This window comes from Wolffia australiana, chromosome 16, assembly GCF_029677425.1.
Source record: "Wolffia australiana isolate 7733 chromosome 16, ASM2967742v1".
Lineage (NCBI taxonomy): Eukaryota > Viridiplantae > Streptophyta > Magnoliopsida > Alismatales > Araceae > Wolffia > Wolffia australiana.
Genome location: NC_135850.1, coordinates 4,932,080 through 5,004,168, shown reverse-complemented (window position 1 = coordinate 5,004,168; position 72,089 = coordinate 4,932,080). Strand labels below are relative to the sequence as shown.

Here is a 72,089-nt window from a genome sequence, read left to right as displayed (position 1 = left end):
AAATGGTAAAGATTACCATTTTTCCCCCAATAAGTAATTATTTTTATCCATCGATGTAGGCTTGATCTGAATTATTCATCGCAGAGATAGAAACAGGAGGTCAAGATGAGCATATCCATAAAAATTTGAGCTCAATCCGACTTCAGGATCAAAAGTTATTAATAAATGAATATTGACTAATCAGAGTTGTGGGATGAATATTCATTTATTTAATTTAAATATCTTATTACACGCACTCGCTTGTCGATCCCTGGTTGGTTAGTGAATTTTGTAAGGCATTTGGCAGGTTCCTCCTCAAGGTGTCACCTACCCCTTGCTGGAAAATAGAAAAAATAAAAAAAATACACACAATAGATTTTAAATGCACTTACCTGCGCGTTGTTACTAGCGCTGCCCAATGAGAAGTTGACAACTCACCTCCTGTGCACATCCTTTCTATGTGCAGCACAGGTGGTGTACTTATAGCCCATGGGAGATATTTCGGCCAATCGTAATTAAGCCATCAGATTCTCTTTAGACGGCAAAGATCACGCCACGTAGCATCGCAAAATCCAGTTCTTGGCATTTTGTGCAAATTTCCCTTATTTAATCCACACACACAAATTGATGCCGCCAAAAACTATTAATGTGTATGCCCATCCACTTTCTCCCTCCATATTTCCTAAAAAAACATAGGAAAAAATGCATATTATTTTGATAAAACCCTCAATTATTTTTAATTGGATCTTTACGCCAACAATGCGCGACCGAGAGTTGTTTTGACGACATATTTGCGATAAAAATTTCAGAAAAGTCCCTGCAACTTCAGAACTTGATTTAAACTACTATTTTCTTTTTTTTAATCCTTTTATATTTAAAATTAATTCCTTCTTTGAATAAATTCCTGAAAAAATCAATACAAATTATAAAAATCTAGAAAATTCATAATTTATCCCCACATTAATTAGAATGAAATTTAATTTTTAGTCATGCCATTTCCTTTAAATAAATTTATTCCAAGCTTAAATAAATTCTATAAAATTCATAAATTAACTGAAAATTAAGGGAAAACCAGAATTCACTTGGAAAAGTAATTAACATGTAAATATATGATAACAACCCTGTTTTAAACGCTTTAAATGGATAAAATAGTGATAATTAGTTGCATTAGACACAGAATGCAGGGTGTTATTGATGAATGCAAATTGCATACTAAATTATAATTGTCGTTGTAATTATAATTTGCCTACTATCAAATAAATTTGATAAAATATATAAACCTACTCAAGTGTGTAGTATGAGTAATGTCATCTCCACAGGGACTGGCCTTTAGGGATGTTTCAATAAGTGAGGTGTTAGTTAATAAAGTATAGTAATAATAATACTAAAGATAGTAAATATAAGAAGAAATAAGCAATTCATAAGTAGATAGAAAATAATAGGTTAATAAGAGAAGTAGAGAAGAGACAGTATCTGATAGTATATGTATATGTATTTTATAGGTACTAAGAATAATAAAGAATTAAGGTATTGGATATTATATTTAAGATGATAGTAATAGAATTAGTGAAGAACATAGACTACTTAATAAGAATAATTAGTAATAAGAGGATAGAAGAAAGAAGAGGAGTTAGATAGATGGTTATATATATACTAAGAGAGAACAGGAGGGGTTAGAGAAGTATTTATACATATATACTAAGAATATATATAAGGATAGAATATTAAATAATTATCTAACTATAATATACTAAGTAAGAGTTTAGATAAGTATAGAGAGATATTAAGGAGTAAAGAGGCAGTAATAGAAATTAAGAAGTATTTATAGTAATATAAAATGACCTATATGTATAGAATACTCCTTATATAAGTTTCATATTTAGTATAGAATTAATATAGGTACTTTTATATATTTTTATATTTTTTTAAACCCAATTTTATGAAATATAGGGTGATTTAGTAGAACACCCAAGAGCTGTTCGACCAAATGCCCGAAAAGAGCTCAAAAACTGAACAGAGATATGAATTATTTATTTTTTATATGATATTTATGTAGTTTATAGATTTTATAGAATAAAATTAGGTTATACAAGGCAGTTCTGTTGAATGCCCCTCAAATGTTCGACAGAATGCCTGATAGAAGGCAGAGTAGGGAGGAATGAATATGTATTTAAATTCTTATAAGAATTGAGAAAGTCAAACTTAGATAAATCGATAAAAGGCTCAGAAGCACGCAAGGTGTTTGTCAATATGCCTCAAAGAGGCTGCGATAGCAAATTTCAATGAAAACTCAATCACTATATGGATTGAAGCGTCCAGAGTAAGTGAAAACATAAGAATCAGCCAAAGAGAGTTGTGAAGAACCTGAATCGCCTTGATTCAAAGAGCTAGAGTGGCGGCACTGGTCGTCGTCACCTAACGTCAGTATTCGGGTTCCCTTGCTCTTCTCCTCCATCTGGATGCAAATCCAAGCTGCTCCAGAACTTCTTCGGCACTTTCCTTGCTGTCCACAATCGTCGGCACTGTCACGACGCTGTAGTCTGCTTCCAAATGCAAAAGGGATCTCTAGTGCTGAGGGCTTAAAGTCAAAAGATGCCTAAAATGGGGGTTTTGGCCCCCTTCAACAGCTCGGGAGGGACCTCCCAGGCTGTCTGATGGAGGGGGAGGGCCCAAGGGTCCTCCCAAGCCATTAGATGCTGGGGGTCCCCCCTCGTCGATCAAAAATGGCCTCCAAGTGGCGGCGTCAATGGCCAAGGGCAAGAATGGATGGAACTGCCCCTGGCTGTCTGATCCTCCTTATAAACGTCCAATGGATGCGATTAAATTGCAGCCATAGACCCTTCTTATGGTGTACCCCTGTTGTCACCATGTCAGCTCCTCATCAGCTGCCACGTCAGCATTTTCCTCTATTTGGATTCGCTCTTCATGGGGCCTTGTCGTCCTCTTCATCCTTGCCAGCCAATAGGAAGCCTTAAAAAAACCAGATTACATAGGGCGAGATAGATCTTACCTTTTGATCCTCTTTGAGAAGATTGGACGCTGAGATTATATCCCGCTACTTAAGGTAAGCCTGAAAAGACACAGCCTTCGGGCCGGGTTGGCTCGAAGCCCGATCTCACTTTCTTCTTATTTTCTTAGATTGCGATCACATTCTTGCTTTGTGGCACGGCCCGCAACGATTCTAAAATATTTAATGGGATTCAAATCCCATATTGGAAGTTATAGAAAAATGTTGCACTATATATATTTTGTCATGCATGGTTGAATGAATTAAAAGCCATACCTCCTCTTTGAAGCGCTTGATCCCCTCTATGGGGCTCTTTGGTCTCATGTGTTCTCTCTGCGGGCCATAGGGCTTGCTTTCCTTGTCGAGTACTGCCCCTTGTCAGCTGCGGGCGGGCTTGAGTGCCCCGTGCTCGCTTGCCTTTGGCTGGCTTAGGCGCTGATGCGCTTGGTCGGGCTCCTAGCTGACCCAATAAACCAATCGTTTTTAGGATATTCCCTTTTTATTTCTTTCTTCATGAATAATTCTTTCTTTTATTTATTTCTTGAATTTTTGCCCCTACAACAACAAATAGTATATACTAAATATAACATTACAAAATTAAAAATGTCTTAAAAATATTTTTACTAAGAAACTCTTGAGTATGTAGATCATGCATAAAAATCACACTAAAATGCATTTTTTATCTCTTGCTATGTTTAGTGCATGAAATGAAGAATTCTTGTGAAATTGAAGATAATACACCTGAACTGATCTCAAAATGACCTTGAAATGTGTATGTTTACATGCCACATTTTGGGTCTATCAGTTATCACTAGTGTCATGTCACTCCTTTGGTTATGTAACGCGCCACTGGCAATATTGCCCCCCCATTGGTGACACAGGGTTGTAAGATGGTAGTATCATCATGCTTCTTGCCTCCAGTTAAACCACCATGCCCGAAGTGCATGTGTATCTTGTCGCCAAAAAATAATTAAAGACATTGAAATATAATACTCGGAATTATTCTAAGTGTATCAACTTTTGCAGAATAAAATATATTGACATTTAGCTCTTTGAATTTGTCATTTAAAATAAATCTAATGCTCATTCTCCATACATACCCACCTTTTCCTTTTCCTCATCCTATTCATGATCAACACCTGTAGATGTATATAAGGATCTTCTCACATTTCTATTCCCACCAAGAGAGTGAACTCAGGAAAAGAGAGAATTAGGCAGAACCCAAAGGTAAACTTGCATGGGTGTCACCAATTAACATTTATTCACCTTTTGTAAGTAAAATATTTTTCACAAAACCCTTAAATTTTAGTATATCATTTGATTTACAATCACCTTACACTCTTGGTTAATGTGCTAAAATATAGAAGTCGATTAAGTCATGATTATCAAACACGATGAACTATGTGATAATGTGATAAATGAGCCTATAATTCCATGCCTCTTGCATGACTTTAATCATTTAAATATTGGATTTATCTTGTTACAAATTCTATTATTTTAATATTTATGAATTTTACATAAAAATCATTTTATGCACATTTTGGGCTTTTGTAACTTACCCTTCTTGACTTATATGCCAAGAAGTTTATATTCCTGATGAATATTTTCAGATCACATGTAATAAGAAATTTAAAGGAATATAATTTTATAATGATCAAATAGGCTACAGCAGACCATGTGATTTTTTGAGTTTTTATCTGGGCTGTTGGGACAAATTGGAGTAATTTTGGTTTTAAACTTCAAAGGAGCAGTTTGCAAGGTGTGTACCACATTGCAAATTCCTCTATAATTTCGTATAAATTACCTTTTAATGAGGAAAAAAAATTAAAATGGAGCTCCAGAAATTCAAATTCAAACAATGGGAAAAGGGGAAGGAATGGCAAGGAGACAAATAGGGAAAAAACAAAAGGGCATTTTTACTTTATACCCTGTGCATAAATATCATCTTCCTTTCTCTCTCTCGACGTCATTCTGGATGTGCTCTAGTGACGTCTAGCCAGCAGGACAAAATTTCCAGAATCGTGTTTGTTCAATCTAGTTGAGGTGATTTTTTTTACGTGTTCTTCTTTTGCTCATCCCTTTCTTGCAAACAAAAATGTCTGATCCTAGAAAACTATCAGGATCCCAAACTAAAAAGAGGCATTGGGTTCTCAAGACACAAGCATCAGCACTTTAGGAACCTGGATCTAAAGATTAATCATCATCCCATCCATTTCCCCTACTTTTCCTTCATTCTACATCACTTTCTCACACTATCCACCTTTATCAACCATTTCCTCTCTAGTTTATTCACCAAAAGCCTCATTAAAAACTTTATCCATTCTTCCTTCCCAATTCACATCCCGTTTCATCTTTATTTAAATCAATTCGAAGTGTACTTTATTTTTAGGGTACCCGGTCCTGTCCTGTAATCCAAACTTGACCAAACTTTAACTCAAGGTTTCTCTATAGCATTACTTTCCCAACGGGATCCCTATCACACAGGGCTAATTCCCAAATTGAAAATTATTATTATTTAATTTTTATCAGTAAAAATTAAAAAAAGAAATATATGAAAATCTTATTTCTAACTTTTAAAGGTTTAGCCTATAAATAAATTCCATAAAAATATCTTAAATATTTAATTATCATTTCGATACATTTTTTAATGTATTATAAAATTATAAAAACAATGTATATGTTTTCCTTATATATAATAAAAGTTTATTAGGGTAACTAATATAAAGTATTATTAATCATTTTCTTACCTTTTTGATTTCATATAAGTCCTAACAATATATTTTTGACTTTTAAACTTATTTATTTCATTTATAAGGTTTGAAAAATTTACATTTACATTACTGCTTCCCTGTTGATCAACCCTTAAAAACCCTATATTACTTACACTCTATTCAGTGGGAAAAAAATTAAAAAATACTTTTGATTAAGTCAAAATTAAAAGAATGCCATAAACCCTTAAATTTTGACTTAAAATCAAAATATATCTTGCCTCCCTGGCATGGCGGCCAGGGAGGCAAGATATATTTTGAATTATGATTTTTCTAAGGTTTGGGACTCCGTATCAAAATTTGATTAATTTATAAGCTAAATATGTAAGTGCATAACTTAAAGATAATATGGTTGAGGAAGCTAACAAGATAAATTATCTCTTCATTTCCTATATTATTTGCTGCATGTCATTCAATCTCATACATTAAAAGAAAAAATTCATGTTTATGGAATCACATAATTATTACCGTAAAACACAGCAGCACGATTCATACCATGTAAATTATTATAACGAGGATCATATTATCAAGATTGGCATTCATCTGCATACATCAATTCCCATAATCCTGATTTTTTACCACGAATTAAGTACCATTAGCATTCATCACATTTTATCTATGTGTGCAATAACAAGAAAGCACTGTTATTTTCAGTCATCTTAATTAGAATTTTCAGGAATAGAAATATCTCTTCAAAACCAAATTTTCATTTTTTATCCAAAGTATGACTTCATTTAATATAGAAATTATATTTTCATTTAGATGATATGCATAAATATGCACGTTATGCTACTTATGAAGATCTGCACCATCTTGATTTTCCTTACGAATGTAATTCTTATCATAAACAATGTTCTTATGGAAGACAATTTTTGTCATATTTGTCTGATACTCAGACCTATACTTGTTATGATCCTCAAGATATTTTCCGTTTCTATAGCTCATTGGCATATTGTTATTGTCCTTCTAATTATCCATTTACTAAAACCATGCGGAGTTGATAGGGAACTTCAGGACGTCAATAAGAGAATAACAAGGAAGATGGAAGAAATGAGGATGGAGATTGTGAGGTTAACGGACCAATAATCATAAGATCACCAACATAACCACATTAACAACACCATGAAAGGTCAGCTACCCTATAAAAATTTATTAAATCCTCATAACTTACATCATGCTCATATAAAATCATATCCTATGCAGTTTCCTAATCAAAATTTTGAGGATCTTCATATCATACATAAAGTAATACTCAGAAATGAATTATCTAATAATATTGAGACAATTCCTTAGGATAAAGTAGAAGGAGAAGAGGACAAATGTTTGGATACATAATCAGTTAATTATCTACTACCAAAAAATTACCAGCCCCATGTTCCTTTTCCATAAGCTCTATGCTGTGTAAGTAAATGCTATCCAAAAAACTGTATGAGTGAGAATGATTCACGTTTGTATACTATCATTAAATTTTATGCTCATGTTATTATACCATGGAAAGATGATTGTGGGAAATCAAAATTTTGTATAAAAGAAGTTGTTGATATGATTCACAACATTCATATGCCATTTATGGATGTTAATAATGGTGTTTAGATAATGCTAAATTAACAATAAGATTTAAATCAACCCTTGAAAATATTCCATAATTTTTATTCTTATGTTGCACTTCTAAGTTTTAAGCATAACATGAAGATGCCACGATACACCGCATGCTTTAGAATGTACAACTTGACCCCACCCATTCAAGGAACCTATATGCAAGTAGTTACAGCATTTGTGTTATTAGTATCCGTCAAAACTAACAATAAGTAACAAGATTTTTATGGTATAAGAAATAAAAACCATTTAATAAAAAAGACAATAATCCCTTAAATCCATAACCTATAGAAAAATCAAACATTTTTCTGACTCATTTCTCAATTGATTCACCTCAAGCCATACATATGTCAATCAAGTTGAATCACTTTATCTTCTTCTAGATTAGAACTACCACCGATTGAGGATGATCCTCTATTCAATCTAGTCCTACATGGATGGGAGGGCACTCAAAAGGAGGCGTCCAAGGTAAGAATTAGATGGATGTTTTTATGGATATTATGTGGTCGTCAAACCAATCACACCACCATATTTTATTTCAGTTTATTAAAAGAAAGATAAATTCATTTTTATTATAATGCGATGTATTTAATGAAGTCCATGAATACACGCAATGACCTAGTGAGTTATAATGATATACCATAATATAGAGACCACTAGTTTCTAAATACATATTATAAACATTCCTAGTTGATGGATAATCGAGATGGACATTGAATTATTTGATCATACTTTCAAGATAACTATGGCTGATCCTTTCTTCACTAACACTAATGACAAATTTTGGGTGCTCTATGGAGAAAGAGTTCATTGAATTGATTTTTATGAATCCTTAGTTGGCATTTTACTTAAATGTCAATTAGCTTTATTCATGTCACGGTTGTATAAGTAATCCGTTGGCATAAGACATCAAGGACGTATCATGGATGACAATTATATTTTGACTATGTCCTCTGAGTCTCAAACCATGAGATTCAAATAAGTCTTAGCTCAGATGTATTAAACTGTACAAGGAGGTGAATCTGCAGTCAAGACAGGATCATTCTCCCTTTCTATATGAGATGGACTCAAGGAAGATGATGCAGCTAAATCCCTGGACAGGGTAGTGAACATATTTAAGAAGGCATGCTCCAGTGATCATATTACGCATCAGTAGTAACTGGATGATGGATTTGATTTTGATAATTAACCATACCCTAAGTCATTCGGGAGTCTTGCATGGACAAATGATTATACATGTATAGTAACCAATGATTGATTCCAAAAGAGAGTTCAAAGACTACTCTATATCATCTAGATCACGATGTGTAGTTTATAACCCCATGTGTTGGAAACTTAAACTATCGATTGGCTTAAAGAGATCCTTGATTAACTTATATATTGATAACATTCAGAAACCTTCTACTTGCGTGGATACTTCTAGAGGTTGGGGCAATTGAATGGCTTGAAGAACCTCTCCCAAGTTGCAAACCAAGGGTGGGAAAGGCTCTCCATAAGTCACTTCATATTTAATGTGTTATAGATATCAATTCTGGATTGATATTTAGTTTCCGCAGCAATAAAATCATTTCGTGCACCAAACTATACCCCACAATCCAGCTTTTTTCTCAATTGGAGCCTTTGATCCTTTTATACCTAAAATGTTTAATAAACAATATTACACCTTAGGTATATCTTGTGACATCCAATAAATCATATGTATATCACCATGTAGGCCCAAGTATCATTCTAGTTAATGGACTCATTATCCCAATAACTCTTTATTGGTTTATCAATTTTTTACATATCAAGTGTACAAATTAGTTGATCAATATTTGATGTAATTTGATCAACGGAGTTTTTAAACTCATTACCTCATAAAATATGCAAATTAGTTGTACACCTCACGAGTGGGTACATGCTATCAGTTAGTGTATATTAGACTTCCCTCTCTCTGCCAACTGAACTCCCTTGGGCTTCTGTGGGCATGCTTTTAGGGCTCTCTTGTGGGGCCTTTGGTGGGCTGATTGGTGGGTGCTCTAGGGCTTCTTGTGTGGCGTTGCTCGCCGGCTGATGGCCAGCTTAAGTGCAATGCATTCATGGGCTGGCAGCTGGCTTGAGTGTCGCCGGCTTGTCCTTGGCCTGGGCACTCCAAACTTTTTTATTTTTTGTTTTGAAGGCCATAATTATTTAAAATCATTTTTCAAATAATATAGAAATTGTCTTTCAAGTACTAAATAGGATTTTAATGAGAAAAATGGCCATGTTGAGGATTTTCATGAAACGATGCATGAATTCTGAGCAAATGTATAGAAAAATAGAAATAATATAAATAAAATGATGCATATAATAACTCTAAATTTTGTATATTTTTATTACCAGAATTAACTTTATCAACATGAACTCACACTATTTAGAACTGCATAATTGCAAACTCATATGTCATAGTCAAAGTACAGTACTCCATCCATAAGATGCATTTTGTGCCTGGCATGTAAGGGCCGCTTACAGAACTGTGACATGAATCCACCTCTTTAACATGTTGGTATAATATCATTCAAGGATTCATACAGATTCACGATCTATTCCTATTATTTCCACACTAATCGCTACGTGACTGGCCATACTCATCATATGAGTGAGACTAGATAGTGTTATTTTATGTGGATACTTTGATCTCGTTCACAAGTATCTTTCAAATAGGAACATTTATAAAACATGCTTAAAGGCTAGTGACCTCCATATTGTGATCTCATCTTAATTCAGTATGTCAGATCATGTATTCATAGACTTCATTCTGAGCATCACATGTGCACTATATTGAATACATTGTGTTAATGAACATGAAACGAGATATTGAATGTGTGATTGTCTTGGAGATCACATATATTTTTATTAATTATCCCCTCTCACATGTAAGTAGATGGTCCCATATTGACCATACAATCACCCTCTTGGACTTATTGTTTCATCTGAGCTTAGGTTGTTTAAAATCTCATAATCATGAACAGGTGGGTCGTAGATACCCACAATATGATATTTTTATCTGAGGTCCTAGAGTTGACATGACATGAATCAACCCAGTTGACATTCGGGAATAAAGCCTAGGGATTTATAAAGAACAACAAAGGTGTGTCTACACAACTAGTACAGAATCAACCATCATCATCATATGATCTGGACTAGATAGTGATATTTTATCATGATATATTGATGTCCTTCTCAGATATCCTATTCAAACAAATCTTTGTGATCACTACAACGTTATCTCATCATAAATCAGTTATTATTCTAGATATCAATCAAATTCACTCTAAGCATTCCGCATCAATAATACTAATAATACATTCAGTTTTATTAAATATCTTAAACAGGATGTAGAAGTGTGATTGGATATTAGGACATATTTCAGCTGTGGGTAATCCAAATGATGTGATTTTACACTCCAATTTACGATATGTACATGGTTTAATTCTAAAGCAATGTTTTTAGATTAATTAATTTTATTAGTTTAATTCATTGATTGAAGCATGTATACAACATAGAGGTTAAGAAGCTTATCCTGATGTAGAAAATCACCTTGATCCATAGTAGATTATAAGAATCTAAGGTCATTTTGTTGCATCTACATTATTATCCATTTTAAACACCCACTTAGTAATTTTTGTCCATTCTTGCCATCCGAAAATCCTTCAATTACATCATCCACGTCCTCACCCCTTACATATCATCAGTTACCACCATTCTAATATGCCCCCCCATAAACCCATTCCATTTTACTTACATTTATTGTACATACATATCTATCTCTAATTATTATGTTTTCATTATTTTATAATTCTAATATCTATCCATTATCCCTCTCTCACCTAGTATCTATAAATCCATGACTCTTTGTACATTCACATCTCATAAAAATAATCATAAGCCTTATTATTAATCATCACCTTCTCATATCACCATCATTCATATTTGTCTACATTGTTATCTAACAAAACATCCCTTCTCCTCTTCTAACCTTGCTAGAATGAATCTCCTCTCCTATTAATGATTCTTTATTGAACCCAAAATCACATCGTAGTCATGTTGTATCTTTATTGAAATATACTTTCTCTGTAAGCTACTCACACATTCCATATGTCATTCAATGTAAATTGGTACAGTATATTCAAATAATTCACATGTGATACCTATAATGAAGTCAATGAATATATGTAATGTCCAAGTGAATTATCATGAGAATATGATACTAATATCACTATTATTTAAACATGTGCTCAAAATATTAAAAGTTGACAAACACTCAAGAAAAACATCAAAATCTCTAGATATAATAGCACTATCTAGTCCCACTAATATGACGAGTATGTCAGATCGTGTATCAATTACTGTGGAGACACAAAGGACATATGGTGGATCCTCTTTAGAGGAAAGAGTTTTAAAAAATGATTTCTATGAACTCCTAAATTCTACTAGACCAAATTGGTAAGAAGGCTAATTCGAGTTATAGTTCTGTAAGTGGTCCTTAGACTTGAGACAACATATACATCATGTGGAAATACAGTTCTGTTTTGACTAAGACCTATGAGTTCATATTCATGAAATAAAAAATTTTCTAAGCTCAGACGAGAAAATTTTAATGAAGATGATTGATTTGTCAAGATGGGGTCATCTTTGCTTGGTATAATATGAGCTAACTCAAGGAAGATAATGCAATGAAGACCTCGATCAAGATAATGGAATATCAGAGAAGATTTACCCAATGATTTTCAATGCATCATAAATAATTTTGAAGACCTCTTTAGATTTGACAGACTACCATACCCTAAGTTACCCATATTGCATCAATTTGACGAGATATTATAAGTACATGATGCTTAATGATAGTTCAGGTTCTATGTGAGAGGTGTTATACTCAATTAAATTGCTTAGAGCAGGATATGTTGCTTGGCATTTCCCACGGGCTGAAAACTAATAAATTTGGTTAAATTGATCCTTATTTAACTAAATCTGTATGTTCATATAGATAACTAATAAGCTTATCCCGTAAAAGTTAGTGGGCCATTTAATGAGGGCAATTCGTAGTGGTATTTTTAATGTCATTATAGATTTAACTTGCCCAAATGAAATAATACTTGAGTTTTATTTTTAAATGTGTAATTATAGAAAGCTCACTCAAATACGTAGAATGGGAGTGAGATCGTCTTCACAAGGACTGGACTTTAGATGTAAATCTAATACTTAAGTTTAGTTAGGGGAAATAAGATATAATAAGGATAATAAAAGAAATGAGTTTTAACTTGCGCTTAAGAGATGTGATGATAAGATGAATAATTAAGATAATGAAAGGGTGGAATATAATTAATTAGTAAGCGGGAATAAGTTGTAAGAGTTGGAGAGAAATAGAGGAGGTAGATGTTAGGTGTTTATAAGATACGATATTAGTTATATTATTATATTGGTTTTATATTTTTAGAGGTATGTGACACAGTAACTGAATGATATAGTAAAAATGATTTTTAGTATTATGTAAAGGAGGATAGTAAAATATATGGTAGAATAATTATTTTTTATTTTAATTAAGCTGTACAAGAAATAAGGTGTAGAGAGGTGGGCAACGATACTATGATTAATGAGTGGGATTAATTATTTTAATTAATAGTAGGTGATGCGTAAGTTAGAAGGCATAGACATAGTAAGTAGACACATTAAGACGTAGTATTTAGGGAATAAGGAATTTTATTTTAATAATAGTGGAGAAGAAAAAGGATAAACATTTTAGTGATTGTGAGAAGAACATTATTTAGTGATATATATACATATTAATCATGGTAAGTATTCATAGATATAGATAGGACTTTAACACTTTATCAATAAGATCACAATTTTTTCATTAATCTTAGAATGATTTAGGGAATCAGGAACAGAGAGAGAGAGAGAGAGAGAACTTATTTTTTAATTTTTTGGAGCAATATAAGGATTTGGGTGTAGAGCAATATATAGTGAGTAGGAGTAATTAAGAATTTCAATTATCTAGTAAATATATGACAACGGAATATCATATAGAATGTGATAAGCCAAAAATAGGAATGAATTATGCACTTTTATAATCCCTTATCGTTGTTGATTTTAGCTTATACAGTAAAATTTATAAACCTTAACTTAAAATGTATAATGATAAGTATAGGTATCGTCCAAGGGAACCTAGTAAGGACTTCAATTATTGATTTACTTAAATAATTTGACCCTAATTAGACTTAATTTTATCTTGAGGATGTCATCCGATGGATAAATCCCTAATGGGACATGTAACTACGTGACGGTGACCTTCGGAGCTTCGTCAGAGCGACAACGGCGACTACAACATCGAACGGAATAATTCCATTGATGCTCGCATGTAACAGACTGCCTCGACCCATACCTAGGAAATCCATTAGTTCGTATTTTTCTCGATGTATTCTCTCACCTATTCTAACCGAGCGTTGTAGAGCACAGTCGACAAAATACTGAAGACAGTAATATAAATTAAGAGCAAAGAGATGGTGTACCTCGTCGGTGGCGTTGCTTGTCGTCGGGTTTTCGACGATGTGATCTGGTATAGGCAGATGCGATTGGGAAAGTGTCGCTGGCGAGCATGATTGGGCTCGACTGGCCGCGATGGCACGGCGCAGGAGCAGGATGTTAGAGAGTAGAGACAAGGAGGATTTGGAAGAGATGTACAAGGTGAAGCGGATCAGGTGATCGGCTGAGTCCGGCAGAGTGACTTGACTGAGCACGGAGTGTGGGTGTGGTTGGCCCAACGACGACCTCATGAGGAGTCGACGGCGCCCTGGTGGCACGAAGTGTCACAATGCTAATACGTGTCGTTGCACTGGAGCCAACTGCAACGGCGTCCACAGAAGATCAGCGACGTCGAGGCAACGTGGTTGTGTCACGGTGCGAGATCAACCGACGACTCTGATGCCGGCAATCGGGGGTCTTGAGTAGCTTCAGCAATGCTGGCAAGATGCCCTTGCGAGAGCAAGTCGGTGGTAAGGGCTACGTTACACCCACACAGAGATACGGCGTCCGCACGTCCGTCTCTTGGTCAACAGAGCAACACGCGACTCGAATGAGCGCCGGGGATCACTACTACATCGACAGTGGCGATGTCGAGGGCTGCATCCATGCAGGGACACCGCAATAAGAATATCGTGTGGCCGGATGTCGCACCGAGGGTGAAATTATCGTAGGGTTGGGAAGAAAAATTTTGTTCGTTTGCGAACATGCGAACGAACAAACACGAACACGAACACAAACAGAAAAAATTGGACACCAACGTGTTTGCGAACGGTTCACGAACAGACAAACCTTTCGCGAACACGTGTCATTCCCGAGGTAATGTAATATAAATTATTATTTTTACACTAAAATAGAGATAAAGAGAGAGGGAGAACGGGGATCTTCTCCCTTTCTCTCTCCCCGCCCTCCTCTCCGCCTACCGTGCCCCTCACTCACTTTCCCCACTCCCTCTCCCTCTAACATGTGACCGTGCCCTCTCTCTCTGTCTCCCTGCCCCCTTACACCTCCCCCTCTCTCTCTCTCTCTCTCTCTCTCTCTCTCTCTCTCTCTCTCTCTCTCTCTCTCTCTCTCTATCTATCTATCTATCTATCTATCTATCTCTCTCATCATACATTTTTACCATTTTTAAAAGCCGAACACGAACACGAACACGAACACGAACAGGATGTTTCAGCTGTTTGTTCGTCAACGAACAGTGTTCGTTCGTTGATGAAACACGAACTTCCCTACCCTAAACTCTTGACCATGCGCGGTTGCATTGACTGCCATAGGTGTGAGGCATCGGACGATACTCAATACTTTCGGGACGTTCTCAGTGGTCGACAATGGTGTAGGCAACAAGTGTGTCGGTGCAGCAGACTAGTCACGCATGATGTGCTTTGTGTAGGATTCATTTGCGCGACCATAGGATGATCAGACGAGGGCCACAATGGTAACTCAATGGGAGTGGCGCACGTTGTGTAGGATCCATGTGCGGGCTGTGACCAGTCACCAGGCGCGTGGGTCCACAGTGGCGTTGACGGGCGTGGGAGAGACAATGGGAAGGAGATGGGATGAGGGACATTCCCTTTCTCCTCCCACATCTCTTCCCCTATTCCTCTTCTCCCACTTCTTCTTCCTTCTTCTCTTCCTCTTCCTCTTCTTCTTCCTCCTTCTGCTTGAGATCTGAGAACGAAAGTGTAACTTCCACAACACAAAAACCAGATCTCGATCTGTTCGGTGCCCATCATGGCCTTATATCGGGCCGTGATGGCCGTTTTACAAAGGTCCCAACAAGGGGACCCCTTTTACAACACAAAGAAAATAAAACTATGGAAAGTAAATGATGTGACACTACGGACGATACGGACGTGACACGACAAACACGGCGAAAGCGACGTGATGAATACAAACACATAAAAACAAACATAAAAAAATGGGAAAAGCAACGAACATGATAGGCACGGGCCGCGAAAAACAAAACATTTGAGTCGTGCACATGTGCTTTATGATAAGCCTAAAAATGCGTGTAAACATGTCGTTGATTTGATGTTTAGACTTATACAATAAAATTTATAAATACCCTTAATCACTAAATATAGAATATAGAGCAAGCAAGGGGTCGAACCACCGGGAGGCAGCAAGCAAGAATTTTATCCAATTTATAATTAATTAATTCAAGGATGAATTAATTTTGCAATTAATAAACCTAACTTATACTTAATAATGTTTTTTAATTAATCAAAATCAAGTAAAAACTTAATTTTGATTTTAAATATTTTGGTCAAAAAGCTCAAGATATAATTATTTCAATTATAAGATCAGATTAATTCGGATTATTAATTTCCCAATTATTATAAAACTTTAAGACAATTTTTATGAATTAAAATTGGGAATTTAATAATCAAGAAAGGGATTTTGAAATTAGAGTTCAAAATGGATGAATTTAAGGACAAAATTTTATATTTAGGGTTTTTATATATTGAATTAAATTTCCAAATAAAAAAATTTGAAATATAGAGAGAGAAACTAGACGAATTAACCTAGAGAGAGAAAGTGAAGAATTTGGGGAAAATGTGAAATCTGACCCTAAATTAAAAATCTAGAAAGGCAGAATTGTTCCAAATCTATTTAAAACTAAATTGGTGTCGATATTACTTCATCCATTGTTTCTCCTGTGTTTTCCACCACTATTGGACTTAGTAGAATAGGTGTGTGTCTTTTCATAATTGATCATTCAGAATATTGAATTTGGAGCTTTGTTTTCACTACGGTGGCTGTAAGACAGTTCTCCCGCCCTTAATCAAGGAAAGGACTGCACCATCAACATTTTCATCGGATTTAAATGATCAACAATTCATCGTGTTGATTTGTGGTCTATTTTATCCATCCTTAGTTGATCGTTACCGTATCTTACCCACATCAATCCTAGGCATCCTACATCAAACACAATTTAATCTTCCTAGAAATTAACCTTTCTATATTTTTTTTGTTCTTGATTGGCAATTGCAATAGATATATCCATTCAATGCTCACTTTTCTTAATCATAGCAAGGACTTGTACATTCCGCTCAAGCCCAGAAATTTTGCAATTCAGACAAAGATCAAGAAGAATAACCAACAAAATTTCACTAACAAATCATTTAAATTACACTTAAAATTCAAATACAATGAAATGGAAAATACCAAATAGGGTTGATCCAGGCTGGTTCTCCTCTCTGTCTTACAAATGTGAAAGAGCCTCTTCCAGAATGACCTCCTAAACTTGAATTTCTGCTTTTATATTTAGGTTAAAGGGTAAAAATTAAAATTTTACCCTCAATAAGTAATTAATTTTTATCCATCGAGGTAGGCTTTATCTGAATGGTCCGAATACAGATAGAAAGAGGAGGTCGAGAAGAGAAAATCCATAAAATTTTGACCTCAATCGGACTTCAGGATCAAAAGTTATTAATAAATGAATTTTGACCAATCATAGTCGTTGGATCAATATTCATTTATTTAAGGGGAAATACTACTTATCATCACCAACTCTCTGTTTTGTTCAAAAAATAGCACCAACTTTCTGTTTTGTTCAAAATATAGCACGAGCCAACAAGAAGACGCCAAGTGGCATCTTCATTTTTTTGGCCAGCGATGGTCAAAATGCTGACGTGGATTCCACCGTGGTAGCCAGGTGGACTCCACGATGGCATCCATGCCAGGTGGACTCCACTCAGCATTTCGACCATCGCTGGCCGTTGCCGCTGCTGCCCGTCGCTGCCCGTCGCGGGCGGATTCCACCGTGGCTGCCCGTCGCTGGCGGCCGCCGCGGGCGCCCGTCTCTGGTCGCCGCCGCCCATCATCAGCCGTCGCCGCCGCCGCCGCCCGTCGCTCGCCACTGCCGCCGCCGCCCGTCGCCGGCCGCTGCTGCCGCCGCCGTCCGTCTCCGGCCGCCTCCGCCGTCGCCGGCCGCCCGTCTTTTTCTTGCCCTCGCTCACCCTCTTCCTCTGTCCTTCCCGTTTTCTCCTTCTCATCGTCTCTCCCTCTGTCCACTTGTTCTCTCTCTCTCGACCTCTCTCCCCCTCTCCTGCTCCTTCTCTCTCCCTCGCTCTCTCTCCTCTCCGTCTCACCCTCGCTCCCGCTAGTTCTCTCTGCCTCTCATCCCCCTCTCTCTTGCTCTCTGTCTCTCGCCCCTCTCCCCTCTTTCTCGCTCTCTTGGTCTCTCGCCTAGTTCTCTCCCCTAACTCTTTCTCATTCTCTCTGTCTCTCCTCCCCCCTCTCTCGTTCTCTCTGTCTCTCATCCCCTCTCTCTTTCTCGTTCTCTCTGTCTCTCATCCCCTCTCTCTTTCTCGTTCTCTCTCTCGACCTCTCTCCCCCTCTCCTGCTCCTTCTCTCTCCCTCGCTCTCTCTCCTCTCCGTCTCACCCTCGCTCCCGCTAGTTCTCTCCCTCTCTCTATTTCTCTCTCGTGCTCTCTGTCTCTCGCCCCCTCTCCCCCCTCTCTTTCTCGTTCTCTTGGTCTCTCGCCCAGTTGTCTCCCCCTAACTCTTTCTCGTCCTCTTTGTCTCTCATCCCCTCTCTATTTCTCGTTCTCTCTCTTTCCGCCCCCTCCCTCTCCCGTAGTTTCAGCCTCATTCTTCCACTTGTTCGCCCTCTCTCTCCCCATATTTCTTAACACGTCCCTCTCGCCCTCTCCCCCGCTCTCTCCCTCTCGTTTTCTTTTCCTCTGTCTCTCTCTGTCTCTGTCTCTCCCTGTCTATTTCTCCCGCGACGGGCAGCCACAGTGGAATCCGCCCGCGACGGGCAGCGGTGGCAATGGCCAGCGATGGTCAAAATGCTGACGTGGAGTCCACCTGGCGTGGATGCCATCATGGAGTCCACCTGGCTACCACGGTGGAATCCACATCAGCATTTTGACCATCGCTGGCCAAAAAAAAATGAAGACGCCACTTGGCGTCTTCTTGTTCGCGCGTGCTATATTTTGAACAAAACAGAAAGTTGGTGCTATTTTTTGAACAAAACAGAGAGTTGGTGATGATACGTAGTATTTCCCCTTTATTTAATTAATTTTTTCCTTACACGCTTTATGTGTCGACTACTGATTGGCTGGCAAAATTTTAACTTCATTTGGTGGGTTCTTTCTCGACATGCCACGTACCCCTTGGCTAAAATAAGAAAAAAAATTTAAAATAAACATAAAACATATCGATTTGCACTTACATGTGTGCTTGTAGCAGCACGATCAAATCAGGCGTCACCATGTCACCTCCCGTGCATGTGCGTTGTATGCGCAGCACTGGTGGTGAACTTTACCATCCATAAAGAAGACTTTCTGCTGACACAAAGAATCTGATGGCCAAGATTTGGCCACGTAGCCATGCAATATTCATCCCTTAGAGTTTTGCGCTTAAGTCCCTGCTAAAATTTGCATGCGCAAATTGACGCGGCCAAGAAAATAATTATGTATATGCCCCTCTGATTTCTCTCTCCTCCATATTTCCTAAAAACCATATAAAGATCATAGAAATATTCTGACTAATTGAATAAAACCTTGGAAATAATTTTATTTGATTTTTATGCCTATAATGGGCCACTGAATGCTATTTTAAGGGCATAATTGTGACAAAAACTTAGGAAAAAACCCTCCAACTTTAGAAATTGCTTTAAAACTCTTATTTTCCTTATAAATATATCCTTTTCTATTGAAAAATTCATTTCCTCCTTGAATAAATTCCCAAAAAATCCAATATAATTCTAGAAAATTCAGTAATTTGTCCCCACATTAATTAAAATTATTTTTTAAACCTGATATTTACATTTTAATAGAATTATTCCAAGCTCAAATAAATTCCATTAAATTCATAAATTAACATAAAATTCCATAAAAATCAGAATTCACTTGGAATATTAATTAGCATGTAAATATATGATAACAACCCCATTTCAACTCCTTAAATGCCTGTAAATTTGTGTTAATTACTTGAATAGGTACCAATTTTAGGATGGTATCAGAATGACAATACCATTTATACATGTATATATATCTAATGATTATTTTTAGTATTTTTTATAATGTAAAATAAGGTAGAATGCTCAATGCCCAGTAACTGTTTGTGAAAATGCCTAAACGCCGCAATACTAATTCTGATGAAATGATGTAACTTTTCAGATGGAATGGAAATAGTTTTAAGATAAGATGTTCATCTTCTTGTTTCATCCAGATCAATTCAGATATTTACCAGATCCACCCTGATTTGAAGAGTAGGGGTGACAACACTAATTGATGCCCTCTAACCTAGGTGTTTGACTTCCCATTGTCTTCTCCGCCTTGCTTGTGCATATCCTTGTCTTCTTGAACCTTCTCTAGCACCCTCTTAAAGTTCCCAAGACCTTATGAGGCTGTCATGACCTGAGATGGACTGAGAAATAGCTGAACCAGTCTCTTCCATTTCCCTTATTCCTATGATGAGACATCCCCCATTAAGCTTCCAAATTATCCTTTATAGGTTCAAGAGAGAAGCTCACCCGATCTTCCATCAACTAGACCCAATCCAACAGCTATCCCAGGATTGTTGGATTGGTCTGTGGCCCCCTGTCATCGGTCTCCACCGACTGAGTGATGGGGACGACGGTCGGGTGATGGCAAAGGACGGGTTCCCCCTAAGGATTCAATCTCCATGAGAATGGATCAACAGCTGCAACTAAAACACAGCCATGAACTCATTCATAATGGTGAACCCCTTATGACACAGCACCAGCCCCATAGTGTGCCTTGTGAACCGCCCATCAGTGTTTCATTCTCTGATTCACCATTCACATCAGCATTCACGGCCAATCAAAAACCTAAAAATAAGGAAAATTAAAAAAAATAGCAAGAACTTAAATTGTCTGATCTTCCTTCAAAAGATTGAATGATCGATATCAGATCCTTTCACTTAAATTGACATTTATGACCGGGGCTTTGGGATGGGTCAGGTCAAAGCCCTGTCATTGCATCTTTGGTATGTTCTTTAGATCATGGCCGGTTAGGCTGCAATCTTTCTCTCCTACTGTCGGCCCAGCCCAGTGCAAAACTGAAGAAGACTATTGTTGAAAATCCCATATCAAAAGAATGAGAAATATAGGTTTTATATAAATGCCTTTTGATCATATCATTTGAATTAAAATACCATCTCCTCCATGCGCATGTGCAGGCTATCTGTGTGATGGGCATCTCAAAGATACTATGGACTCCCTTTCTATGGGCATTCTATAGGCTGCCTTTGTGTGTAATGTGGATCTCACTATTGGGCTCCTTCGACTCTGAAGGGATATCTAATTTTATTATTATGAAGAACCTAAATTATTCCATCTAGGAGTTGATCATGTCTTTAGACGATGTACACCCAAGGAGAAACAATGGAGTGTTTTAAATGTTTCTCATTCTTTCTTTTGTTGAGGACACTATGCCAAGTAGAATAACAGCATTTAATGTATTACAATGTTGCTTTTTTCCACATTGTGATACATTAACTATTTCAAGATGCCCTTAATTTTTGTTCTAGTTGCCTAGAGAGCCATTAATGTAAGGGAAAATGATCAGATGCCATTAAGCCCATTATTGAGGTTAAGATTTTTTTATCGATGGGGTATCAATTTTATGGGCCCTTTTCCAAATTAGAGGATTATGATTATATTTTGATGGATGTTGATTTATATGTGTAGGTGGGTAGAGGCTATTCCCACTAGGAAAAATGATCATGAAGTTGTTGTTAAGTTTATTTGACATAATAACTTTTCGAAGTTTGGGTGTCCTAGAGCTATCATTAGTGATGGAGGCATTCATCTTAATAATCATCATTTTAGTTCCCCCTTGAAAAAAATTTGGATTAGAGCGCAGTATCACCACCCGTTAGCATCATCCAGCTTATGGGCAAGTTGAAGTATCTAAAAGAGACATCAAGAAAATTTCAAAGCCGGATTGAAAAGATTGGTCGAAGGCTATATGATGCACTTTGGACTTATTGGACAGCATATAAAAAACCCTTAGGAATGCCCCCATAAAGGCTCATTTTTTGGAAAGCTAGTCAACTTCCAGTGCAGATCTAGCACAAAGTTTTTTGGGCTATTAAGAAATTCAACCTTTCTTTAAATGTCTCAAGGAAGAAATATTTATTGCTGATGCACGAGCTTCAGGAGCTCCAAAATGAAGCATACGAGAACTCACAAATTTAAAAACCAAAATGAAGGCCTTTCTTGACATGCACCTCAACTGACAAAATTATTGAGTTGGTAAGAATGTGTGGCTTTACAATTCGCATTTGAGACATTCTTCTTGGGAAACTGAAGTCACGATGGAATGGGGCTTTCCAAATCATTAAGATCTTTGATAATGGTGTGGTCACCATTTCTGATCCTAAGATAGGTGACATTCTATGTCAATGTGATGCAGGACAACTAGGGAAAAAGGATGACTGTGGGGATGGAAAGGACAACGACGGATGGAGGATACAGGACGGGTTTGGATGGATAAAACAGACCACAGAATCCACGATTGAATTCGAAACTTAAAACTGATGAAATACTGGTGGTACAGCCCTGTTCCTCGTCCAGGGCGGGAGTACTATCTTCAACCACCGCGCCAATGCCGAAGCACCAAATCCAATACTTGAATTCACGTCACGAGGGAAACTCACGATAGAGAGAGAATTTTAGGGAGTTCTAAATCAAATCAAATCTGTCGGCGGTGGAGAATCTTCGCGGAACACTGGACGAAGAACACTTTGACACCAAAGAGTTCAAGCGTACCTCGGCACCGTAGTGCATGAAGAGGTTGCGGGGAATTCTCGTCGTGACGAGATTGGGCGATTCCGGGCGTTGGCCCACTGGACGAGAGGGTCTGGGCATTCCAGGCGTTGTACGGCCCTGGCAAAGAGCATGACGTATGAGTGCAGACACGGATAGGGCTGGCATGCGCGGGCACCAGTGTGGTTGGTGCACCTTGAGCGGCCCTAGGCGGGCGGCCTTGGGCGGCTTGGGGCTATCCGAAGCGGCAGCCTTGGGCGGCCTAGGGGGGGCTGCCTTGGGCGGTCCTGGGCGGCGGCCTCGGGCTGTCCTGGGCAGCGGCCTTGGGCTGCCCTGGGCGGCAACCTTGGGCGGCCTAGGGCGGGCTGCCTTGGGCAACCCTGGGCGGCAGCCTTGGGCTGTCCTAGGTGACAGCCTTGGGCGGCCTTGGGCGGCCTTGGGCGGCCTTGGGCCGCCGCCTTGGCTGTCATGGGCAGCCCTGGGCGAAAGGCCTAGGGTTGTCCTAGGCGGCGGCCTTCGGTGGCCCTGGGCCGGCGGCCTAGGGCTATTCTGAGGCAGCAGCCTAGGGCGGCCCTGGGTGGGCCCCTTGGTTGTCCTGGGTGGCGGCCTTGGGCAGCCCTGGGTGGGCGCCTTGGCTGTCCTAGGCGGCGGCCTTGGGCGGCCCTGGGCAGGGATGGTAGAAGGTAGAAGAGGAGAAAGAAAGGGAAGGAAGAGGAAGAGAGGAGAGAGACAAGAGGGAACGAGAGAAAGAGAGAGATGGAGAGGGGAAAGGAGGAAGGGGAGGAGGGCGGCCAGCGAGGGCGAGCGGTGACGGCGACGGCGGCGGCGACGACGATAGTAGGGGTGGAGAAGGGATAGGGGAGGATGGGCAGTCCTCCAAGAAGAGTTAAAACAAACTCAATTCTTGAATAATGACTGCCTAACTATTTCTTGAAACATTGCCCTATACATATAGGCCTTGGAGGAAAGAGAAAATACAGTTAAAAGAAATAAAATAAAGACAAGCGACGTGACGACCTACGTGGTTTCGCGTCACGTCAGTGGGCAGTTCTGGATCTACCTTTGGCGACATGTCAGGACATGTGAGGGGGCATGCGTGGGTGGAGACGTGCCTGATGCCAGTGTGTTGACTTGATCCGGTGACGATGGCGGCATGTCTTCAGCGGTAGTGTTGACTTTAGATGACGGTGATGACGCGTCCGGTGTCGATACGTTGACATCGTCACCACCACAATGTGATGTTGCACGCCATCGAGGATCGTCGACGACGTTGTCCGCACCGCCCGCCGCCATCGTAGAAGATCGAGTGAAATCGCTCAATTTATTGTGTTTGTTTTTCATCGTTCTTTCTCGCATTTTATGTTTTTTCGTCTCCTCGTGTGTTTTCATCATGTTCGTGACACGTCCCATCTTTCCTTCATCGTCGTCACAAGGAGGGATTCTTAACCAATTTGGAACCCCTCCCTTGTGCCCTTGTTTCTTTCTTGTAATGAGGGTCCCATTATATATGGGCCCCCTTAATGGACCCTTCTCCCTTTTGTTGACCCAAATCAGGGGCCCATTTTGACCTTCCCCTTTATAAGGGACGAGGGGGCGCCCTTGTTCCTTATACCAGAAAAAAAAAGAGAAGTTGAACTGTTGTTTTGTTCTGGCCAACCCCCTCATTCTAGAGAGAAAAAAAAAAGGAGAGGACAAGAGGGAGAAGGAAGAGGATTGAGAAAGAGAGGAAGGAGGTGGAATCACAGTAGCTGTTCCCCATCGAAGCTTGAGCGACTTTCGAAGCTATTCCCCACCTTGGCTCAGTCGGAGGGTTCAATTTCCCCCAACTCACCAAGCGACCCACCTCCGATCGTTGCAGCGTCAACAACTGACGTGCGCCCAATTTTGCATGCGGATCTGCCACTCCAATTGCCATCCTGTGAGTCATTCACCCTTCCTACGGCGTCAGGATGTTTCTGAATGGGGAAAATCACATTGTGGAATTCTAGGCATGCCAGTGGAGTCCCTCCACCGATCTCCACCGACGACTTCCTCTGTGGCCACTACATCAGGGAGACTCTGAAAGTGTGATCGGTACCCTTTCCACAGATCTTCCCCGCGCTCAAAGAGCTTGATGTTGCCACGATAACTCCTTACCTGGCAACCTCCTGCACGGCTAATTGGCTGTGCTTACATCTGAGCAGGCCATCTCTGGACGTGGAGGAGCGACCAGTCCACTGGACTAGCTGGGAGAGGGTCGCCATTATGAACGGCCCCGTCGCCTCGTTCCGACAGATTGTGCGTGTCTCGCTGTGTCATCCCCACCTCACCACTCACCGGCCAACTACCTAGACTCGCGATCACTCACGGTTGCCAGTTCACGCTCGCCTCTGTTGTTTGACCCTGTCTGTGTCGATCGGAACACCGCTGGATCCAGCCAGCCCACTTGAGCCGTTTTGCCGTAGTGGGCCTCCCCACCACCGTCTTATCCTCAGCTGTATCTACCTCTCCTCCAACCTTTACGTATAGCTCCAACATCATTGTTTTCTCATCGAGCCGCCATCTCCTCTCCGGCATCTCTCCGCTCCGCCCGCTCCGAATTGCCGCTGATTGTCAACAAATTCTGCACCTCGAGCCACGCCAACGAGGTACGCCATCTTCTCCTGTCACTTGTTTAATTACCGCTTGTAGTTTACTTTCATCTTGACTCCACCGTGCTCGGGCTAGTTAGGTGAGAGAGGCTTTGAGAGAAAACTATGGCATTTGAGTGTCTTACCGGTATGGACGAGATCGCCCATTACGTGCGAGCCCAACTGATTGATTTTGTTTGGCCGTAAATGCCTTCGTCGCTCCGACGAGGTTCAAGAGTCCACTGTCGCCATCACCCGGCGACCCCGTCCAAGCTTAGAGCTCTGCGCCTCCCTCGAGTCGGAGTCTGCACGTACAACACGTAGGACACCCATTCATCACATAGTAGTTACATAACCCATTAGGGTTGCATCCGTCAAACGACGACACCGTCGACGTTCGATACCACTACCTCTTAAAGGCATCGAACCATCATATTCGGTGTCGACCGGACGACGTTTTAGACGATGTACGACATCACAATGATCAAAGGCTCAAACCTTGCATAGATTCTTCCTTGCTAGCTCAGCCCATATCAATCTCTTTCAAGAAGCCATCGAAACCCTAGACCCACAACAAACCTCATGATTGGTTCATGTTTCTTTTCGTTTAGTTTTATTTCTTTGCTTGAGTTCTTTTTACTGTTCTTCATTTTAGTTATTTTGTTTTTCAGAGGCACACTCAAACGCATTTGTTTTACAGGATGTTCTGGGCAGCTGATTTACAACTCTAACACTCTCCAACATCTTCATTATGCATGCCCCACTATTTGCAATTCTTCACTCTGAATTTCTCTCCTTTCATGCTTATACATTGCGGTCTATGTGATGGATATTATGTGGTTGTCAAGCGAATCACACTATCATGTTTATATAAATTCATTGAATAAAATATTTGTGTTCATTATTATTCCGTGTGATGTTTAAAATGAAGTTCATGCATACGTGCAATTGCTTAGTGAATTATGATGAGATCATAGTATAATGATCACTAGTCTTTAAACATGTATTCTAAATATTCCTATTCGATGGATAATCGAGATGGACACCGAATTATCCGGATAGAATAGCACTAGCTGATCCTACTTATCTGATAAGTATAGTTGACCCTGTGGCTATTAGTGTGACGACACTAAGGACAGATAGTGGGTGCTCTTTGGAGAAAGATTTCACTGAATTGATCCGTACGAATCCCTGATTCGTATTATACCTAAACATCAATCAGGTTGGTTCAAGTCACGATTGTATAAGTGATCCACTGACCTGAGACACCAAGGACATCTCGTGAATGGACGACTACGTTTTGACTATGACTTACGAGCCTCTAATCATGGGATTCAAATAAGTTATGGTAACCGATGATGGTAAAAGGTTCCATGAGAGAGTTCGAGACTACTTGGTATCTTCTAGAGCACCAGGTGTAGCTTGGCACCCACGGGCTGGAAACTTAACGCATCGATTGAGTTAAATCGATCCTTGTTTAATCAATCTATATGTTGATATATTTAATTAATAAGGTTGGTCAATAGATATTATTGGGTCATTAAAGTTATTAACTAGAATGATACAGGGGCCTAGAGGGTCACATGCACAAGGTCATAAGGGCATTGGTGGATATATTTTACTTTAGAGGTTTTTGAGAAAAACCTAAAGTGAAATATAAAGAGGGAAAGGGGTCTCATTTTAAGCACCCATCCAAGCCTGATTTGAAAGCCCCATCCTTTCTTCATTCTCTAGATCAACCAAGGAGAGTCTCCAAGAAGAGTTGAAGAGGAAGAGGTGGAGACCAAGCGTCGAATGATCGCGTTGATACTTCTGGAGGCCTGACGCATGAACAGCTTCACAATGGTCTCGGAGCGGCAAAGTCAAGGGTGGAATAAGTTACCCAAAAAGTTAAACTCAATATTTATGTTTTAAAGATTGATTGTGAATAGATCGACACGCTTCCACATCCATGGAACGTGTTTTCCATGGACGAACCAAGGCACAGAATCCAACACTATGCATGTCTTATATAGGGAGAGAGAGAGAGAATTTAGAGGTTAAGTAATTTCTAGGATTGATATCCATATTTTAAAAGTAAGTTCACATTTGTTATTGCTTGTTCTTTAGAATCCCCCAAGTTTACCTCAGAGATGGGTATCATTTGAGATTCTTGTGAGTGACGGGTTGATTGCTGGATTTGCTGCACTGTTTGCGATTGTTCGCTTTGAATGTTTCTTCCTTTCAAACTTATGCATCAAGGCCTATGCATGTTTTAATTGGAAGGAGAGAATTCAGAGGTTAAATAATTTCTTGGATTGCTATGCATGTGTTAAAATTAATTTTTTCATATGTTATTGCTTGTTCTTTAGAATCCCCTAAGTTTACCTTAAAGAGTGTCTCATTTGAGATCCCTGTGACTGAAGGGTTGATATCTGGATTTGTTGGTGGTACTTAAATGTGAAATCTAGAGCATCCAATTCATTATTTAGTGGTTTCCCCTAGGGGTGAGTTATCTCTGGATTGACATGCTTTAGGGGTGTTATGGAGTGTTTTTAAAGCGAGATGTGAGTATTTCCTCCTTACCATGGTGTTAGCTAAACCTACTTAGTGTAGGGACTCCGTACCACTTCAAATACTCTTAAGAGTGCATAGAGTATTACCCTTGATTTACCTATTTCATGTGATTGGACTTTCCACGGTATTCCACACTATTTAGTTACCTATTTCCAGCCTCATTTGTGATACTGTAATCCCAGGTGATATCGTGCATATTTACATTCCATTTCGTCCACATTCACCATGCCACTTTCCATTACTTCTCTCCACATCTCCATTTATCATCAAGTCAAATAATCAATCTTTACTTCCTTACATTATTATATCTTGATCCAATGGTGATTTTAGCAATAAACACCATTTTACAGTCATCTCTTAGCACATAACCATCCATCATGAGAAACTCTCCATCCTTCATGATGAGTACATATCCATCCATCACACACCATTCAAATAATGATGTATTCACTATTCCTTGATATCATTCTCAAAAATACTATTACTCTTTGAGAGACACTTTCACTATTTCTATATTCTATGACTCAGAGTATGCATATGCAAAAGATAAAATTTTACATTCCAGAAAGTCTTCTTATACTCCTCTACCATTTACTCTCTTATCCCTTCTATATCACCTCCTCCTACTCCATCTCACCATCCACCCCATTCATTCCATCCACTTAGTCCATCATTATGCATGCATATTATCCTTGGATAGTAGCGTTATGAGTAGAAATTTATTGCTTACATTTTACATACTTTATATATTAGCCTTTATATATTAGCCTCATCTATCCCATGCAGTATATTATTATTCTTCAGCCTCTTGATTCATCAATTACACAGTAGGAAACGCACTTGCAATGCACTCTTGGAGGGAAATGAGTTGGGGGGAGTCCAAATACACTAAGTAGCCTCCAAAAACGAAGGACTGAGTTATCAGTACATCGAGAGGGTGAAGAAATATCTCCACTCATGAGACTTTGAGTATCATTTCACTCCTATAGCATAATATCTGTCGAGAGGCTCATTATCAAAAGAGGGCAACATACTGATGGCGTCACATTATCATGGACAGTGGAAAAGGCAATCGATGATCTAGCTGATAATTTTTTTTACACTTAGGATCAACTGACGACATTTTTCTGCAGTGGACTCTATGGCAATTTAAAAGAAAATTATAGGCACCTTTAAAAGGGACTAGCAATGATTTGACTTGGGGGATATGATAACATGCAAATTGTGCATGTTAATTCATGCTTAAATATGCACTTTAGACCATAATTTACTCCTCTATATTGCATGTCATCATGTTTTCATGTAGTTTTCACCGATATTGGGTAATTCCACTTGAATGCTTATTTTGCACCAAATTAAGGGCCTTTTGAGGTAAATTCTGATCAAACTACAAAATAGATTTAATGAGGATTAATTTAGTGAAAGTTTTAATTTAAGATATATTTAATTTTGAATTTAAGATTCGTTCAGGAATTTTCAGGCGCAAAAAAAAAACTCAAAAAAAGGGCCCCCTTATCCACCAGGCTTACGATGCTGCCATGTCAACAGTAGGCACACGGGGCGATCATGCATGTGTGGACGTGTGTGTGTGCATGAGCATGCAAGTCCGACTTCAGGAAGATGCATAGTGTGCTTAAAGCATGAATTCAAAATATCTGACATTGTGAAGAATATATTCGCATAAATCACGCAAAATTAATTCAATGTGGAACTATTTTATGCTCTTTTGTGTAGGGACACATGGTGCTCCTGGAAGCCTCTCGATCACCGTCGGATGGTAAAATCTTTTTTTTAAGTTTCCTTGTCAGATGGACACGTGGCTTCATCTCACGCGCTGCGCCAGTGTCCATCAGATCGGACGCACATGATGACTCGCGATCATCGTGTGGCAATCCAACGGCCATAAAGCTCCCTGCTGTTGATGGCGATCAATCCAATGGTTGATATCTCTTCCACCGTCTCTTAAGTGCCTGACCAATCAGATTGCATCATGTGGAGCGATCGGCTGCATCTCGGTGATCATGATCTGATGGACCGCCAGAAAAGACTGGAGATATCGCAAAAAATGCCCAAAATTTTCAAAAAAGGGGTGTTTTCAAAGGGCACAAGTCCTAATTCCGAATGATTTTGTGGCTGTTATTTTCTTGGCAGTTCCCCTCTCACACACTCTTCAATCTAACTAATTGGATAGCCCCTAAATAGGTCCAGAAGTTTGAAAATTCGGAGTAGTTCTTTGTCTCCTTGCCCTAGAGCCAGCATTCAGAAACAAGACCTTGGAGTGCCAAAGTCGAGTTTTTGTCTTCATCAAAAAGTGTGTTTCTTCCTCTCCTCTTCAATCTTTGTGCCAATTGCAACATGCCAAGCTCCGGTTAAAATGTATGGGCTCATGAAGAGAGATTTAGACTGGGAGGACCACTGAAGGAGGTAAACATTTGGATATCGTAGTGTTAGGATTTCTAAAGTTTTCTCTTCATTCTCATCATCCACAAACCCTTAACCACATTTTCTTCCTCTGTTACAAGTTCGTAAATCTTCAGAAGAGGATTTAAGAGCTCATATAACTCATTTACAGAACCTAGTCATTCCATTTTATTCCTCTCATCTACTCTCAAATTCTCTTCTTAATTTCCATTTTCTTAGGATTAAAACTAATTTAAAATCAATCTAATTATCTCGCCTCTCAGTGTTTCGACTTCTTGCACATGGTTGCATTGGTATTAAGTGAATTAAAGGTATATTTATTAAGTACTATTGCATATTTATCAGAATCTCACAATGATTAGGTTAAAACCCTGAAATCTGACTTAGCAGCACGCCAATCCTTCATCAGTGTCTTCACACACATGGTTGCAATATAAAGCATCGTCATCACATGAGAAGGAATAGATCATGTTACTCTATCTGAAAATTTCACATGAGCATACATTATCCCTCCTATGAAAATGACTGTTTAGCATGTATCTATATAATGTGCAGTAAGGAAGATAGTCACATTATAATTATTCATTACACGCATGCTTTGACTTTACTCTTATCTTTGAATGGGATTACTAATGAAATTGATGTGTGTAAATTAATTCTTAAAGATACTGGAAATGTCTAATTAGATTTCAGGATCTCTCCTGATCTTTATCTATGAACAGTTGGCTCCTGCAATAATAATTAGCGAACGATAGGAGGGCTAGATACAAGTATTGTCCAAAATCCTATACACCCAAAAAAATTAAGAGATGATATATTTTTAGTGATTCTAGTCGCTAGTTGCAGTGATGATCAAAAAATTTATTTGATAGTGATGATTCCAAAATCATGTGAAACTGACTACGGTATTCATGATTACTTAAACAATTATATGGTTGTACTTTATAATAATGATACAGTGAATGCGATTTCTAATCAGCAGCTTCGAAGCTTGTCATTCAACTTCTCCCATGCTCCTTCAGGTCTACGGTAATCCGAAGAAAATAAATTGAACAAGAATCGAAATCAAAACGGAAGACTTCTACTGCTTGAATTTATCAGTTTAAAGGGCCCGGTTAATCATTATGCTTCATAACCAGGTGAGTGTAACTGAAGATCAATTTGGCAGGACAAAAAATAAAATTGCTCAGATCCACTATACGTCAAGATCCAAACACGGAAACTCCTGCGTTCTCATAGCTGAAAAATACTACTAAGTTATCGAAGAAATATATGTCTCATGGCCAGTCCCAAAAGGTAAAGGCAGCGACGCTGCTACTCAAGGCGATGGAATATGAGACCGTCGTAGGAAGGTGATCAATCCGCGAAGCCACCAAAGCAACTTTGCTAATCAACCAACAACTTCTGCCGACTTAATTACGACGTTAACCGAGGATTGTGTAGACATTATCGGTCTACTCCACTAGGGTAAGGGGGATTTCACCCTGAAAATCACCCCCCGTCATAATATCTGACGATTAAAATCTAACGAACAAAACCTAGAGATCGGAAGGGGGCAAATAGGAATAAATTAAACCAAACTAGGGATCAGCCCCAAGACTAGAACTTACTCGGGGTAAATGCGTCGCCCTAGCCTTGGCATCGTTAATATTTGCCCCCAGAACAAGACCAACAAGAGGTTTGGAGGATCAGAAGAACCTCCCTCGTCTCGAAGCCGAAAGAAGAGGCAATATATGCATCAAATCAACAGACGAATGACTTGTTGATGTAGAAAAGGCTGAAAGAAATCGTGAAAAATAGAATGCAAGCAAGAACTCACGCTATAAGATGGAACGACCCGCAGCTGCAGCTTGAGAGGAATGATTTCGATAGAAGGCTGCAGTTGTATTTATAGGCCCAGGGCGAGGGCTTGAAGCCCTAGAGTACAATTGCGCAAGTCTCTCTTTATTTGATAATTACAATTTTGGGATTCGGGTCTTCTGTGGTCCAGTTCAATTGTGAATAATTTGTGTATCTAGGAAAATGAATTGCACAAAATTATACATTTTGATATCTCAAGTGAGTCATTAAAACTAATTAAGAGCTAGTGAGTGACATGGGTGGAACGAGAGAGGAAAATGTAGTGTAGATTATGTAATTTTTAATTGAATGGAGTAGGCAAACAGAATGTGTGAGTCCAAGGTACACAATCGACGTACATTGTCGTCTGATGATTGTGAACCTGAACTGTTTTAGTTTAATATTTGCTCACAATTTTATTTAGTAAGGAATTGCATATCTTCCATGAATTTTATGAAGAGTTTTGGTGACAATTAAAATTTGATCGTCTTTTTAGAGGAAATCCAAGACTATCTTACTTTTTTTGTAATAGTTTATATATAACTTATGACGGTTTTTCTTATTTTTTGGGAACTATATTTTTCCTCCTTTCATTACAATCATATTTATGTATCAGTTATTAATATGTTGCCACTCTAACTATCTCTGTAGATTTTACGAGAGCGAAATTAAAGTTAGAATTAGATAAATGGGACCCAGTTTATTTTTTTATTTGTTTTCTTTATTCGTATTTTTTCATCGAGTAATGCTTCGCTTATCCTCCAACTTTGATATGAAATTTAATTCAGCAACACGTTCAGGTATACCCTTTACTCTATTTTCCCTGTTACATGACTTCCCTGCGTGGATTGGGAAAAGTCAATTGAACAGGGGGAGATGATGTACACTACATATGTGTGCTTCATATTGGATAAATTCATGTTCTGATTTATATTATTCCTCTATTATTCTGAATGTATCACTATCGTGCACTGTCTGCCTCATCGGGCTCATTGAAACAACGTGGACAATGCAGTGATATGACATCTACTCACAATCATGCCACACATCATTCATTAGTGTGTGGAAGAGAATGGACTACAAAGCATCTCAAGCAGTGTAGATTCCACCTTCCACTAGCTCAACAAATGGCATGTCTAAAGGGAAGAGTAGCAGTCCAAAGTAAATTGCCCTAAAGCCCATTTGGGCTAATTGTTAATTGCCCTAGAGCCCCTGGTGGGAATGGTTACCTCCTGAAAAAGATATTTGAATTCTAAGCATCAAAGGTCAAACGCGAATCGAGAATTTTATCCAAAGAAAAATGTGGAGGAGAAAAGGACTGAAGAAAGAACAGACCACAAACAAGGAGGTATTCCTGAAGGGAAGTCATAGTTATATTTATGAATCTTTATCACTGAATTAATAAAATTCATACATAAAAGTTTTCTTGTTGAAATACTTAAAATTGATCATTCTCTTGAATACTATTTTGAGTAGCCATCAATACTAAGTGCTGTTGAGTTGAATACATTATTCAGAAATATACTATCATTGATAGATCTTTATGATCACTCAGGTTAAGGCTTTGGGGGCCATAAGAAGAAGGCTTTGGGTGCTAAGTTGAAGTAGATTAAGCAACGTCATTCCGTGGAAGCCCTTGAGAATTGAGGATAACAAAGCTTCATTGACTTTTTCTTTCTTTCTTGATATCCTTGTTCGGCCCTATTTTCGAGTGATTTGCTTGGGGGGCGGGGGGTCATTCACACAAACTTGGTTAGGGTACATCATCACGTCATGACGGATACCCCCAAACAGCATTAAGAATTAGCCTAAGTTGTCTAAAAAAAAAACTGTGTCTCCCATTTCCCCTTCCTCATTTCTAAAGTAGAAAAATACTAGGCTAATTAAAATAAAAATAGAATATAAATAGAGAACCTAATTCCCCCCCCCCCCCTCTTAGGTTATTCCTTGGCCACCTAAACTAACACCCCCCCCCATAACCCATATTTTTGCTCCCCCCCATCATTGCAGGGTTTCATGGCCATCGTCAACAATCCAAGGATGATTCACTCAATTGAAAACATGAAGGAATTGTAATGAACCTTTCAAGAAAACCTAACAAATGACACATCCTTGGCATCAAATAGGCAATCCTTTTGGTTTCTCAAATTAATCATCACAAGCCGCTCGCATGTTTGGCTCGTAGATGAATGCACAAAATCTCAGAATGTCAAACTTCCTCGTATTCGCATTGACAAGTGTCATATCACTTCAACACGATCATCTAGCAAATATAGTCACCTAGGAGGGGAAGTTAACAAAATAGAGAATGACAATAAGGAAGGGTGCCCAATGAAATACTAGTATGGGCATAATTTTTTGGGGCTTTCACCATTGTACCCAAACATCAAGTGTGTTACCCTCTAGCCCCGTGTACTAGTCTATTTAATGGCTCCATAAGCCCAATAACCCTTTACAGGCCAATCTAACTAATTAGCTCTAATAGAAGAATATTAATTAATCAAAAATTAATTTAATTTAATTGATAAGTCAATTTTCCAACTTGTGAGGTATCAACCTACACTTCATGCTCTAGAAGGTGTTCAGAAATTATCATACATGTAAAACCCTCCTAGGTGTGACACTTCAATAAGCCAAATTGAGGTAAAAAATGATATTTATGGTCCAAATTTAGTTTAAAAATAGAAGTATCCACATAGTAAAGTAAAAGGCATAGGTCTAACCACAAAGTATGAATTGGAATTATGAATTTATCATCAGAAACATTTTTTAGGTATTAGAAAATTTGTGGGAATTCATCTGATGAAAGTGAAATTAAACTGATTGAAAATAAATATTTAGTTTTTAAAATAATAAATGCTAATTCTATAGTACTGTAGGATTACTTTGGGTATTTTTAGGGTAAAAATGAGTTAAAGTACATAATTTACATTCACGTGAGATCTACGCAGCATCAGTTGCGGGTGGTGTGTGTTGAGAGGTAGAATTGGATGGCACTGTGATGTGGACAAAAAATAATGTGACTTTGGTAATGAGGTGCTTTGAGGCATGGTTGTGGCATTAAGAAATAGTTCAACCAAAAAATTAAAGTTCCATCCTAATTTGTAATATTTTAATTACTAAACCCCAGCATTTCAATAAAAAATATTTAAAATATTAAGAATAATCCACATGGTTCTCTTGGCTAAAGTGGGTTTAGTCTCATAAACCGATAACTTTGATGAATTAGGAATAAATATGATGTGCATGCTTTGTGCTTTATTAATCACAAATAAATGATAAAATACATTTGGATGGTGTAAACACCTCATGGATTTATTACTCCCAATATTGTCTAAGAATGGAATAAAGAGAAAATAAAAAGATAATTCTTAGGATGATTCTCCAATAGGTAGTGTAACCTCAAAGAGGCAAGTGATGGGTAGTTCATTACGAGAGTAAAAGAAACCCTAATAATAGAAAACCCTGAATTTTTTTTATATTTTTTCCTTTTATTTTTATTTTTTCATTTTTAAAAGGGCAGATGAAATAAAAAAACATCTCAAACAATTTACTCATAAAACATCAAAGTCCAGAAGAAATGCATGCATTGTGCTAGAATTCCCCAAAAAATCATGATATGCAAAGTGTCATTGGTCAGGTATATCTAATATGAGAGTAGCAACACAAACATGAAACCTACTTCTCTTATTAGGATAATGTTTTTCCCTTAGGAAGATCAGAAAAACAAATGAAGTTGACTAATAAGAGTTATATATACAAGACCCATGGAGTAAAGAGTGTCATAATAGTAAGGAATGAGCGTGAGATGGGCTCCTATATAGATAAGTGACACAATGAAATTATGTTTGATACGGAAAGGCTGAATGTGTGAGATGGATACATATAGGTAACAGAGAAGAAAAAATGGACGAAGGTGGCTCAACAAGAGGAGATTATGTGCATAAGACTTGAATATGTGCATGGCCCTGGAGCACATATATTTTGTTTTAATGAACTTAGACACAAATCAGGAAATGATATTCACCATGCGAGGTTGAAGTGTCCCTACGTATATTCACCCTCTCTCTTCACTTCTCATAGTATTTCAATTTTTTTATTTTTAAACTCCCTGAGAAATTCCACTAGCTATTGAAAAATAAATCCTAGAAACAAAGGTTTATGCACGTATTTAAAAATACATGTGAGAGATAATTGATAGTCGTATGAACAAATTTATACTTCAAAGTTGGTCTAAGAACCATCCTACAGTATTCTGAAACTCAAAAAAATAGGCATGGCACAATAAATATTATATGATGATTTTTTTTTCATTTGGGCACACAACCAACTTCAAAGACAAGTTTTTAGTAGATAGGAGATGACATGCTATAAGACATTGTTCGTCTTTCTTGAATCATACTAGAATACTTCAGTAGCATGATATTTTTATTCATCCCTAGTTAAATTATTCTTCATTCCATTAAATGTCAAGGTGTAATATTAAAAATAAAATTTAAATATATTATCATCGTTTCTGTATCAAAATAATTATCATTAAATCAGTGAAAAGTTTTTTATTAATTTTATTTCAATTGAGAAAACTTCCACAAAAGAAATCATTTCTTTTCGTCCCACAGGTTTGAGACTCTACCAAACCATCAGTCACAATAAATTTCTTATTCACATGCTTTGAAGATATTACTGTCCCGATAGAAAAAGGGAATACTTTCACAAAAAATTAAATGAATAATTATCTGCTTATTTTCATCCATTATGGAATTCATTCATAGATAAAAAATGAATGCGGCAAAGAGTGTCATTGTATTCTTACGTAAAATGGAAATTAATATTATTGATTATGTCAGAGAGAAAATCCCACAATGACTACATAATCACATTAGAATAATTGTTACTAAAAGTGTGCTAAGACTTGTTGGAGTATTGTAATTAGGATGTTAACATCAGATTGATAGTGATAATTATGTATTATTATGTCATACTCAATTATTTATTATTTATAAATTATTTATTATTTGAAATGGACAATTTTAAATTACATATCGAGTCCTAGCTAATTGATTTCGAGATTAACATTACCTGATTCAAGAGAATCAGCAAATTATTCTTATTATTTGATTGGAGTTTTATCAAAATAAATAATTTAGATACATGAAATATTACATCATGAATGAAAATGGGATAAGGAGAAGCCTAAGCCATGACCTGGATCAAATAAGAGGACCAATATTCAATGAGGACAAAATGACAAACTTAACTCTCTTTATATACCATGTAAAAAGGAGGCACGATTTGTGGAACTAACTCCACAAATTTGAATATGAAAGCTGCTTTCATATTAGAAAATAAGATAAAATTTGGATTAATTTCAGTATATAAAAGCCTTCTAATTCCCTGGAATTAGATCCAAGGGCTGAGATCATAAGACCATTTGGCCTCCACAATTTAAAATTCTCTTCCCTACCCTTTATATTCCATCCTTGACTTACATCCCGGTATAATGTTGGAAGTCTTACTGCATCCATTTTCTTGGTTCTTAGAAATGATTCAAGTATATTAATATGGAGAACAAGAAGGACAAACACCATTTATCTCGTTTCTATTGCTAGGTTGTCATCTAGAAAGATAACCAAGATACATACATTTCCACCTTATCAAAACACTCCAAATACTTACTCGTGTAGCAAAAGTTACAGTGTGCTTTGTACACAATTACATCAACTGAACTCCATCACTTATCGCATGATTTTGCACCTATTGGCTGGCTGCCTGATTTGTGTGAGGTACCCAAAGCTGCCACCAATAATGCAGGGGTGAAGTTATAATGTAAATATAGTAGATTTTTAAAAAAATAAACTTGTTCTTTTATTTAAATATTTAGTTTTTTCACTAGAATTTTTATATAAAAATCACAAAATACAGAGACACTTGTACAAAATCTATAAAGATGTGATCTAAATGTGTAAAAACATTGTGAGATGGTGTAACGAGATGATGGGATGGACGAATGCTAATGTTGATGATGAGAAAAACCAAGGAAAGGTGACACACTCATGGTACATCCTTATGTTCTGCGATCATGGTGATTTGGGAGTGCAGTTGAGCCCCCATTTTCTCTACTGCCTCTTTTCAAACACCCATGACACCAAGGGTGAGTTTGATGGATCTTAGAAACTCAATCTCTTCCAAACAGCCCACACATGTAGAAATAAATTTTAAGGATTATTTTTACAAACATCCGCAGTTCAATTTTTTCATCAGATAACATGAATAAAAATGGGGGGTAAAGATAAAGCTACCCTCAAAGTTTCAGCTCTACCAGCCTTCCAGATTGTCAGATATCAAGATCTAAAGTTGGATACATTCTGGATGTCCATTTTTTTTTTGGTCATCAGCGGCGTTTTTGCTTACTTGTTTTATGTTGGTTTTTGAAAGTCTTAAGATGTTCCTCTTTAATTATTTGTGTGATCCCCTCGCCTTCTATGAACAACAACTCTTATAATGTCAAGTATCATGCATGGAAGAAAAAGACAATAATGTTCTTACTTTTATTATATGACAGGCTGACGAGTGTCATTCTTATAAGAAAAACCGAAGAGAATCTCAATCATTGTGTGATATGGACACATTTCTGCATCCCATGTCAGCATTACATAGTGTATAACCAATGGTGACGTTACATGTCTACGCCATGTGTACCATTGAAACTTTTGAGTTTTAAGTATTTAAACAATTGACTTCTAAAAATAAAAATAAAATTGACTTTTTAAATTGTTTCCTCTCTAAACATTTGCATTTGCTAAAATTTAAATTCATTCATTTTTTAGTGGGACGTGTCATCTCTACAAATATAAAATAAACTAGCGTCATATAATGATTGGCTATTATGGCATCACAATTAGCCATGTCATAATGGCACCTTTTTTGAATGATGAGTTGCGCTAACCATTACAAAATCAATCATTCGTTATCATTTGATGAATCAAATGGCAACACCGAACACTACATTAATGAAACCATTAAAATCTCTCTTAAATTGAGATAAATTGAAAATAAGAAGCCAAATAAATAAATAAAAATACTTCTGGACTCAAAAAATAGTATCTCTGAGAATTTGATAAAAAATCATATGCCAATAAAAAAAATTCTTTCAGAATATGATGTCAGAAAATTCACAAAAATTATATTATAACTCCAAATTTGGCTTTAATCTTTTTAACCATGACATCACATTTATAATTATTTTAATGCATAACATGTGTAAATGCATAGAATGAACCCAACATTTCACGTGTTATTATCGACCCCAAGGTTAGGGGTAGGACATGGGGAGCCATTGCCTTCCTTGTTCATAATTATATGTCATCTTGAGTTCCTTCTTGATACTCACATACTGCCCTAATCTTCAAGAATTAAATATATATATCCCCTTTATTCCCATTTTAATGGTTTATCCTATCATCAGTCTATAATCATTTATCAAATGTCTTTCATCATTACAATTCCCATGGGATTTTCTTCTAGAAACATGTTGAAAGTTTATCAAGGTTTGTATGTACAAGACACACTTCCACATCCATGAATGTGACAAATGTAGTGGATTATTGATAACATGCATTTTTAGTACATTAATCTGGTCACATTTACGTATTTATGCAATTTAAACCACTTATATGCATATTATGAAGCTTAAAATGATTAAATCTATTTTTAGCATGATTTTCTCAATTCTGTGCATGTTTATGTATTTTTAGAGATTTTTTTACAACAACATATTCTGATAAAATAATTTTTTGAGACAGAATATGATTTTTGGGACAGCATTATACTAAATATAATTTTATATGAATTTTGTAATGTTTTAAACCCTTTTATTTCCACATTGTCATGTGTCGCCATTTGATTTGTTATGGCATCATGATTAGCGATGTCATAATGATATTTAATGTTTAACACTTTTCTATCTTAGCATTTTCAGTGCGGGATGATGTTGGCCAATAAAAAAGTGTTCTTTTTTGCAGTAAATGCTATGCAGAAATCGAGTAGCAAAGACTTAAACTTTTTTCTGACTGGTCAAAAGTTGCAGCTGTATTGTGTGTCAAGAGACGCATGGCATCATATGTACATGTGGCGTACATGTGTCATTCTGTTAGTATCTTTGAAAGGAAGCGAGATGATGTGGCATAAACTGATGCACCGCCACATCAGACGCAATAATATGATTAATACATATTAGATAAAATATTTAATATTTATTCCTTTGTCTCTTTTTCAGAATGCGGCACGTGGTGCAACATGATCCGTTTATCATGAATAATGCGGATGAATCTGAGCCAATCATCACATTAAATGTCACTATGAGACAAACCCAAATAGAATGACATGACAGCGCTGACGAGGATGAGGAGAGAGAACTTTTTTGCTTAAATTAATGGATAGGAATCATCCAACTTCGAAGCTTGATATCTGAAGATCCAAAACTTCAATTGAGCTGAAATTTTAAGGGTCCTTACGTCTTCATATTTTTTATCCATCCATTTCTATTGATCGAGCTCCCGATCTTTGTAAAAAACATCTTTAAGCTACCTCCTCCTAGAGTGGCAGATTGAAAGAAAGTGAAGTTTTGAAGGACGATCAAGGGTGCTCTTGGTGTCTTGAGTGCTTGGAGATGATCAACAGAGAAGTGGGGAGATTACTGGATCAGGAAGATGCCTTGATCCTATTGGAACAGAGGTACCTAAGGTTAGCCTCCTGACTTAAATTGATTATTCTTCACCACATTTAGGTGAATCATCTATCACTCCCATCCATTATCAACATCCATCCTCATTCATCATAGTCCCTATCTATCATCATGTACCATCCACTGCACACCTGATCTTCACCATCACGATCTCATCACGTGTCTCCTCTCCTTCTATATAAGAAAACCTAAATCACTATCTTCCCCATTCCAGTCCTCACTTTTCTCCTATCTCACTATCTTCATCCCCTCTCGTCTTCCCATCCCCCCATATTCTATTAAACCCTAACTTAGTGAACCATGAATTATTAAACCCTAATCAGCTACTTCCTATCGTTAATTCTCATCTCATCTCACCGCCACCATTCACGTCTTCCTCCATTCTAAGCTCTAGTTCCCTCTCACTTGATCATGATCCATTAGTAGTATGATACTCATTCCATCTTCCAAAATTACTCTCTATCGTGATCACTATCTTCATTCAATCATTATCTCTTATGCTATACTTAATCCTTACCACCTTCTAGATTTCACCCTATAGAAAGAGTTATTTCCCTAAGATTTTTTCCCTGAAGAGATGATCCTTGATCATCGCTATCTAGATAAATTATTCACGAGTAAAAGTTAAGAAATATTATTGATAAAACTCGAATTCAAAATGAAATAAATTTACCCTAATTTTGAGTTTATCAATCATGGAGCTCTAGCTGTTTCAACATATTATCATTTGCCTCAAATAGAACCTTAAATATTATATACTTAAATTTCATGCTGATTCTTGGCATTGAGTAAATATATCATGTTAAAAACTATAAAAAATAAATTGGTATTAATCAAAATGCTTTTTGACATTTCTTGACTCACTCATATATATGCATCTCTATTTTTTATAACAGTTCAAATGTTTGTGTTGTTAAAAAGCCAGGGTCCATATATTTTATTTGTCATTATTCCTCTTTTTCCCATATATTTTGTTTTATTAATATTCATACTCTTCATGTTGATCTCATTTTTTCCATATTAGAGGGATTCTATACTAACTCTGGTAGTCTTATCAGAAGTCAAAAAGTTATTATACTAATGAACATTTCCTTGTGCCACGTGTCAAGATATTTACAATTACTAAATGGAAGAATTATAAATGAGTTAAGGGCCTCTATGTGAGCTTGAAGTCAAATCATGGTGCCATTGGGCTAAAAAGGATTGCTTTGGTTTAAGGCTTCAAAGAATCATTTAGTGGGGTGCATAAAACATCATGGGTCCATTTAATGAAGCCTCTAACTTCCCTCATAAATATAATCATGGGGGTTCAATTTATGGGCCCAATTACTATTGTGAGAAGAGGAAGAAGCAACATAGAGATAGAAACTGGGAAATGATACGATGACACTTTATGAATCATGCCATTGTATAAATATTCTCATTTTCTCTCTTTCCCTCGTTATAGATGTGCTCTAGGACTGGTTAATCTGGTTGATACAAGTGGTTTTTGTGTTCATTCTTTGTTAATCATCTTCTTCCAGAAAAATACCTAATATTGAAAAAATATAAGGTTCCATGACAGGGAATTAGCGTTGGGATTTCAAGATACAATCATTATAATTTTTGGAACTTAGATCCAAACTTTATCTATCGTTCTTATTCATTTCCTCTACTTTTGCCTCCTTTTCTCACTCTCCATCTGCTATTTTCTACCATTTTTTTCTTTTTTATAATCATCTATTTTGTCTCTCCAAAGCCCACTTCAAAACTCTAAAAAATGTCATTAAAATCCTTTATTTATCCTGCTAAATATTATTTCCCCAATTGTATTCCTTTTGAACAATAACAAAATGAGTGTGGTCATTGCCAATAAGTTACATCCACCTGCAGCTGCTGCTTGTGACCACACACCTGCTAGTACAGTTGCAGTCTGGGTTTCAAGCCAACTGCTTCTATTTAGGCACCTTCCTGAAATGAAAAATGATTTATTATTATTCATTGTCATCAAACCTTACCTTGATGATCCATTGAGGCTTGAAAATTTACCATGACTAAGTCACTCTAGGAGTATCACATAGTGGATAGATTTTATGTACATGATGATTGATGATAGGCATGTTCCATGAAATAGTTGATGAACTATTTTTCAGCTTATAGAAAATACAGTGCAGATTGACACATGGTGTGTTGGAAACTTGGCTTATCAACTGGGTTAATCAATTCAAGATTAATTAATCAATATGTAATGTGTATTTAATTGATACAATTAAGGTTTATTGGTGTAATTGAGTCATTGCCTAGGGTAGCACACGGGGCTCTAATGCTTCTTGGATAAGGTTCATTGATGTCAGAATATATTATTAAAGGAGTTTTTATGAAAAATTTTGTTTAAAAGGACCAAAAGTCCTAATTGAGAAGTAACCATGCAAGACTCTCCTTGAGTGATCTCTCCTCCCATTGTGATATGAATGGTAAGAAGATCTTTATATAGATCTCAAACGACATTGATTTATAAGATGATGAGGAAATGAAAACTAGGTGTAACCCAAAATTTGAAATGCTTAAAGAAACTTGGGCGAAGAAACTTATATTTCAAGAGATGGTGAATGATTATGTAAATACAAAAAAGTAAGTTATTCCATCATTGTTGAAGAGTGTAGTGGGGAACGACAGGGGACCCCCCCCAACTAGATAAATTTCTGTTTATCCCTTTTTATTTTCTTTTCTTTCTTTTAATAGTTTTCAGTTTTTTCTTATTGTAATTCCAAACGTCTAAGGAGAAGGTTATAAAAGCCCCCTCCCTTGACATGAACAATTGGTGAATTTTGGAATAGAAAAAACAGTTTTCATTTTCACCCCTGTCGTCTTCGCCGCCACCGCGTTACTGCCGCGCTGCCACTCGGACGCTAAATCCTCCCCCTCTCCCTTGCGACGATCCGTTGCCGTCGTTCGCATCGTCTCCGCCCACCGCCATCCTGCATCGGAGTGGGATCTCTTGAGAAGGTTTGCATATGAACTTGAAGATTTTGTGACTTTATAAACATCTTTTCACAGTCATAGACCACTATTGCATCTACTTTTTTTGAGGCAATTTCCAAAACTGGGAGGAGTATATAGAATATTAAAATACACTCAGGATCTTTATTTAAACTATTTTGCAAAACTGGGAGGATCATATAGATATTAAAATACACTCAGGATCTTTATTTAAACTATTTTCCAAAAGTGGGAGGATTATATAGAATATTAAAATACACTCAGGATCTTTATTTAAACTATTTTCCAAAAGTGGGAGGATTATATAGAATATTAAAATACACTCATGATCTTTATTTAAACTATTTCCAAAACTGTAAGGATTATATAGAATATTTAAATACACTCAGGATCTCTATTTAAACTATTTTCCAAAACTGGGAGGATTATATAGAATATTAAAATACACTCAGGATCTCTATTTAAACTATTTTCCAAAACTGGGAGGATTATATAGAATATTAAAATACACTCAGGATCTTTATTTAAACTATTTCCAAAACTGGGAGGAGTATATCGAATATTAAAATACACTCAGGATCTTTATTTAAATTGTTTCCCGCCAGAAAGGGAAATCAACATTCGGAACTATAAAACCGAGCCGGCGAAGGAAGAGTGAAGCAGATGTTCGGTTAAGAGGTGCAGATGGAGCGATTCTTCAAGAAGAAGGCGATGATCCGAGTCGATCTTCCAATCTCATTGACTGTTTTTCCATTTTTTCAAGTCCAGCTATGTGTTTGTTCATCAATTCAATCGTCGATCCATCACTCACCGCATGCCGATCCCGATCTCCTCCACGGAGAATCGCTCACGGTCAAGATGGAATTAATTTGCTGGAAGTTATCTCGTGCATATCGTATCGCTTGTTTGTGCTTTCCTCCGTCGCTCGAAATTTTTATCGTTTACCAGGTCGGGGCGATTTGATTACTCTAAATTGCAAATCATGTAGGAAAATTTCGCAAATAATTTTCTTTCATTTCCAGAAGTCTCAGTCGAAATTTGTCGATAATGTGGTGACGGAAATAAGTAGGAATCTTCCAGTTGTCAGTGTAAGGATTCTCTTTGTCGGTGATGCGTTGTAGTGAATGTTCGTTTGTGATTATTCTTCCTTTGTTTACCGAACAACCTGATTGTGGAGATCTGACCTGCGTTGAGAGAAGGTTGGGGTCCAGGAGGAAGCCACATCGGGCTCATTGGTTGCACAGGCTCTAGAGTGTTCCCTACGATGCGTGTTTCTCGATAGCCATTGGTCTTGTTTGGGAAGCAACTTGTTCGTCCGCTCAGAATTCTCCCCCGAAGATGAACGGAGTTACCTTTCTGCAATTGATGTGGTAAATTTTACGCGCACTTTTTCGTGTTTAGCATGATTAGTTGATGCCGTACTCAACAATATTTTGTCATGCCAGTTCTTCAGGTATTTCATGAATGTCATAAAAAATAAGCGAACACTGTCGCCTAATCCTCGGGCGAAATGGTTGTTTTCCTCTATGGTTTTTCACTAAAAGAAGAAAATAAGTAGACCTAGTGCTCTCCGATGCAATCAAAATGATGTAAAACTAATCTGAACACAAATGATTATCTGATTGGTGACCACAGCATGGGCATGTGATCACAATTCAAAATTTCAAAAAAAAAAGATTATCTGATTAGAAAATGTCTCTGAAAGTGAATATGTCGTTATTTCTCTCTTATACTGCTTGACTGAGCCTGACTTCACTATTTTTCCTTTTTTTCCTGATTGGTTTTCTTGTCTTTACATGATTGAAATGTTTCCATGGTTAATAATTGTCAATATTGATCTTCATTCTTCACGGGTTAAGCTCAAGCTGAAGATAGAAACACGACATCATTCAACTTGGGTCCTGGATCAAGATTTATATCATATCATAACATCGTTTTTGTCTCAACTTAGAGAGTTCAGCTGGATGGGGGCGATCGGTTCTCCCTCCTTGTTTCACCTGATGCCTTTTTTTTTCGTAGATACAAGGTCATTTCGTTGTCCACACTTTATCAAAGCAAATATTCAGTGGATTTTCCAATTTATTGTAATTTTTAAATAATATCAGATCGAAGATCTTATCAAGTTATCAACGGAAAAACTTTTCCACGATGGCGATGAAGTCATGTTGAGAGATCACAATGGAGTAAAGGATTGTCGTGTTCTTCCATCTCTGTGTGAAGGTTATGTGACGGGTAGACGAACTTTTCTCCACCTGTACAGTTAATATTATGTACATATACAATTATTATATGTTGTAGGTGCGCAAAAGGTTCGTTCCTTAACGGAGAATACTTTGCAGATTTTAGATCTCTGGTCCTTTAAGGTATATATTTTGGGTCAATTTATGTGAACTATTTTAATACCTCACCTGAAAAATCATGCTCTTCTGGCACAAATGCACCTGGAAGCATGGTCTGGCGACGGTGAATGATTACTTCATCAGGATCTTATTTGCTTCTGGAGATTCAGCAGGCGAAAAATGGTTTTCTTCCGAACTTTTTTCTCTTGGAAATTTTGTATTTGTCCCGAATTCTATGTCCATACTAAAAATGCAGTTTGAAAATTTTAATCAGGTTTCCCTCAGACGTTGTTCTTCGAGGACCAGGATTGTCTCCAGCCCCACAAGCCACGAGGATAGTGAATGCTCTTTCTGGCCTTTCTAATTTCTTGGAAATAATTGAAGGTGTGGGTGCATGCCTCTACTCTTTTTGGCGCAGGTTTAATCCTGTTTAACTTTATTAACCTTCACATAACCTTCTAGAAAGGTTATGTGAACGTTCTAGAAAGGTTCAGATTTCATTAACCCTGTTTCATCTTCTTTTAAAACTTGCGCACACCTTGCTATCCAGAACTGACATTACTGAGACAATTCAAATCATGTTTTAAAATCCATTTTCAGTCTGTAAGGTGTAACTCAATTTTTATCAATTAACTCACCTATTACGAAAAGTTTAATTTTGATGAATTTATAAGGTATGGCTTTTCTTCGATGCTGCAGGTTGGAATTTCTTCGGTCAGGGATTTTCAAAAGTTGAGGTATTCTAAGTGATATGAATGTTCCTCTTAAAAATGAACATTTTACAGTAACAGCAGAAGTGCAGCGTTGAAAACTAAGTAAACGAAACTCAAAAAATTGATCTTGTATCGTGTAATTGTTCCACTGAAATAAATATAATCGAAGGGATCATGATCAGGAAGCGTAAACTTCGATATATGCCTGGTTGATGCTTTGACCATTCGCTAGTCTAAAATTTCCATAATCTGAATATTTCATTTTTCAAGATTATCTGTCCTGTTGGGAGACTTTTACTCGCATCTCTTGCAATAAATTGCTAATTGGGAGCAAATTCCACTTAATTTTGCAAAACGACATCCACGAAGCACGATTTATTTGTTAAATCACTGGAAATAGATATTGGGCTATTATAATCAGGTCCTCTGATTAGTAGCCAGAAATGTTTAAATTCTACATTTAATTCGTTGGCGATTTGACCGTATATGTGAACAATTTTCCTGGTATCTCAGGTTTTATCATCATTCGATATTGACTCAGAGTCTTTCACGTGGAAGAAAGCCACCAACGTAGCCACCACTGCACACTCACCAATCAAAAAAATTACGAACAATGATTTATCTTCACTTACAGATCTGTTTTCGGTTAATGGTATAATTATGGAGACTTTTGCGCTCTAATCCTCGTTCTTATTTTCCTGACCGCTGCTGATCGCATTTCCAGATTTCAGGGCTCCAAAGCCTACCCATTTAATCCCCACAAGTAATACAGCTCTAGAGAAGGATGAAACTATTGACCGTCGGACAGTTCGTGCAGTCTCATCTGAAAGGATAAAACCGACTTTTTCTCGAAGCAAAATGTCCGGGAAAAAGACACCTTCGGGTATAATGGAAGATAATTTTCTCCCAAACACAATCAAGGGTAAAACTAATTTTCCTTCCTTTCTGACAGATGCCATCAACCCATCAGTTCCTCCAGAAAAAGAAGTTGCTTCTGTAAATTGTGAAGGAACCTGCAATCCAGAGATAGACGTCCCTGCTAATGCTGGAACAAGCTATGTAAGTTAGTTGAATTAAAATCAAAAAGCATATCTCAGAGATAATACGCACGCATTAAGATATTATCTGTGTATAATTGTTTATCCTTTTTGGCACTAGATCTCTGAGCAGTTCGTAAAGAATTCGAGAGGAAAAAGCAAGGGTTTGTCAGAGAATGAAGGACGCCTCGCGGGAGATCCCTCCAGCTTAACACAAAACTCACAAAAGACGGACAGTATTGCCGTTATTAAGAAGATGCAGTCAAGTGACAGCGTTCGAGGTAAGTTTTTATCTGGAAGAGAAAATTTATCTGGGATTTGTCCTTTTTTCACACTCGGTTCTCACATTTGACAGTTCCTGGGAAGAGTTCTGCGGCCAGAGGAGAGAAGATGAGCTTGTTTATCGCTGTTCTTTTGTTTAGCGTAGTTGCTTATTCTCTAGCAACTAACTATTTTCGTTTTTTATGCATTCCTTCACATCAAAGTAGACAGAAAGGAGGCCGGCGCTAAGAGAAAGCCCGGCAAGTTGACTGATCAAGGAGGCGTATCTTCCAAGGTAAATTGATGAAGAAGAAAGCATACTTGTGCGAGATGTTATTACTTGATGAGATAATCAGGTCGTCTTCTTCTGGTATTGGTGACCGAGTCAGGTTTTGGACTGCCATTCGAAGGGTCAGCTCGGGTCCCTCACTGTAGCCGAGCTCAAGTCTTTCCTCATAGAGAAGAAAGCAAAGGTTGGCGGGAAGAAGGAAGATCTCATTCTGCGTGTGGCATCGTTGATTTGCTGATGATCACCCTCATTCCGGTAGCACCCCTCTCTCGCTCTCTCTCTCTCTTTCTCTTCTCTTTCTTCACTTGTCCTCTCTTTCTTCACTTCGCTTCCCTCTCTCGGTCAGTTCTCTTTCGTCATTTCATTTCTCCCTCTCTCTGTTCTCCACTTCTGTCTGTCTCTCTTCTAATCTATTTCTTTCTCTCTCTCTCTCTCTCTCTGTGTCTCTCTTCTCATCTAGTTCTCTCTCACTCTCTCCCTGTCTCTCTTCTTATCTAGTTCTCTCTCGCTTCTCTCTCTGTCTCTCTTCTCATCTAGTTCTCTCTCGCTCTCGCTCTGTCTCTCTTCTCATCTAGTTCTCTCTCACTCTCTCTCTGTCTCTCTTCTCATCTAGTTCTCTCTCTCTCTCTCTGTCTCTCTTCTCATCTAGTTCTCTCTCTCTCTCTCTGTCTCTCTTCTCATCTAGTTCTCTCTCGCTCTCTCTCTCTGTCTCTCTTCTCATCTAGTTCTCTCTCGCTCTCTCTCTCTGTCTCTCTTCTCATCTAATTCTCTCTCGCTCTCGCTCTGTCTCTCTTCTCACCTAGTTCTCTCTCGCTCTCGCTCTGTCTCTCTTCTCATCTAGTTCTCTCTCGCTCTCTCTCTGTCTCTCTTCTCATCTAGTTCTTTTTCTGTCTCCCTCTCTTCTCCTTCACTTCTCTCTCTCTCTCTTCTCCTTCGTTCTTTCCCTCTCTCTTACCTTCACTTCTTTCTTTCCCTCTCTCTTATCCTTCACTTCTTTCTCTCTCTCTCTCTCTGCTCCACTTCTTTCTCTCTCTCCCTCTTTCTTCTCCTTCATTTCTTTCTTTCCCTCTCTCTTCTCCTTCACTTCTTTCTCTCTCTCTCTCTCTCTCCTCCACTTCTTTTCCTCTCTCACCCTCTTTCTTCTCCTTCACTTCTTTCTTTCCCTCTCTCTCTCTCTCCTCCTCTTCTTTTCCTATCTCTCCCTCTTTCTTCTCCTTCTTTTCTTTCTTTCCCTCTCTCTTCTCCTTCACTTCTTTCTTTTCCTCTTCTCCTTCACTTCTTTCTCTCTCTCTCTCCTCCACTTCTTTTCCTTTCCTCTCCCTCTTTCTTCTCCATTTCTTTCTCTCCCTCTCTGTTCTCTTTAACTTCTTTCTCTCTCTATCTCCTCCACTTCTTTTCCTCTCTCTCCCTCTTTCTTCTCCTTCACTTCTTTCTTTCCCTCTCTCTTCTCCTTGACTTCTTTCTTTCCCTCTCTCTTCTCCTTCACTTCTTTCTTTCCCTCTCTCTTCTCCTTCACTTCTTTCTTTCCCTCTCTCTTCTCCTTCACTTCTTTCTTTCCCTCTCTCTTCTCCTTCACTTCTTTTTCTCTCTCTCTCCTCCAATTCTTTTTTCTCTCTCTCCCTCTTTCTTCTCCTTCACTTCTTTCTTTCCCTCTCTCTTCTCCTTCCCTTCTTTTTCTCTCTCTCTCTCCTCCACTTCTTTTTCTCTCTCCCTCTCTCTTCTCCTTCAATTCTTTCTTTCCCTCTCTTCTCCTTCACTTCTCTCTCTCTTTCCTCAAATTCAGTTTCTCTCTCTCTCTCTCCCTCTCTCTTCTCCTTCACTTCTTTTTTTTTTTCTCTCTCTCTCTCTCTCCTCCACTTCTTTTTTTCTCTCTCCCTCTTTCTTCTCCTTCACTTCTCTCTCTCTCTTCTCCTTCACTTCCCTATCTAACATCTCCCTCTCACACACGTCACAACACCCATCCCGACAAAAATCAGGAGGATCACCAACACAAATTTGCAACACAACAGGCAGACGATCAAACTATGCTCATTCACCATCAGGTAAACCCTTCTCTTTTACTTTCATAATTAAAAATAAAAAAATCAATCTCGTTAAAAAAAACTAAAGAAAAAAATGCACCAATACATTCCCTGCGTCTCCTGATGAATTGAATTGAATACTGAGAATATATTCATGCGAAAAGATGATAATCATCCTTTAGCAGTTAATTACCGATGGGTCTCTTCAGCTTGATCCTGACTTTGGTTCCTATACTACTAGACGGGGCCGGCGTGGGCTCCACAGGCCCTCCCACTCCCAAACTCCTTCCATCCGCCAAAGCCAGAGTCTGGTCTTCCTGCCGCACCACGTCTCCTACGCTTTCCCTTGCTTTAGCCTTTGCCAACTCCTTCTCTCTCCGTTTCTTCTCCTTTTTCCGACGCTTCTTCTCCAAATACTCGGCATCCTCTTCCCCTCTCCTCTTCCTTTCATCTGTCTTCTCTTTCTTCTTCCTCTTTGTAGCTGTCTCCCTGTTCCCGACAGAGTCCGCCTCCTCGAGGTTCTCGGGCGCAGCCCGTTGCGGTGCGTCCACGGACACCGAACTTGTGGGACCCAGGTCCCCCTCACTCTGCATACCGATTTTCACCGATGGCGTCGGCTGTCTGACCTTGATCTTCACCACGGGGTACTTCCTCTCGCTGCCTGTCGAGAAGGCAACATCTCTGGCAGCTTCCGAAGTGGAGGCAATGGGCATCTCCACTGGCTGTGGTTGTGGCACCGGCGGTTGCAGTGGCAATTGCTGTGGTTGTGGCACCGGCGGTTGCAGTGGCAATTGCTGTGGTTGTGGCACCGGCGGTTGCAGTGGCATTTGCTGTGGTTGTGGCACCGACGGTTGCAGTGGCATTGGAAGTGGCTGCGGCGGCGGTGGCTGCAGTGGTTGTGGCGGTGGCGGCGGCGGTGGTGGTGGCCTCTCCTCCTTCAGGTTAAGAAAAGAGGTGATCATTTTCCGCTTGCCCTCCTCCACGCCTGTTAACAGATGCTCCTGCATGGTCTGCATTCGTCCTCGTGCCCTGCCATAGAGTGTCGGTGGCCTGAAATCAAATTGAAGACTCAGTGTGTGTGTACAAGACAGAAGGAAAGGGCGACAGACTGGGAGTGGAAGCCTACTCCCCGCATACCTTCCAGCCAGGGCCTGAAGCATGGAGAACAGGTGGTTGCGGAGGTAGATGTTGTTGTAGGCCTTTTGGCTTCGAATAAGCCGGAGGAGCGCCACCAGAGTCGCGGCATCCACGGCCTCTGGCTCTGCATTGGCCTCGCAGAGGCAAGCCGCATGCGCAGCCAGCTTCGCTTGCCCTGCACGAGTAGTCATTACCTCTCTGCCATGGTGTATTGGAAGAGGGGGATTGCTGACCTCGTGGGGAGGCCTCGTGAGCAAGGAATTCAAGGAACTGCGACAGAGCTCGGCCGATGCCGCTCCAGTGGAAATGGAGGCTGAGGAGAGCCTTGCTCGCCTCCAACCTCACCCCCCATGGAGCTCTCTCCTTGTCACGGAACGATCTCATCAGGTTGAGGACCTGATCCTAGAGAGAAACAGAGGAAACACAGACAAAGGTCATCAGAAAGAGAAGAGCCTTAGCCAGAGAGGAAAGAGGGGGACTTACTGAAGGGACAGAAGAGGACATCTTGAGTGCAATCTGGGCCACAGTTCGGATGCAACTGATGGTAAGGATGTTGTTATGGCTGGGCATGAGGCTGCGTAGAACAAGTTAGCCAGCCAGCTGAGGTGAAGAAGAGAACAATAGATTATTTTTTCGCGCACTACCTGTCGAAGAGCAGGAGCCGGTCTATGCGCTTTAGGAGTGGAGTTAACAGCGCCACGTTCTACCCATTCACAAGGATTGTTAGCAGCGTTGCAAGAAGAGGTGGTTTTTTCACTGCAAAGAGATTTCTTTACCTGTGCGCCAAATTCTAGCTCGCCCATCGACTGAACAAGCGCAGCTAGCCAATGAGCATCTGAGTACGGGTTGCCGCTGTTGTCGTTATACTGAAAGGGGGTTTTCATGAATTACATGTTTTTCACTGGATATAACTACAGAAAAGGCACAATGTGGGGGAGTTCAGAGATTTTATACCTTCAAAAGCTGAAGAATAAACTCGACAGCCTCCCGCGGACTTGTTCCATCCGCTGCCCTGACTGAAGCAATCGCTTGCGGAATGGCCTGGGGAGCAGAAGAAGTGTTGGAGAAGAATCCAACGGCAAAGAAGATGACAGAGCGGTTACCTTCAGGACAAAGTACTCTGGAACATCGTGGAAGTCGTTGGGCCTGCCAGACGCCAAGAATTTAAACGGTCAATCAGAATAAAAAAGAAGGGCCAATGACTGAGCCTAGGGTTAGCTTCACTATACATTGGGAGCCAGATTTCTGGATCGAATCTCCGGCTTTTGTAGAACTTGATCAGATAGTGCAGACCAGCCCAATCAGTCTCCTGCGAACAGCAAGCTATGCATATCAAGGCATTTTCAGACCTCGAAAAACTAAGCACAAGCAGCGTGGAGTAATGGAGATACCTCAGATGCTGTCTGCGCAAGCGCAATGGCCGCCTCTATTCTGACTCTCCAAAAGCACTGTTCAAAGCATACATAAGAAGTTAAATCACTTAACAAAGCACCACCAAGAGAGCCAAGAAAGCCGGACCTTTGAATCATTGAGCAGGTTATTCAAGGCATTGATCACAGAAAAGGGATGCTGAGGCAGAGCCTGCAACATGCCAATTGCCTGTGATTGGGCCACCACATCTTTATCCTTCTCCATCTGATTAATCTGGGACACATCATTTGAACTCTTACCAGGGTGCATTTCAACGGAAACAACTCAACACAATGTCAGGAGGTGACGTGTCGTACCCACATCTGAGCAGGCTGGTGGAAATGGATTTCAGCAAGATATTCCATCTCAGGGTCAACTCTAAGCCACAGCAGCGGAGAGTCCATGCTGAAAAAACCACACGTCAGAAAAAAAACCATCAAAGAAAAGAATTTATAAAATCTGAATGCTATTACACACCAGGCACGAACATCAGTGGCAGATACAGCATCTACACTTTCATCGGCACCGTCCAATTTTGCTCCTTTCTTTGGTTTCTGGATGCGCTTGGCGGCGAGCTTTGAGTGGCACTGAATCTCCAGCAGCTGGCAGCTCTCTCCGGTCAATGGAAGACTCGGGTGGTCGTAAACCCCATCCAGTTCATGAACTCGGATGCTAGTCATTCCGGGCCATCCTCCGGCGCTTTCCTTAGTCTCACCGCCGATAGTTTCTGTGGCGGTGCCAGGAGCAGTGGAATCTCTCACCGCAGCCACTTCCACCATATTCCGCCGCTTATTGTAGGAAAATCCCATCCTGAACAACGAATAAAAGAGACATATTGAACGGAGCGCCCGGACCAGCGCAAAGGGTAGACGCCGAAGAGCCTGCATACCTCAGGATGGGGCATCCGCACGATTCCACCCAACGAGGGAAAAATTCCCTTAGATATGGCCGTTCCAGATTGCCCACTTTGTTCGCGAAATGCCGAAACTGCACACCAAATTCATGATGCTCAGTTTTCATTATTCTTCCATATTTAAGAATGCAGATTGAGCGTACAGTTTGCAAAAAAAGTATTTAACCTCCTTCGTGCTGAGTGTCCTCACGGGGCGCGAAGGTTCCTGAGCTCTGTAAATGACCAGCTGCATTATCTGAAATTTGGGCAAAAAAAGGAAAGAAAACTTAAAAAAACTCCAACTACGAATTGAAACCAAATGATACTTAATTTAATAATATGCAGAGAAATTGAATCTTTCATGGAATATCTGATATTTGTCCTTAATAATCGAATTGCAGATCCGAATGGGTAGCAAGTAGCGTTGAAGAACATGCCATCGTCATCCATGGATGATGATTGGCAATGACAATGATGATGACAACAAAGACAAATTCATCGTTATCTTCAATGAATAATTCAAAAGAAAATCCCCTTTATGCCAGATGGATGACGAATTCTCATCTACATTGTTTAAAACCTTTGGCTTGAACTAATGAAGACAACGATGACATATCCATAACTAGATGATGATTAGTCTTCTTCATCCTCCATATGTCATTGTCCTAGTTGATGCCAAACAACACTAGCTGACTTTGAATGGTCATTGAAAAATCGGCTGCTGAGCAACCCAACAAATCCAGACATTGCGCGATCATCAAAAACTGGTCGGTTATAATTGTTGTCTTCAGAATGCAACAGATGGGAAAAAACACTCTTACTTTACGAAAGGATTCAGGGCCCATCTGTTTTTCCAGCATGTGTAAAATTGCTATCTGACAAAATAAGACAAACTTTTCAGCGATCATATTCACCAATAGAGTTCATAAAAAGTTGTTAACTTACAGATTTCCACAAATGAGCTTTCCCAAACACGCCAAGACGATGAGTCCCATATAGATCCCTAGTTGCTGCAGAAGAACTTAATGCAGTGGCACCGCAAATATCCGCCTTACAAACAGTACAATTCGCCTACATAAAGCACAATACACTATAAATTCCCTCTTCAAAATTAACTTCTAGCATTGCTGAACTGATCTTCGAAAGGTTGATTTTCTAGGAAGTTCCAGAGAGAAACCTTGTAGCGTCGATATCGGACTTCATTATTTCCAAGAAATCTCTTGATATAAGCATCAGCAAGAAACCCAGCAATGCCATCAACTAGCCACTCTGCAGAAAATCATAAGAGTGAAGTGATGTTGGAGTTCATGTTATATTGCTTAAAAACATTCATACTTTAGCTTACCATCGTTTGGACTCTCTGCAATAATATAAGCACCAAACCATTGCCGCGCAAGTGCATGAGCAAGCTTTATCCGGATTTCAATCGTCTGCATCCAAAGACCGAATATTTATGCCAAATATAGGCTTAGACTAACTAATTATTCTCATGTCAATGTGCTAAATGCATGTTTCGCAGACGAAAAGGCAGATAAAAACCTGACTGAAAGCAGTGGTATTATGGACTGATCATGATCGAGGATAAAATAATAGATCAAATACGAGAAACGCCATTAATTTCCTATGAGAGGAAATGTCTTCGAGATTGAGAGGAATGAAATGAAAAAGAATCAGAGACTGAATCTTATCGACTCACCCCTGCTTGACGATACTGGGAGAATCTCCCTCCTTCCACCTGAATCTTTTTTCTGAAACATCCTTCCCCCTGAATCTTACATTGTTAGCCATTGTTGCTTTTCCATCTCCTATTTTTAATATTTCCCTTTTAATGCATAAGTGGACCACATTTCTATAAGTGGACCCATGTGACTTAATATGAGTGGGCCCAGTCCACTTAATATTGTGGGCCTAGCCCATTTACTCTTATTGGCCGGTATTTAAACCAGCTGTAATAGGTGAATGAACAAGAAGTTCTATTCTCGTTTTTGTAAAGCGTAGCCACCTCAAGAGGGGTTTAGGAGAGGTTGCTGGAGGAAGAACCGGAGCTGCACAAGGGGAACTAAGTTTAACATATAGACTCATCCCACACAAGATTGCTCGGTGACACTGGCAGAATAGAGCTTACGTATCCTGTTGGCATGATAGGTTCATAGAAGAACCTTATCAATACACAGCCGATCCAAGAACAACAGTTCTACTGATCATTGATCCAGGAAAGAGCTATGCGTCTATGCGACCTATTCATGAATCCCTCTGTATTTTGAGCTTAAGACTGGTACATATTTCACTGTGAATCAGCACAACCTATAAAATTTATTCTAAAATCTGTTACGACTCCGTTGTAAATCCTCATCGAGAATAAGAACTTGAACTTGCTAATAAAAGATCCACGGGTTCTCAAGAGAATAGTCCAGAAATCTAGGGAAATGAGAATGGAAGAAGGGGAAGGTCGACGGAGTTAGCACACCGAGAGTCGGAGAAAAAGGGGGGGGGGAAGGTGTTCACAGAGAGAGAGAGAGGTGGAGTAGTGCACGCCTCGGGCTCCCAGTCGTCTCCTCGTTGCAGGGGTGGTCTTCTGCAGGGTAGAGAGAGAGATGAGCTAGGAGTTCGACCTCAGAGTGTTCGTAGGAATTACTTACGATTGATCAAAGGTGCTTCTGTCATCTTCAGATGCCGCTCTTAAGGATGCGGTGTTGGGCTCTGTTGGGCCGGTTCTCCCTCTTGGTGTCTGGGCCGCGAACGAAGTTCATAGACCCGGGCGCGGATCGTATCAAAATCGGGATCATCTCAGAACCTTCAAATCGAGAGGGTTTGGGGTTTGGCATGATCCTGATCAGATCTAACGATCAATAGGATTGGATAAAAAAATGGGTATTCCATTGACCAATCTCTGAGATGGCAAGTCAAGTCTAGGATATCCACTTTTTTTATCCAGTCAAAGTGGGTATTCCGTTCTGCAATTACTGTAAGAATCCAAATCCAAATCCTGCTGGGGAGAGGAGATACTCCCTATCCTGGATGGGCGACGTAGGCAACTATAGAGATGTGGCTGATTTGGTTCACCCTCTCTATCCCTATCTTCTGGATTCTCTCTATTCTGGGTCATGCTCTACATCGCAACCTGTCACTCTCTCACTCTCTCCTTCTCTGGTACTCTAAAGAGAATGCTACTCTTGGTGAACTTTCTATTCGTGGAACCTTTGAATGGACGAACCTACTCTTTTATACTTTGATCTTGGTTCAAGAATTTGGATCCTAGCATGATTCCAACTAAGTCATGTCTGACTTGATTTTGGACTCTTGCGCAATAGACCACATGAATCCATTGACATCCAAATTCAGCTCATATAGTCCATGTTCTGTAGGCTGAAAGGTATTCCGCAGGAGGAGGGCAGTCTCTCTCAGTGAAAGGCACAGCACAATCCAGATTAAAAAAATGGGGAATCATTAAAAACATCTTTAATGTGGCCCAAATGAAGATCAAGTTATGTCTCAGAAGTTAGCATATTGACCGTCGAGTAATTCTGAATTCTGATGCGTCTTTCATTATGATAAGGTTATGAAACAGCGACTTGCACCAATCACAGAGAGGAAAATCCTGCTATACGTGGACGGTAGCTGGATGTCGAATTGCTGTTGGCGGAAATGTGTGGTTAGCTGCTGGTGCTACACCGTCATCTTGGTCATCCTTCATTTGATGTTTTGGGAAAGATGTTCTATCTTTCCTCAAAAACATTGATCTCTCTATCTCTAGAACTGTGTGTGACGTCTGTTTCTGTGGAAGACAACCGTTACTCGTTTGGTTCTAAAAATGTCTGATGTCAGCAACCATTTCAAATGGCCCATAGTGACGTGTGCAGTCTCTTCCACAGCCTCTATCACCGGGCCAAATTAAATTACGGTTCTGGCGGATGATTTCACACACACGGCATAGACGCATCTGTTAAAAAACAAAATCATAGGTGTACATGTCGATCCTAGTATCTGCAAAGTGTACAAAAACGCTCTGGAGAGTCAGTTAAAGATCTGACAACGCCAAAGACTTCTTCATTGAACACCGGACATCTTGGTTCAAGAGCAGGGGCATCCTTCAACAATCCAAGAAGTATGGAGTAGCTGAGAGAAAATTGGGCACATAGCTGGCTGTTCAGACGTTACACATTGACAAGAACGTCCCTAAATATTTATGGGGGGAAGCCGTGCTGACGGCGTTCCACCTTATTAATTGGCTGCTGCCCAAGAATCTTGGATTCAATAGTCCCTAAGAGCTGATGGAGGGAGCACTTCAGAATCAGGTGCTGAGGACAGGCGTGCACAGTGCATGTTCACCCGCACCATTCTGGAGGCATTCAGTTTATGGGTGTCAATCAAGATACCTTTTTTTTCTATTTTGTCTTTCCTATTTTCTTTTACTGTCTTTCATATTCAGTTATTTCCCTAATATAGACTAATGGGACTAACTAATGCCCCAATACATGTAACCAAGAATCTGGTATATTAGACCAGAAAGAGTTAATGGAAAGATGTTATCATTGTTCAATACCAATCTCCCTAGGGTTTTCTTGTGGAGAAGAAGGTTGTGGCTGAAAAGCTGAAGACACCAGCTCCAAAGGTTACAATGGGCGATCAAGGCCTTGTTTGTGGTATACCCGCAAAGTAAAAAGGGATATATAAATGCAATCACCCAGCTCAAGAGGAATTTAATTATTCACTGATGTCATCTTCAATGAGAAGGAAAATTTCTACCCATCTGATGCAGGAGTATGTCCAGTTGAGTAAGCAGGTTCCTGATCTACTCAGTGAAGGAGTGGCATCATGCATGTTTTTCGTTTCTTAAACAAGTTGAACATCAGAAGCATCTATGCAAGAACTTGATGGGGTTCTCAGCTGGACTCACTTCTCCTCTTCGCCTTTTATGTAACACATAAGGCTGTTTTTAATACCTTGTAAGAGTATTACTTTTAAGAGATTTTTTTTTTGAAAAGTACTTTAAGAGATTAATAAGCCTATTTTGACATGGCCCACTGCATTCTGCATAAGTGCTCATTAAGTAACGAAGTTTTATGCTATTCATGCTTCTGACTCAAGCAGGAACAGAGAGGCCGCAGCTGGAGCATGCCGGGTGACAAATCTATCAACGTTGATACATTGGATTTATCGATTTGATTCACAAATTTTACAAACGTCCAGCTAAGGGACAATGAAATAAAGTTCAGCTAAAGGACAAGAAAGCTCAACAAAAAGGATAAAACGTTCTGTGCCTTTATACTAATTTATAAGATTTCGGTTCATACTGATTCAAACAAATGATCTGATTGATTTGATTGTTTGAAACGACTTGGTTTCCAGATATGAAAAAATATAAGTCATCATTACAGTGGACAACCACTAAAGGACAAAAAAAATGAAAAAAATATGATTTCCGGGGAAACAATAAAAACACAAAACAACAACATCAAAGAGAAGCCTCCTGAGGCTTAACTGGAGAAGAGAAATGCAATCTCATTACAAAAGATAATAGCCAAAAAAGAAAATTACCGACCTCATCTATAACCTTCTCATCGAATAAAAGATTCGAACCAAATATACACATGGAAGCCCCCAAGTTTGCCGGAGATAATGAGGATTCAGGGGGGATAAATACTTGCTTATATGACCGAAATGGGAAAGATGTGGATAGGTAATCTTCGTAAAAGCTGAAAAAGGGGAAAATGCAGTTTCAAAAGCCTTTATCTCATGAACATTAAAACATTCCAGAGCATTGGGGGCCTCACCTGAATGCACTATGAAAAAATCCGACTGTGTTTCTAAGCTTTGAAAAATCTGCGGGCATAGACATGTATGACAGAACAGCATTGTGAGAGTCTGCCAATATTTCAAACGGCCCCACTGCCAAGGATATCCAGCCAGCACTGACGGGAACATCCAACTTATAAACATATGTTTTCTTTGGGGGTTCATCTTTGCTCAAAACCTGCGAGTCCGCAAAAAATTCGTGGCAATACTTCAAATAAATCATGCTGTTGTTATCAAATATTGGAACATGGGATGATATATTATACGCATTATGTTTCTTTCAAAGTTCTTCATCTGAGAAATTCAGGATATGAGAAAGCTCAAGAGCAATCTCCAAACTTAAATCAAATATTCAAGCATTTAACTTCAGATGTAGGAGACTGATACGATACCCATAAGAGTTTATGAAAGAAGGAAGAGGAGTGGAGGGACGGGAAGTGGGCCAGCGGGAGCTGAGCTGGCCTAATAACCCCTTTCTTGAGTTAGTTAGTAGGGAATAAATGGGTATAAATAAGGAGGTCGGGGACAAGAAGGGGGGTACGAAGCATTTCGGCTTTTCTTGAGCAAGGGGGTCGGGAGATCGTAGCTGCATTCGGCGAGAGGTTTCTCCGGCGAGCTTGAAGGAGGAGGCTCGAAAGCGACGTGGGAGTGTTCTCATACGGGGAGCTATAGCAAGATCAATCTGTAAGTCTACGTTTACTGCAGTTCCTTTACCTTCGATACTGCATCGTATCATTGGTATCAGAGCCGCGGTCTTGGCTATCCAATGACGCTGAAAGACGTGGAAGCGAGGTTGGAAGCGAAGGAGGTGGAAATGGGCGAGATGAAAGAAGAACAATGGAGGAATCCAAGGAAAATGGTGAACTGTTAAGGCAGGTACTGAGAGATCTGGCAATGATGAATCAAGGAAGTACGTCTGGAGAACGAAGTAGTGGGGACGCCGTCCAGAGAAATAAGAAGAAGGAGAAAGATCAAACAGTAGGGGATGGGGACACGAGGAAGGAAAAGCAAGCTGACAACATGAATAGAATCCAGATTCAACAAACCAAGAGCAAGATGGAAGCCCCGAAGTTCCGGGGAGATGATGTAGAAGGGTGGGTAAGAGGAATGGAACGATTTTTCCAAGTTCAAGAAGTGCTAGAAGAAGATCGTATAGATGTGGCAATGGCCAACCTCGAGGGTGAAGCATTGCAATGGTATCTATGGACTACGGATCGTTACGCATTTACAGGATGGAACGATTTCAAGATCCAAATCGGGAAGCGATTTGATGATACATTAGGCGACAACATTAAACATCAGTTTATGGACATCAAGCAAACGGGGACGGTGAAAGAATACCGGAAGGAATTTGAAAGACTGTCGGTTTATTTGCCACCAATGCCGGAAGACATCATGTATGACATTTTCCTCAAGGGGCTGAAAACAGAAATACAGACAGAAATGGATGTCGAAGAATTTTTAGGCTTAAGAAGACTGATGGATCTAGCTCTGAAGACAGAGAAAAGGCTGGTGGCGCTGTGGAAAGCGTGGGAGAGTCATTGTCATAAAGGGGGGCGAATCCCCAACCAAGCATCTCGCCTACAAGGAAGTAAAGTTCACACTACGTATCAGCAAGGAACAGGAGAATGGAGTCTCACCCAAAATAAGCTCAAAGAAACAGAGGCTGTCCAGGGGACACCAGCATACAGAAAGAAATTAATGTTGACTGGGGAAGAGTTTCAGAGACGACGTGAGAAGGGCCTGTGTTACCACTGCAGTGAAAAATTTGGACCGGGTCATCGATGCAAGAAGACTTTACAAATACTCATCATAAGCGAGGAAGAAAGAGACAAGGGCGAACCGGATATGACAGACATTGTGGAAGGGGAAGAAGGAGACATTCCGCCGGAGGCACAATTATTATCAGCCCATGTTTCACTTAATTCGATGCTCAGATGGACCCATCCAAGATCCATCAAGCTGAAAGGAGAACTACGGGGTAGACAAATTACAGTATTAATTGACAGCGGGGCTTCTCATAACTTCCTCTGTGCAACACTTGTGAAGGAGTTCCGATTCCCAAGTGACTCCTCTGTATTGTTTGAGGTGACATTCGGTAATGGCGAGTCAAACAAGGGCCAGGGCTTATGCATAGGGGTTGAATATACACTTCAGGGGATTGAAATGATCAGTGATTTCTTGCCGTTCAATCTGGGAGGGGTCGATATGATACTAGGAATGGCCTGGCTGTACTCGTTGGGATGGACTCATATTCATTGGGAAAGGCACATCCTCAAATTTAGAAAAGGTGAAGAGGTGGTTACCTTGAAGGGGGACCATAGTCTGACCAGAGCATCAATGAATATAAACTCAGTGGACAAGGAGATGAAGAAAAGTCAGTTGCTCGTGATGGAGTTATATCATGTCGAGAAGAGTATCAGTCAACCTCAGACGGTGCAAGGAAGTGCGCTAGAAGCATAGTTGAGACAAACGTTCTCCAAGGTCTTTGAACCTCTCTCTGCACTACCTCCTGCCAGACCTACCGATCACACCATACAGCTGTTACCTCAAGCGCAACCGATCAATCAAAGGCCATACAGATATTCATATTTGCAGAAGGATGAAATTGAGAAACTGATCAGCGAACTCTTGCAGGTGGAATTCATCAGGCCGTCGCATAGCCCTTTTGCCAGTCCAGTTCTATTGGTAAAAAAGAAGGATGGAGGTTGGAGATTTTGTGTAGATTATAGAGCATTAAACAAGATAACTGTACCAAATCGGTATCCTATCCCTGTCGTAGAAGAATTACTGGATGAACTTCATGGTGCAAGCATATTCTCCAAGTTGGATCTTAAATCAGGCTACCATCAGATCCGGATGAAAGAAGAAGATATCCCGAAGACTGCTTTTAAAACCCATGAAGGCCATTATGAATTCAGAGTCATGCCTTTTGGGCTGATGAATGCCCCTGCGACATTCCAATCTCTGATGAATCATCTGTTTCACCCTTATCTCAGACAATTTCTGCTAGTGTTTTTCGATGATATCCTGGTTTACAGTCACTCACTGAAAGACCACGAGAGGCATCTACAACAAGTTTTTCAGGTCCTTGCTGAAAATGATCTTCATGTCAATCCGAAGAAGTGTCAACTGGCGTGTGAACAGTTAGAGTTTTCGGGGCATTGGATATCTCAACAAGGAGTCATGGCTGACAAGGCAAAGGTGGAGGCCATGTTAAACTGGCCAGTCCCTCAGAACATCAAACAACTGCGTGGGTTTTTGGGGCTCACTGGTTATTATAGAAGATTCGTACAGGATTATTCTATCAAGGCAGCACCATTAACAGCACTGCTAAAGAAAGATGCATTTGCGTGGAATGAAAAGGCACAGAATGCATTTGAACTACTCAAAAAGACAATGAGCTCCACACCAGTATTAGCATTGCCAAATTTTAGCTTGCCTTTCGTCATTGAAACAGACGCATCAGGAGTGGGTATCGGTGCAGTACTCCTACAGAATGGGCGACCCGTTGCATACTACAGCCAGGTCCTCCCAAAGAGAAGCCAGGTTAAGTCAGCATATGAACGAGAACTTATGGCTATTGTGTTGTCAGTTCAGAAGTGGCGTCACTACCTGACGCATATGCCATTCATATTACGCACCGACCAGTACAGTCTTAAATATCTGTTATGCCAAAAGCAGATCCAAGAGCCCTATAGCAAGTGGGCCTACAAACTACTCGGTTTTAATTTTGAGATCGAGTACAAGCCGGGCAAGAGTAATGTGGTAGCAGATGCATTGTCTCGAGCTCCGATAATACCTGAATTCAAAGCCTTGCATATATCCCACCAACAACTTCTGGATCAATCCATTATTCAGGAGGAGATCAATCAAGACCCAAAATTTCAAAAGGTGGTTAAGGACTTGAGACTCAATCCTCTATCACATTCGAAATTCAAACTGCACAATGGTATCTTACTCTATAAAGGCAGACTAGTGTTGACTGAGAATTCATCACTACTACCCAAGATCTTACAGACCTATCATGATTCCACAGCAGGAGGACACACAGGGTGCAAAAGAACATATAAGAGGATTGCGCAAGATCTTTATTGGCCACGCATGAAGAACCACATCAAGAACTATGTCACCCAGTGCCACACGTGCCAGGTTAACAAGATATCTTCCTTATCACCGGCGGGGCTGTTACAACCGTTACCAATTCCAGAACGAATTTGGAAAGATATATCCCTTGATTTTATTGAAGGGCTACCCACATCAAAAGGGTTCAATTGTATTATGGTGATAGTTGACAGACTGAGTAAGTTGAGTCACTTCCTACCATTGAAGCACCCGTTCACGGCCGTTACAGTGGCAGATCTGTTTGTCAGAGAAATTGTGTGCTTGCATGGGATGCCCTCGTCCATTGTTTCTGACAGAGATAAAATCTTCACCAGTTGTTTATGGAGAGAATTATTCCGCCTACAAGGCACCACATTACGCATGAGTTCATCGTACCATCCTCAAACAGATGGCCAGACAGAGGTGGTGAACAGATGTTTGGAGGCATATTTACGTTGTTTTGCATTTGAACGACCTAAGTCATGGTCCCAGTGGCTTCATAGGGCTGAATTTTAGTATAACACAGCCTTCCATTCATCGATCCAAATGACACCTTTCAGAGCAGTATATGGCCGGGATCCACCGAAATTGCTACACTATGGTTCTCCATCGTCGCCTCTGGCGTCTGTAGATAACCTTCTAAAGGAAAGAGATGATACCCTGAAAATACTGCAACATAATTTACAAGCCGCTCAGTCTAGCATGAAACGTAAAGCTGACAACCATAGGAGGGACCTTGAGCTGCAGGTTGGTGATTGAGTTTATCTGCGGATCAGGCCTTACCGCATGAAATCATTGGCTAAAAGAATAAATGAAAAATTATGTCCGAAGTATTTTGGCCCTTTTCGAATCTTAGGAAGAGTTGGGCCTGTAGCCTATAAGTTGGAATTGCCTGAAGGCTGCTCTATTCATCCTGTTTTTCATATATCGAAGCTTCGGAGGGCTCTGGGCTCGGGCAAGCAAACTCAAGTACTTCCCCCATCGTTTACTGATAACTTGGAGTGGCCAGTATATCCAGCAGAAGTTGTATCTGCCAGAAAGCGGAATGGTGTGGTGGAAGTTTTGATCAAATGGGCAGGATTACCAGATGAAGATGCTTCATGGGAGCCCTTATCAGTCATTCGTAATCAGTTTCCAGATATTCACCTTGGGGACAAGGTGATAGTTGATGAGGGGGGTAATGATACGATACCCATAAGAGTTTATGAAAGAAGGAAGAGGAGTGGAGGGACGGGAAGTGGGCCAGCGGGAGCTGAGCTGGCCTAATAACCCCTTTCTTGAGTTAGTTAGTAGGGAATAAATGGGTATAAATAAGGAGGTCGGGGACAAGAAGGGGGGTACGAAGCATTTCGGCTTTTCTTGAGCAAGGGGGTCGGGAGATCGTAGCTGCATTCGGCGAGAGGTTTCTCCGGCGAGCTTGAAGGAGGAGGCTCGAAAGCGACGTGGGAGTGTTCTCATACGGGGAGCTATAGCAAGATCAATCTGTAAGTCTACGTTTACTGCAGTTCCTTTACCTTCGATACTGCATCGTATCAGAGACTAAGTAGAAATAACATCATTATGATTGAGAAATGACGAACAAACACATTTGTAGAACTGAATCTGACCTGATAGAGCAGGTCCCCGCTGCTGACAGCCACGAGGTTTGAGTCGACGGTAATCTCTAGATCGTAGCTGGAGTTAAATCATGAAAAACAAGTTTTAGAGGTAAAACCAGTGGTAGAATATTCTGCACAAAGACCAAAATCGACATACCATGAACACTGAGAACTGCCATCCATACAAGGGAACCAGCAGCGGGCTCGTCTAATTTGATTTTCAGTGCGGACAAGGCTGTTCCCAAAGAGGACGCAACTCTCAGTCGCATCTATTTGATAGTTTATGCGTACTGATTGGACATTCTGCACCCAATATCACCCTACATGAGAAACCAAATCCATGAACACTTCTATCAAACGGAGAACATATATTTGAAAAAAAACATCGTCCAATATTTTTATCACCTGATGCAACTGATGCCCGTTATCCTCCCCTTCTGTATTTTGTAATTTGGCATCTCCGTTTGCCAGGATATCAACATCATTCTCTTTATTCATCTTGTGGCATGAAATGAATAAATTAGGTATCATTTCCTTTTCAAGTGAGGAGCAGTACATTGTACAAGTGACTTCCGCGGCCGTGGAGTAGGTGGAAACTGAAGGACATCCTTCATCATCTTTAACCTTTGGAAAAGGGTCTAGGTATTCAAATTCTGCCGGTTCTCCGTTCACTAGGACACTCCTGGTGATTAAATTGGCGGTGTTCAGGCCAATTATTTCGCTCTCCGGGAAAATAACATCCATTTCTGTGTGCCTAGCAAAAAAAAGGTGTTATTCGACCATAATTCTTTTTTGAAGAAAATATTCGACCATAATAAAACCAAGAAAATGATCAACCAGATCCGTTATTGGAAAAAATATGGGAGAGGATTAGGAAAGTACAAAAAAAATCGTGTCACAACCTACTCTCGATAATTCGAAAGCTATCGGTACTCTTTCAGGGCTTTAAAATCTGATACTCCAAAATAGCTCCCACAAATTCGACGGAACAAAAAATGTTCTACTGAGATTGGAAAGATGCTAAAATTTTCAAAGACAATCTTTCCGCATTCAACCTGAAATATCTAGTTAATTTGCATAAAAATTTTCGTCTTGTGCAGTGCCGTTAAGAGCTGAATATGATATATCTTGTTAATGTGCATCAAAACTTTCGGGTTAGACAGTGCCGTTACGAGTTGAGAATTTCCCGATCGTGCCTTTTGTTTCAGAATTTGACATTGCGACTGTAATGAGTGATCTCAAGGCTTTCAATCCTAGATTTAATCAAAGAAAGCATATTTCTCCGAGAGCGGACACGCACCATCTCGTTTCGGCAGGCAATAATCCATACAGTAACCTAATTTCACTAAAACCAACAACTAACTCAAAAATGCTCCAATTAAAAACTCAAAACCAAAACCTAAATATCAAGAGGAAGAAGATTGAACAATTCGGAACGTGAAATAGAAGCGAGAGCTCGCCCAGCTTACCCAAAGATCATGCGTCGCTCAACGTCAACAGAGAGGCAGATTTTCTGGCGGAGAACAATCCCCGCCGCCGTAGAACTCGCTGTAGATTTGCTAGCTTGATCTGTTGCCTTCTGCTTGCGAGGCTTCGCCATGTTCCTTCCTCTGCGAACTCTGCCAGCTTCGAAGACCTGCTTCTCTCCCGCTATATACCTTCTCCAAACTGAAACCTGTAGAACGAGCTCATTATATAGTAACCGGAATAGCCCCAGAGGGGGGTAAGTGTACCCCCGGATACAATCACCGCTTTAGCACGTGCTGTCAGCAACCTTTTCTTTTTTTAAGTTCATATTCGAGATAAAATGGATACCTCTCCAATTTAAGTTATTTTTCCAACTATTTTTTAAACGATAAAATAAACGATTTTATTGTATCTACCGTGCAGGGACGCGAACCGGACGATTTTCCGTCCTGGGGCGAAAAAATCGTCCCGTCCAAGGGTGTGGACGATTTTTTGGACGAATATTCGTCCTGGGAACAATCGGACGGGACGGTTTTAGTCACTTGGGATGAAAAAATCGTCCGTCCGGATGTCTCGGATGATTGACAGATGACTCTGGACAAAAAAAAGAATTAATTAACTAAATTGCCGAAATAATCTATGGATTTCCAATAAATTGTGGAGAAGGCAATATTTAATCCCTCATTAATTAAGATTATAATTTATTTTTATACATGTAGATATCATCTTATTTTAGTATAAATGTGAAATTTAACAGATAAATATGAATTTTCATGCTTAAGAATTTCATATTCTGTTTCTCCTTAGACTAAATTCCCAGAAAATGCAATAAAAATTCATTATTTAATCCCTAGCATTATACAGTTATTTTTATTTCAATTATGTCCTTTTGCAAATTAATTAAAATAGGCAACAATAAATTCGAATATATCTCTAAAAGTAAATATTTAACTATTTATTGTTTTGTAGCGATATACTTAACTTGAATACTTAACTCACATATCAACATATTTAAGATAGAGATGTTTGTAACGATGGTGTCAAGATAGCAATTATCGTGACATTGAAATCTAAAATAATGAACATTACTTAAATAAGTATTCTCCGAACTGGAATTTCACAAAAAATTAAAAAAACACAGAAAATAATGTTGTTGTATTACTCTTAGTCATGTGAAAGACACTCATATCAGACGACTATAATGGATTGATGGATCCATCACAGTATAATGGATAATGGATTGATGGATCCATTACAATAGTGCACATGATTGAGGGATCCATACTTATTTTGCAAAAGCCAATCCTGTTCATGTAGCATCTCACATGAATCGTTAAGAAGACAACGACCATGGTTGGTCACTTACATTTACACCAATCATATAAAATCATAAAATTTTCAAAAAAAACTAAAAAATATTTTTTATTATTGGTACATTCTATGTAAAAAGCCAAATGACTTTCACACATAGTTAAAACACATTCAGATTTTTAAACAATTCAAAGTTTTAATAATCCTAGAACAAATTTAATTAGCTCACTTAAGCATATGCCTTCATACTGTCGTCTAGATTCCTTTTCATGAAAAATAAACTCATAACCATTATTATTCCTAAAGTAGAATAATACATGTAACTCAAAATTTCAAAACACCACAATCATTAAAAAAACTAAGAGTATCAAAAAATAAACAATACAAATCTCCAAAGAAAAAAATCCACCTAAATTCTGATAGAAATATTAAAAATATGATAATATTGTAATGGATGGGTCACAAATAACAGTAAAAAATAATTAATCTTTCAAGATTAATTGCAAGTATAATCCATTATACCCATTATATAATTTCCCTTGATTTTATTCATTTTATTTTATTTTTATTCTCAACTCTTTCACAAAATTTGAAATAGCTCTGCTAATTGTTTTTTAAAAGGAAAATCATAAGTAAATCCAAACAATTAACTTCATTAAAAACATATATGTACGTGATTCAAGTATCAAGATCGTCAGATTTTAATACTTGAACAATAACCCATCAGTAGCAAAAAAAACTGGCCACTGACTTGAATACGAAAAGTAAATAATCGCCTAACGGTTTTGCATTAAAATTATTTAAAAAATTTTACAATTATGCCAAAACAAACGGCTTCCTAGCAAGTATTCGTCTCTCCACAAAGAACTAATTATTAAAAAAAATGCAAGTGCGAAGAAAAAACAATCCATCTAACAGCTTTTGCATTAAAATTATTTGAACAATTACATTTATGTGGAAACAACCCGCTACCTAACAAGTTTTCTTTTTGCACTAAAGAATGAATTATTACAAAAACACAAATAGAAAGGGAAAAAACAATCCATAAGAAGTAAAATATAAAAAAACTAGTCAGAGATTTTAATTCAAGAAAACCGCCAGGACGTGGTCGCGCTCTTCACCTAGCTAACTGGCCTTGGCTCCCCATTCTTTTGGCCTCTTGTGGGACGAAAATTGTTTTGAAGTCATAAATATTTTGTACTCTGATTAGCTTTGTTTTGAAGCTTCCCATGGAAAGAGATGGGGAAAACTGCCAACATGTATATGAAATCATATAGGTAAATGAGAATGTAATCATGGCGATTAAAATTAGTCCAAAAAAAATAAAATATGTATATTAGCCCATGAAAATAATCTTCTTTAATCTTAGACACTGAGAAATTTACACTCATTCCAACAAATATGTTATTCATTAGATCTAAAATCTTCAAACATCAAAATATGGCCATAAGAGGGTCAGAAAATGAACTCAATAAATTTGGTTTTTCTTCTCATTTTGCTTGTCGACCTACATCAGTTCCAAATGCATTTTAATAAAAAAGTGAGTAACTTCTCTCAATCTCGCCTAAATTGATTCATCTAGTGTAACAAAACTTTATGAATACACTAATATTCATAATATTCCATCTATCTATCAGTAGAGTCACTGAGCCATTTATATCAATCCTTCTTGGCTATCTAGGTAGAAATTAATGGTTGCTTTTACATCTCCAAGAAAGTAAGATTTTTCCATTCAATGAAAAATACTTAGAGATTGATCATCTCTAAACTATCGATCCAAAAATCAGTGTTGGTGTATTTTTTCAAGGTGTATAATAGATTGTTCCAACAACAGGGTTAATTAGGCTACAATCCCATAAGCTCGAGGAAGTTATATCTTTGTAAGATCTTTCATGTACTAACTGAGTGCAGGGACCTGGGAATCTGATCTAATCGTTTGAATGTTGGATCGGATCGAGCATTCGATTGATCGAATGTGAATCTTGGTCATTCGGGTCAAAATCAATTCAGACTCAATCGAACCAATAGGGTTGGATTGTATTAAACGATCTGACCCAATGTTATGATAGAATAACCTGAACCAATTTGATTCTAACCTATAGTTCAGGGACGCGGACGAGACAATTTTTTCATCCCAGGACAAAAAATTCGTCCCGTCCGAGGATACAGACAAATTTTGGGACAAAAATTTGTCCCGGGAACCACTGGACGGGACGGTTTTCGTCCCACGTCCTGAAGTCTCGGATGATGGACGGACGGATGTGGATGAAAAACCGCCGATTCATATCCGATGGTTGAGATCTCGCCACGTGGCATCGCTATGACAATTTGCATCAAGGTCCCAATATTTTTTCGCGCGTGCAAACTGATGCCACTCATAATTAATTGTACATAAGTCCATTTGCATTCTCTCTCCTCCATATTTTCCTTAAAAAACTTAGAAAAATGTACATTAATATATTAAAAATATAAAATGGGTTTTTGTCGTCCGAGACGAATTTCGGGACAAAAATTTGTCACGGGAGGACTGGACGGGACGAAAAACTGTCCTGGTATGATTGGACGGGACGATTTTTTATCGTTGGACAAAAAACTGTCCCGTTCTTCGTCCCTGAACTTTCTCTGGACCTCGGATGGAACGAAATTCGTCCCGTCCCGTCCATCGTCCACGTCCGAGACGATCCGGAACTATATTCTAACAGTCAATAATAATTACAGTAGTGGAGTTTGTGGGAGAGAGTAATTACAGTAATAATAATTACATAGATCCGGTTTGGATCGAGAGGGAGAGAGTTTGTGGGAGAGAGAGAGAACGTATGAGCGAGAGAGAGAGAGAAAACAATCAAGAGAGAGAGAGAGACAATGGCCGAGAGAGAGACGGAGAGAGAGGGAGAACAAGTGAGAGAGCAAGAGAGAAAGCTTGTATGCCTTATGAGTAAAAAAATAAAATATGACAAAATATATAATTTCAGATACATTCATGGCAAGTTGGAGTTGTCAATACAATAAATTTACAAATGTAACAGTCAATAATAATTACTGCCATATTTATGGGCTTCAGGTAGTGGAGGAAAACAGCAAAAAAACTTCCAAAAAAAGGCTGTACATTTTCCAAAAAGAGAAGAGAACTATACATCTTCCAATGGAGCTTTACCCCGACAGCGTGGCGCAGCTTCTGCACTGGAACTCATCTTATCGTGGGAGGAGGATCTAAAAGTGGGCCGAGAGGTTGAGGAAGAAGATGATCGAGATGAAGGAACATGATCACTGGACCTGGCCTTGTAAAAGGTGAAGGGAAGCCCAGGCATGGTGGGCTGCTCGAGTGAGTTCGAGCGTTTGGAGAGAGCGAGGCCAACGCGTCGCATGTCGGGTCGGAGGTTGGGGTCTCGCTGGGCGCACAGAAGGCCGAGGTGGATGCATGTCTCCATCTGCTCCGCCTCTGTCGCTTCCCATGGCCGCAGAGTCTCATCCACCATCTCCAAGCTCCGGTTTCTCTGGTGCAACCTCCATGCCTGCATTCAATCCACATTAGACGTGGTCGTTCTGTTCTTTTTGCGCGAATTTGTGTGAATTGTTCGTTCTGTTCGGTTTTCCGAACAGAACAAAAACGAATTCGAACAGAACATCGCACAGACCCGGTGTGCGGTTCTTTTGTTCTCTTTGTGCGAAGTTTGTTCTAGTTTTGTGCATATGTGCGAATTTTGTTCGTTTCTGAAATAAAAAAGAACAGAACAAAGAACAAGGCCCTGTGCGGTTCTTTTGTGCGAATTTTTTGTTCGTTTCAAACGAACGGAACAGAACAACCATGTCTAATCCACATTAAGATGATTGATAAGGATCTTTATGGATAAGAGTCTTAGAAGTTTGATGGACTAAGGAGGCACACCAGATCGAGATAGTGCATATAACCCAAACAGAGAACGCCAAACTAAGA

The 72,089-nt window shown here is 39.1% G+C and overlaps 3 protein-coding genes and 1 long non-coding RNA gene across 10 annotated transcripts in view; 1 reads left to right on the top strand and 3 right to left on the bottom strand.

Annotated features, from left to right (window-relative positions):
- Window positions 1-31,280: 31,280 nt before the first annotated feature.
- On the bottom strand, window positions 31,281-32,124 carry LOC144713632 (uncharacterized). Its single transcript, XR_013584110.1, has 2 exons — window positions 31,830-32,124; window positions 31,281-31,703 (listed from the first exon to the last, which is right to left on the bottom strand). It is a non-coding gene; the product is annotated as an uncharacterized LOC144713632 (long non-coding RNA).
- A 12,347-nt stretch (window positions 32,125-44,471) lies between these two features.
- On the top strand, window positions 44,472-59,100 carry LOC144713464 (uncharacterized). Of its 5 annotated transcripts, XR_013584058.1 has the most exons (16): window positions 44,472-45,150; window positions 45,732-45,806; window positions 45,886-46,012; window positions 46,079-46,143; window positions 46,229-46,302; window positions 46,394-46,503; window positions 46,819-46,856; window positions 47,346-47,484; window positions 47,557-47,715; window positions 47,785-47,891; window positions 47,991-48,150; window positions 48,225-48,261; window positions 48,350-48,425; window positions 48,520-48,674; window positions 50,396-50,461; window positions 58,971-59,100. XR_013584058.1 is itself a non-coding variant. In XM_078588048.1 (15 exons), exons 3-14 carry the CDS (start codon window positions 45,943-45,945, stop codon window positions 48,655-48,657), a joined length of 1,173 nt encoding a protein of 390 aa, XP_078444174.1. In that variant the 5' UTR covers window positions 44,472-45,150; window positions 45,741-45,806; window positions 45,886-45,942; the 3' UTR covers window positions 48,658-48,674; window positions 50,396-50,920. The 5 variants fall into 5 exon arrangements, 4 of the variants coding, with proteins under 4 accessions (XP_078444174.1, XP_078444176.1, XP_078444173.1 ...); XM_078588048.1 differs by lacking the exon at window positions 58,971-59,100 and having other exon boundaries at window positions 45,741-45,806; window positions 50,396-50,920; XM_078588050.1 differs by lacking the exon at window positions 58,971-59,100 and having other exon boundaries at window positions 45,886-46,000; window positions 50,396-50,920.
- TAF2 (TBP-associated factor 2) lies at window positions 50,458-67,049 on the bottom strand. Of its 3 annotated transcripts, XM_078588045.1 has the most exons (25): window positions 66,847-67,048; window positions 65,783-66,131; window positions 65,535-65,680; window positions 65,387-65,453; window positions 59,654-59,853; window positions 59,422-59,575; window positions 55,225-55,309; window positions 55,057-55,148; window positions 54,825-54,950; window positions 54,701-54,754; window positions 54,067-54,135; window positions 53,877-53,974; window positions 53,465-53,797; window positions 53,305-53,392; window positions 53,096-53,221; window positions 52,969-53,025; window positions 52,807-52,886; window positions 52,681-52,723; window positions 52,532-52,618; window positions 52,354-52,443; window positions 52,222-52,280; window positions 52,061-52,151; window positions 51,811-51,979; window positions 51,578-51,752; window positions 50,458-51,490 (listed from the first exon to the last, which is right to left on the bottom strand). In XM_078588045.1, exons 1-25 carry the CDS (start codon window positions 66,975-66,977, stop codon window positions 50,626-50,628), a joined length of 3,834 nt encoding a protein of 1,277 aa, XP_078444171.1. In that variant the 5' UTR covers window positions 66,978-67,048; the 3' UTR covers window positions 50,458-50,625. The 3 variants fall into 3 exon arrangements, with proteins under 3 accessions (XP_078444171.1, XP_078444170.1, XP_078444172.1); XM_078588044.1 differs by having other exon boundaries at window positions 53,305-53,797; window positions 66,847-67,049; XM_078588046.1 differs by lacking the exons at window positions 59,422-59,575; window positions 59,654-59,853 and having other exon boundaries at window positions 53,305-53,797; window positions 66,847-67,049.
- A 4,057-nt stretch (window positions 67,050-71,106) lies between these two features.
- Window positions 71,107-72,089, bottom strand: part of LOC144713751 (cysteine-rich receptor-like protein kinase 43) — a 4,390-nt gene continuing 3,407 nt past the window's right edge. Inside the window, exon 6 of the mRNA XM_078588427.1 lies at window positions 71,107-71,667. Within this exon, the coding sequence (XP_078444553.1) occupies window positions 71,284-71,667 (384 nt within the window). The 3' untranslated portion in view covers window positions 71,107-71,283. The remainder of the gene's footprint in view (window positions 71,668-72,089) is intronic.

What these genes read in the sequence shown, in the direction of transcription:
- LOC144713464 (XM_078588049.1), top strand. Translation starts at nt 45,943, where the DNA reads ATGTTGAGAGATCACAATGGAGTAAAGGATTGTCGTGTTCTTCCATCT. An exon ending in GTGTGAAGGTTATGTGACGG is followed by an intron (nt 46,013 to 46,078) that starts GTAGACGAACTT and finishes TATATGTTGTAG; the next exon opens with GTGCGCAAAAGGTTCGTTCC. An exon ending in TAGATCTCTGGTCCTTTAAG is followed by an intron (nt 46,144 to 46,228) that starts GTATATATTTTG and finishes TGCACCTGGAAG; the next exon opens with CATGGTCTGGCGACGGTGAA.
- TAF2 (XM_078588044.1), bottom strand. Translation starts at nt 66,977, where the DNA reads ATGGCGAAGCCTCGCAAGCAGAAGGCAACAGATCAAGCTAGCAAATCT. An exon ending in TGCAGAGAGTCCAAACGATG is followed by an intron (nt 55,149 to 55,224) that starts GTAAGCTAAAGT and finishes GATTTTCTGCAG; the next exon opens with AGTGGCTAGTTGATGGCATT. An exon ending in ACCTGCTCAATGATTCAAAG is followed by an intron (nt 53,026 to 53,095) that starts GTCCGGCTTTCT and finishes TGCTTTGAACAG; the next exon opens with TGCTTTTGGAGAGTCAGAAT.